The 72089-nt window shown below is 40.4% G+C and overlaps 2 protein-coding genes, 2 long non-coding RNA genes and 1 pseudogene across 5 annotated transcripts; 3 read left to right on the top strand and 2 right to left on the bottom strand.

The window, feature by feature from the left end:
- The first annotated feature begins 23675 nt into the window (after positions 1 to 23675).
- On the top strand, positions 23676 to 24584 carry LOC109192844. The gene has a single exon (XM_019343545.1). The coding sequence runs from the start codon at positions 23676 to 23678 to the stop codon at positions 24582 to 24584; it is 909 nt and encodes a 302-aa protein (XP_019199090.1).
- A 1872-nt stretch (positions 24585 to 26456) lies between these two features.
- Positions 26457 to 27654, bottom strand: LOC109192927. Its single transcript, XM_019343640.1, has 3 exons — positions 27299 to 27654; positions 26559 to 27216; positions 26457 to 26484 (listed from the first exon to the last, which is right to left on the bottom strand). Exons 1-2 carry the CDS (start codon positions 27411 to 27413, stop codon positions 26570 to 26572), a joined length of 762 nt encoding a protein of 253 aa, XP_019199185.1. The 5' UTR covers positions 27414 to 27654; the 3' UTR covers positions 26457 to 26484; positions 26559 to 26569.
- Positions 27655 to 41351: 13697 nt separating this feature from the next.
- LOC109192800 lies at positions 41352 to 58653 on the top strand. The gene is made up of 3 exons (XR_002056159.1): positions 41352 to 41527; positions 48296 to 48298; positions 58643 to 58653. It is a non-coding gene; the product is annotated as an uncharacterized LOC109192800 (long non-coding RNA).
- LOC109192919 lies at positions 41985 to 43603 on the top strand (annotated as a pseudogene).
- LOC109192799 lies at positions 43847 to 45705 on the bottom strand. 2 transcript variants are annotated; one of them, XR_002056158.1, is made up of 5 exons: positions 45225 to 45705; positions 44799 to 44963; positions 44505 to 44556; positions 44288 to 44373; positions 43847 to 44197 (listed from the first exon to the last, which is right to left on the bottom strand). It is a non-coding gene; the product is annotated as an uncharacterized LOC109192799 (long non-coding RNA). The 2 variants fall into 2 exon arrangements; XR_002056157.1 differs by having other exon boundaries at positions 44799 to 45705.
- Positions 58654 to 72089: the final 13436 nt, after the last annotated feature.

Raw genomic sequence — 72089 nt, 5'->3', positions numbered from 1 at the left:
TGCAAATGCTATATAGGATGAGTGTATTTAATAAAATCAGAAAATTAGAGAAATAAAAATTTGGAGGAATGGAAAAATGGAAAACTGAAAAAATGGAGAAGGAAAACTGGAAAAATGGAGAAAGAAAACTGGAGAAATGGAGAAATGAAAAAGTGGAAATGGAAAAACAGATAAATGAAGTAAACGACCCCTATACATTTGTAAATTTTCTTTAATATTGTAAAGGAGAAGAGGGAGTTCGAGTTGGAAGTTGAGAAACCACCAATTTTCTTTAATATTGTTTGGCCAAGTTTGAGACTAAAGATGGCCAAACCACCAATAATAATAATAATAATAATTTAATAATAACAATAACAATAATAATAATATGAATATGAATATAATAATAATAATAATAATAATAATAATAATAATTTAATGCTAATAATATAATAATAACAATAACAATAATAATAATAATTTAATAATAACAATAATAACTTTAAATAATAGTAATATTAATAAGAATTTAATAATAACTATAAATAATAGTAATAATAATACATTTGAAGAAGAGAATATGAAAGAAGGAAAATAATGGAATATGGAAACTTGGGACTAAAGATGGCCAAACCACCAAACTCGAGGGACCTTGGCTGGTATTAACTCTTTTTTATAAGTCAAATGACAATATTACCCTCCATTTTGACGGCTGAGACGGGAGGAAGTAACGGAAGGACGCTAGAAGGTAACTTTTGACAACTCGGAGGATGACGGATGGTAATTACGGAAGTTAGGGACCATTGATGGCGATGCCACCAAACTCGAGGGACCATAGGTGGTATTTACTCTAAAAAAAAATTAAAATTTTCTGCCGAAAAAAGTGATAAAAACAACAAGTTAGATGAAAAAAAGTAACATGTCAGCATTTTGTTTTTATTTTATAATTCTATGTAATAAAATTAGATGGGTTACTAGGGACGGAGCCAGAAATTCAGTTGAGAGGGGCGAAGAAGTAGGGACGGATTCATAAAAATTTTCCTGTAAAAGGCGAAACATTAAAACAAAAGAGATAATTTAAAAAAAAAAAATTACCTAAGAAATATAGTTGTAAATATTGTTGGATATTGACGAAAAATAAATCACATCGAAACTTTATAAAAATATTTATAACAAAATATGAAACATAATTAATTTGATAAAATAATTTGAATAGAAAACACATTATAAATTACACATTTCATTATTAATATAAAAGAATGTTATATGTGTATGTAATGTAAAATTACATTAATGCCAAAGGATTCAAACTCTTAACCTTTACTATTGCCAAACATGTGTGCTCAACCAACTAATATAACTCATTTCTTGTTAAAATTTAATGGTTTTTTTTATACTAATACTAATATGTACTATATATACATATATACATACAAAGATTGTATATGGGGTGGGGGTGGGAAAGGATCAGGTGCGAGAGGGGCTTCCCGTGCGGTTGGATTCACATTAAGCATTAAACTGACGTACTTTAAGTACACAACACACGCACATTAAACACACAAACAAAATACCTTCAGAACACAAACCCAAACACCTTAAGAACAAAGCTTACACATCTTAAGCACAACCATCATGCACCTTAAGCACACAAACACACGCATCTTAAGTTTCAACAACTATTCACATTAAGCACACAAACTCGCGCACCTTAAGCACAAGACTCACGCACCTTAAACACAAGACTCACACACCTTAAGTTGTTTCTCTACTGGAGTGTAGGAAGGAAATTGTCACACGGAGTTGTGAAATCTTGGTTGTATTTCTACGGGAGTGTAGAAAGGGGGATAATACGTAGCACGGAGTTGTGAAATCTTGGAGGCACTGGTTTGGTTTCCCTATTGGAGTGTAGGAGGGGATAGTAGCACAGAATTGTGAAATCTTGGTTGCAGTGCTGGAGGCACTGGTTTGAGCGTGATTAGTGTGTGCTTGGTGATCAAAACACTAGATCACGAAATTCATTGTATTTTGTAACCAATGAGTGGTGGATATAGTGAATTCCTTATGGAGATAGGAGAAAGTGGAGTAGGAAGATTACACCACCTCCGAACCATTATAAATTCTTGTGTTCTTTATTACTTTATTTATTTTGCATGCACACACACCTCACGTAAAATACACTTGACACAATCACAACATCTATTTTATATTCCGCTGTGCACAAAACACTAACAAACTCTTGAGTGTTTTGGTTTTATTATTGCCTTGCAAAATTTCGAATTAGTGTAAAAATCTATTCACCCCCTCTAGACTTTTACTTCATCTCTTTTGGGACCAACACAAAGAAATTTTAATAAAATAACATCATTAATTAACTAGACAAAAACTTGTATGGAACCGTCTAAAAAATCCTTATCCTTTTCAAAAATCTCGATCAATAAATTTAATTTGCTTATGCGGTTTATATTACATTATGTTATATATTCGAAAGAATTGGGATCATTTACATACAAAGTTTAATTTAATTCTAAGATATATTAATTGTAGTAATAAAGACTTTAATATATATTAACGGAATAATATTGATCGTTTTATTATATAAATGAAAAGATTATATTCTTTCGTTCATAGTAATTATTCATTGATATATATACAATATATATATATATATATATATATATATATATATATATATATATCAATGAATAATTACTATGAACGAAAGAGTATAATTTTTTCAATTATGTAATAAAACGATAAATATTATTCCGTTAATATATATATATATATATATATATATATATGAAAAGTCTACTACAGTTAATATATCTTACAATTAAATTAAACTTTGTATGTAAATGATGATCCCAATGCTTTCAAATATATAAAATAATGTAATATAAACCGCATAAGCAAATTAAATTTATTGATTGAGAATTTTTGAAAAGAAAATACCAGCAGCAGAATAGAGGAGCGCAAGTAAGAAGAAAATGATGGCAAACAACTTAATGAAGCGTTCCATTAGTCTTGATTTTTAAAACTAAAATTTTAATTTCTTCAAACAAATCTATGTAAATGAGCATGAAAGAGTGCAAGCATGTGGCTCTATACATATATAGGTATTTTTATTGGTTTTGTAATGTTACGTATTATTTTATTTCATCCATTTCATGTGATATGTTCGTTTTTCATCCATTTCATGTGATATGTTCGGTTTTCATCCATTTCATGTGATATGTTCGTTTGGTAATGAATACGTATTGTTTCAAGGATCCTAGGTCGCAAATTATGCCATGGAATCGTGTTCACCGAGAATGGTGAACACAAGGCAAAACGACGTCGTTTTTAGGCAAAAAAAAAATTTTCGCGGATGTGGAGTTAACGGCGCGCGTTTGATCAAATTATGAATTTTCTGTTATGAGATTATGAATTTTATGAAAATTCATAATCTCATAACAGAAAATTCATAATCTCACAACTGAAAATTCATAATCTCATAACAGAAAATTCATAATCTTATAACAGAAAATTCATAATCTCATGGTTCCAAAGTGAATGTGTAGGCATGGTTCCAAAGTGAATGTGCAGGCATGGATTCATAATTTATGAATGTCCGTGATTTCGGACGGGAATATGTAGGCATGGTTCCAAAGTGAATGTGCAGGCATGAATTCATAATTTATGAATGTCCGAAATTATGAATGTAATGAAAATTCATAATCTCATAACAGAAAATTCATAATCGCATAACAGAAAATTCATAATCTCATAACAGAAAATTCATAATCTCATGGTTCCAAAGTGAATGTGTAGGCATGGTTCCAAAGTGAATGTGCAGGCATGGATTCATAATTTATGAATGTCCGTGATTTCGGACGGGAATGTGTAGGCATGGTTCCAAGGTGAATGTGCAGGCATGAATTCATAATTTATGAATGTCCGAAATCTTTGTTCACCTCAAATTAAAGTGAAACCGCAAAATGTGAAAATAAAGAAGAAAAGTCACGCAATTAATTAAGAAAAAAAAAAAGATAACGGTGTACTAACACCGTTGGAACCGTGTTCACCATAAATGGTGAACACGGTTCCATGGCATAACGTCTGATCCTAGGTATGAACAAACAGTGTATATATCACTATTAATTGTTTTTATTATTAAGTTTCAATCGATTTCTCCCATGAATATAAATGTACAATACAATTATCAACTTAAATTTTTAATTGAAATTGAGTATATCCTTTAATTTGGTATCAGAATAAACCTAATGCCAAATGTCATGGGTTCAGATTTTCGCATCATCCAATAAAAAAGATTATAGTCCATGTGTTATTTTTAGCTTATCAAAACGCAACTAGCTAGCACGCACACATGAGATCAGAGAATGCGTTGAGCATATATATAATATATAAAAATAAGTATAACCCAACTATCAGTTTAGGTTTCTAATTGAGATGAAGCACATGTTTCAATCGTGTTGAGCATATCTAAAAACATAATATTTCTTAATCAAAGTTATATCCCTAATTTATGTCCATGTTTTTAGTGCTAATCATTTTGTACATTGTGATTTTAGAATTGTACTATATAATTTTTTGGATAAAAATATCCCTACCGTTATAACTTCTCTTATTTTTTCCATTATTGTTACCATGCACATGCATCCACCATATATTTTCTTATATTCTTTAATGATAATAATATTTGCAGACATTATATATTGGATTAATATAATAAATAAATTTGATTTCATATATATTTTAATTAGCGAGGATTTGTTAGTTATTTTTAAAAAATATAAATATTGTACATATGTGTTTGCGCATCGCGCATGGAAAAGACTAATATAATATATAAGAGTTAATTCTAGAGGAGGTCCTTTGTCTTTTGTAACAGTTTCAAATTTAGTCCGAGGGCTATCACATTTTGGACATTTTTGATCCTTTCGATAACTTTTTCGGTGAAACCCTATTTCAGGCAATTGTATTTTCGTCTCTTCATTTTTTTTTTCTCAATGAGTTAATTCCAACAGAGATCTCTTATCTTTGTTGACAATTCTAAATTTAGCTCAAGATAAATGTTTTTGTCAGTTAACACCCAGACTAGCATATTTTTGACACTTTTGGTCATTCTGATGAATTTTTTTTATTTTTATTTTTTTTAATAGTGAAACCTTATTTTAGGAAATGATATTTTCTGATAACAAAAAAAGATTTTTTTTTTTTTTTTTTTTTTTTTGGGGGGCTCTACATGTATAGTAGATGATTCATTGAATTATGGACTAAAACAGTAGCGGTCAAATTGAAGCCAATCGGGTGGCGACATCATGAGCTTTCCAACTGTGTTACAAAATAATTCCCCCTCACCTAGAGTTCCTCATGTACTCTATTACGCCATTGACGAATGATGATTTGCAGTCGGGTTGAAAGAGATGAAGATAAGAGTTGGGTGAAGGAGATGGTGCAATCCATGGCAGAAGAGACGAAAAAAAAAGCGACGTAGAAAATCATAAAAAAATTGAAGAGATGAAAAGGTCATTGCCTAAAATTGAGTTTCACCGAAAAAGTCATTGAAAAACCAGAAGTGTCGAAAATATGATAGTCTAGGTTTTTAAATGGCAAAAAAAGATTGTTTGGGAGTAAATTTGTAATTGCTACAAAAAACAAGGAACCTCGGCTGAAATTAACTTATTAGGAAAAAAAATTGAAAATCCTAAAATACCTTTGCCTAAACTACCATAAAAGTCATCAGAAGAACCAAAAGTGTCCAAAATATGATAGTCTAGGGTGTTAAATGGCAAAAACAGTAGTTTGTGACTAAATTTGAAATTTCCAGCATAGGCAAAGGACCTTCGCTGGGATTCACTCTATTATCTACTAATCTACTAAATATAATAAGAGTCAATGTTGGTAAATGGTAATGTTATAACGAGAAAAATTATGTTGGTGTAATAATGTGAATTGATAACTTGTAATTTGAATTATTCCTTGTACAATAATATATAAGACATTTCCATAGTTACCACCTTTACTTAATTTTTTATTTTTCCATTTATGTAGAAACTTTAGTATTAGAATATTCCGTTAATTATTTATTATTTTTAACTTACGCATTGCTTTCCATAAGGAATGACTTAGGTTTGAGTCCCATTCCAATCAAGGGTTGGCATAATTGTTTAGTAGATTTAATAAATAGGTTAGAGTGTAATCTAAAAAAAAAATACTTACTCATTGTAAAGAGTTAATTACCGTTTTGGTCCCTCGACTATGGCGAAAGTACCAAATTGGTCATCGACTATCAATTTTGGTCAATTAAGTCCTCAACTATTAATTTTGTATCCGATTTGGTTCCCCGTTAGCTAGTTTGGTTGTGAAATGACTGTCTCTTTTGAGGGCAAAATATGACTTTCACTACTTTCTTGCATTCCCATCTGCTTCATTTGATCAGCTCATGCCCAAAAGTCACAACCAATCTCTTGCAAAAATCCCTTACCTTCCCCAATCTCAATTGTCACCTCAATCTAGATTTTATCCTCTCGAGGCCTCAACAGATCAACCTCAACTTTGGCTCTTGCTACGCTTGGCTTTGATTTCATTGCCGTCGCCGCACTTACAACCAATAATCGTCCCACCGGCACACATATGCGCTTTAGAATCTGTAAATTGAACAGATGATATGGAAGCCTAAGTAATTGAATCCATATTACTGCAAGAGAGATCAATTGTAACTGCATGTTATGACAAGTAACTTATTCACAAAATAGCATGCGCGTCATCCAAGCAAAAATTTTGAAAATTATCCCAAATTTTTTGTTCCTCCCCTACACTTAAAATTTTGCATCGTACCCGATGCAAAACAAAAGAAAGTAGAATAAGAGAAAAGAGAAAAAAAAATAAAAATCAATAAAAACAATACGAACTAAAATAAGCGAAATAAAAACTAAAATAAAACGAAAACTAGAAAGCTGTAAATAAGAAAGCAATATAAAAGATAACATGGGGTCTCCCATGAAACGCTAAGTTTAACGTTGCTAGCTCGACGTTACCTCTCAAGTGTTATCTATTAAAGGATGTGAGAATGAAAATCCATTTCTTTCCATCAATTTTCTCTTCCAAAAATGTCTTTAAGTGATGACCATCAACAAATTCCTTGAAGCTCAAGTCCATCACACTCTTCTCAAATATTTCGCATTTTCCCACTTCAAGGAATTTTTCTCCATTCTCCTCAAATTCATTACTAACAATAAATTTCGGCAAGAGCTTTTTCTCAATCACTCCATGTAGTGAATGTTCTTGACTTTTAACGTTTTCATTCTTCTCTTTGCTCTCATACCTGTCAAGCAATGGAAATCTTGGGTCATCCACATGTACCAACAAGAATTGGGAGTCATTAGATATATAAATAGGTGGATGTGTGCCATTATCCTCCCGGATTCAAAATTTATCTAAAGTCCTCTCCAAGGGAAGTGTTCTCCATTGGTGGGACATCCTCATTCAAATCATCTGCTCCATCAATTTCATTCTCCTTTAAAACTTCCTCAGCTAATGGACAACTATCAATGTGGTCCTTGCCACCATTTTCTTGCATCTTCACCTCATCCACTTCTCCACTTAAAGTCTCCATCTCAATGCATTCATTAAATATTTCTTCATCTTCTTCTCCAAGGTCCTCATCCTCCTTTTCATTCTGTTGGTCCCGAAAAGGTTAGGGTAAGAATCTAGAGGGGGGGGGGGGGGGGTGAATATATTCTTAAATATTTTTGAAAAACACTTGTGTACGATTCAAGTAATCGTTAGAGAGATGCACAGCAGAAATAAGGATTCAGGTTTCTTTGCACAATTTGTTTAGAAAAGCGATTGGCACAGGCAGTGTGATAATATAATATGAATGCAATGCAGAGATAAAAAGTAGAGAGAGAGAGAGAGAGAGATTTTTATAGTGGTTTGCCTGTTAACTAAGCCTACTCCACTCTACTTCACAACTCGTGAAGGTTTGCACTATCCCCTTAGTACAAAGTCACTCCAAGATTGTTCCTTGACACTAAGCTGGACACAATCTTGAGCAAGGTTTTTTTACTACACTGGAGAAGCTGGAGCTGCTCAAGTTTTCTTCAAATCTGGATATGAAATATGAAACCTTTTTCTCTTTCTCTCAAGTTTTTATGCAGATGGAGCTGCTCAAGTTTTCTTCAAATCTGGATATGAAATATGAAACCTTTTTCTCTTTCTCTCAAGTTTTTATGCAGATGATGTCGTGCCGTCCTAGGCTTCTCTCAAGTTTTTATGCAGATGATGTCGTGCCGTCCTAGGCTGATGAGAGGTGCCTTTTATAGAGGAAAATTGTCCTTGAGGTAACGAAGACGTCTCGATCTGTGCAAATAATGTTCAAACATAGGTAACGAAGACGTCTCTTCACAAGGCTTTTCATCACTTAGGGATTTGTTCCTCGGACTCATTTTTCATTTGAGAGTGGGGATCTGTGCAAATAATGTTCAAACATACTTTCTCAACCGAACAAAGCACACAGAGTCCACAACACCTCCACTGAGGTTCGATCTCATGACCTCCCACATGAGAGAGATCACTACATGCCATCTGAGCACAAGGTGCTTGGCTAAACGATATCTCTTTAATCATTTAGCTCTTGATATCATCAAAAGGTGGATCCTTCCATTATTCAATCACTTGCAACCTTTTGGTCTTGTCTTGATCTTCTTGCCTTCAAAAGTCTTCATTTGTCCTATTCTTGTCTCCAAAAGAGAGTTAGTTTCTATTGATTAAAGCATTCTGCTACTTTCTATACTCTGAGTTCACAACATAAGTGAATCGGGTTATAGACAAATAAACCTTGAATGTATGGAGGGCTTAATTTGGTATCATCAAAATCTAATTACAAAAAATTCCTAACACATTCCCATCAACCTCATGATCTTCATTTGGCAAAAGCAACTCTTCTAGAATCTCTCCATTAGAGAATGAATCTTGAATTGGCCCTTGAATTGTCAAATCTTTCCATTGAGCAATCTTGTGATCCACTTGAGCTTGTAGCTCAATTAATTGAGATGCCAATTGCATAAGCTCGTTAGCCTTTATGGACTTCATCTCAAATGTTGGGTCAAGTGGTTGGCATTCTTGTTGAAACTCTTGGTACGGAGACTCTTGAACTTGCCCTTGATTTCGGTAATTGGGATCCAAAATGAAACAATTTTCCGCCTCATGAGGTCCTCCACATAAGATACACCATAAGGGTTGTGGAGTTGATGGTGTGCATCCTTGATAAGTGGCTTGACTCATGTTGGCACAAAATGTAACACCCCGTGTTACGACCCCTAAAATCAATTAATCATTTAATCATTTACCCAAAAGAAAGAATTAAATTACAGTAATTAATTAGGAGAAGGCCCACCATAGTCCATGGGCCCTTATCCCTAAAACCAAGCCCCTAGTCCTAGAAGGAATAGAATTAGCAAGCCTATAGCATTTGAACCCTAATTGGAACTCTTAGGTATATAAATAGGGGACATAGGAGGCACCTAGAACCCACACCACAATAATCTCTCACCACACAAGAAGTTCCAAGAATCCCCCTAGGAGAAATCAAGAAAGAAGGAATCTTAAAGAAAGACCCTTCATAGCCAAGGAAATTAATTAAGGCTAAGAGGTAACCCATGTCTTAACAAAACCTATTTTCTTTGCCATAATCTCCTTCTTTGGCTTCTTCTCTATAACCGTGTTTTGATAAATCGTTTGTGACATTGATGATATGATCTTGATGATTATGTGATGTTCTTGATAAATCTTGATGTTTCTTGATGTTAAAAGATGAACTATGATCTTGATGATTTAAATATGATTAGAGCCCTAGGATGAATCGTGAAACTCATATTGTGATATTCTTGATATATTTGGGTGGAAATTCGCATGTTCGGGTGTTGATTATGCTTAGAAGTCATGATAGGATATCCGTTAATTGTCTACGTGGTGTCATCAATTGCATTTAAAAGTGTCTAAGCATGGTTTCGGGTTCCACAAGGGATCCCGGGAAAGTTATTTTGATAAAGAGTCAGTGGGGGGTAGGTGGGGGTAGGGGAACCCGCTGTAACACCCCAGATTTTCGAAAACTTTTGAAACTTATATAAAGAAGGTAAAATCCCATTAAATTCCAAAACATAATATAAAGAGTACGGGGTGCTATGCCACACCTGAGCTAGAGAACTCAGGTGCACAGGCTAACTGACTAATATCCTCAACAAGTAAATGCATAAACATGGCACGCAGGCCGAAAGGGAAACTATCTACTTCTACGCTCCATGGTTTTAGCGCGCTCCAGTGTCTACTCTTCTGTGCCTGAAAGCCAAATATATCTGTTCAGCGAGAGATGCTGGTAACCCACTCCAACGCGTTGAAATACAATATATATAGATATATACATAGATATACGAAAAACCATTTCGAAGCATGAAGATATATCCTAAGAGACTCTAGCTTTCAAAACAGGGAATAGACTCGACAGATAGGGGTAAGCACAACCACCAGTCATAACCAAGCATGCACAATTCTCAGGTATAGGGAACAGATATGACAGATAGAGATAAGCACAGCCAATAGTCATAATCAAGCATATACAGTTTACTAGCATGTATCCTATGGTCACGTTTTCATAACAACCATAACAATCAAACCATCCCTATCTCATCACATAGCACACTTTGTTGGCGCCACAGGACTAATTGCATGCCCATACATGAGGGTCAGCGCATATAGCTCTGACACGGCCCCGCAGCACCCTGCCCCGTATCGCAACACGGAGGGGTCGATCGCAACCGACCGATGAACCGCAGCTCATCATAATGTTTAATCGCAACCAAACAGTGGACCGCAGCCCAAGAGTAGTCATCTGACCGCAGCCAGGAATATGAACCGCAGCTCATGTAAAACGTTTGATCGCAACCAAACGGTGGACCGCAGCCCGAGAGTGTAAATCTGACCGCAGCCAGCTTCTGAACCGCAGCTCAGGAATAACCAACTTGATCGCAACCAAATTGGGGTATCATGCACACATAACACATAGCAAGCACATGCAACCCACATTAACACATTGGGAAGGGGAGAAAACGTATAATGAAACCTATGCGTGGTCATCCACAAACTAGGAATAATCCTAAGGGGTTCATACTTCTTTCACCTAGGCCAACGGGATACCAATTCAACTAGCATGCGATATATAAGACTCATTTATCCTACGAACGGTACCCGAAACATCAAACTAGACTTAGGCACGATAGACGGAGTCCGTTGGGACACCACGGGGGTTGGGGGAACATCAAACGGGGAAGCTGAAATCCCAAAGTGGGATAAAATCCAGCGGGTAGCCGGTGGGTGAGGGGTCACCCGCCGGCGTCGTGGTTCCGGGCAGCGGGTGCCCGGCGGGTAGTCGCCTGCCCGCCGGCTGCCCGTTGCCGGCGACTTCAACGTTGGCCGCGGGTCCCCTACCCCCCACTGACTCTTTCATCACAAAAACGCCCCGGGAACCTTAGTGGAACCCGGAACCATGCTTAGACACTTTCAAACGCCAATTGATAACAACACGTAGACAATTAACGGACCAAAAGCGGGAAACATACGGCACATATCCTATCATGCTTTTCTAAACAAATTTAATACCAGAACATGCGAATTCCCACCCAACACATCAAGAATAACACCATACGAATTTCACGATACGACCTAGGGCTCTAGACACATTCAATTTAACAAGAATACGATTCCTCTTTAAACATCAAGAACAATCAAGAATGACACATGATTATCAAGAAACTAGGTTCCATCAAGAATCACACAATCATCAAGAATCCCTTTTTCATCAACAAGATTATCAAGATCGCCCATGGAATTATAACATCAATCGTCAAGAACAATATACGAATCATCAATACACAAGAATATGGGGAAATCCTAAGAGGGGAATCATAGCTATGAAAATAGGTTTTGCTGAGACATGGGTTACCTCTTAGCCTTAATTAATTTCCTTGGCTATGAAGGATCTTTCTTTAAGTCTTTCTTCTTTCTTGATTTCTCCTAGGGGAATTCTTGGAGCTCCTTGTGGGGTGAGGGATTATTGTGGTGGGGGTTCTAGGTGCCTCCTATGTCCCCTATTTATATATCTAAGAGTCCTTATTAGGGCCCAAATATTATAGGCTTGCTAACTCTATTCCTTTTAGGACTAGGGGTTGGGTTTAGAGAGAGGGCCCACGGACCATGGTGGGCCTTTTCCAATTTAATTATTGTAATTTAATTCTTTCTTTGGATAATTGGTTAAATGATTAATTAGTTTTAGGGGTCGTAACACGGGGTGTTACACCCGCCACCTACCCGCTGCCCAAAAAGACGCCGCCGGCAGCGGGCAGCCGGCGGGCAGACGACTGCCCGCCGGGCACTCGCTGCCCGGAGGCTTGTCGCCGGCGGGTGGTCCTCCACCCACCAGCTACCCGCTGGAATTCGCCCACCTCGGGACTTTGGCTTCCCCGTTTGATGTTTCCCCGACCCTCGTGGTGTCCCAACGGACTCCGTTTATCGTGCCTGAGTCTAGTTTAATGTTTCGGGTACCATTCGTAGGATAAATGAGTCTTATATATCGCAAGCTAGTTGAATTGGTATCCCGTTGGCCTAGGTGAAAGGAGTATGAACCCCATAGGATTATTCATAGTTTGTGGATGACCACGCATGAGTTTCATTATACGTTTTCTCCCATTTCCCAACGTGTTAATATGGGTTGCATGTGCTTGCTATGTGCTATGTGTGCATGATACCCCAATTTGGTTGCGATCAAATTGGTTATTCCTGAGCTGCGGTTCAGAAGCTGGCTGCGGTCAGAATTACACTCTCGGGCTGCGGTCCACCGTTTGGTTGCGATCAAACGTTTTACATGAGCTGCGGTTCATATACCTGGCTGCGGTAAGATGATCACTCTTGGGATGCGGTCTACTGTTTGGTTGCGATCAAACATTATGATGAGCTGCGGTTCATCGGTCGGTTGCGATTGACCCCTTCGTATTGCGATACGAGGCAGGGTGCTGCGGGGCCGTGTCAGAGCTATATGCGCTGACCCTCATGTATGGGCATGCGATTGGTCCTGTGGCGCCACCAAAGTATGCTTGTGTGATGAGATACGAATCGAATGATGACGTGAATAAGATGAAGTGAATTTGTGACCATAAGATATATGCTAGTATCTTTATATGCTTGGTTACAATTGTTGAATGTGCTTATCCCTATCTGTCGAGTTTATTCCTGGTTTAAAACTAGTGTCTCTTAAGTATATATCTTCCTGCTTCAAAATGATTTTCGTATATCTATATATATCTATCTATAATGTATTTCAACGCGTTGGAGTGGGTTACCAGCATCTCTCGCTGAACAGATATATTTGGCTTTCAGGCACAGATGAGTAGACACTGGAGCGCGCTAGAGATTTGGAGCGTAGAGTAGATAGTTTCCCTTTTCGGCCTGCGTGCCATGCTTATGTGTTGACATTATTGAGGATATTAGTTAGTTAGACTGTGCACCTGAGTTCTCTAGCTCAGGTGTGGCATAGCACCCCGCACTCTTATGTTATGTTTTGGGATTTAATAAGAATTTACATTTATTATATAAGTCTCAAAAGTTTTAAAATTTTGGGGTGTTACACAAAATCCTTCAGTAGGTTTTTGAGGACCGTGGTTAGTGGGGTTGAACATATAACAACTTTCCACAAAGTGATTCCCACCACAAAATGAGCACCATTGGGGTTGTGATATGAATCCTGGAGATGAGCTTTGTTGAAAATATTCTTGACTTAAGTTGACAAAATTTGGGAAGGGTATTTGTGGTTCCATTCCGCCATAGACTTGGTTCCTATTTCAACTTATCTCATAATCATGAGAAGAAGAGTAGAATGGTGGCATAGCTCATTGAAATTCATATCCATCCGTAAATTAAAGAAAATTGTTAATAAAAATAAAAACAAATAAATAAATAAATAAAATGATGGATTAGACTCCTAGAATAAAACTTTCACTAATGTCAATACTTAAACGTCACTTCCCCGGCAACGACGCCAATTTGATTGTAGTATATTTTCAAACAAATAATACCGGAGTATCGGGTAATCGATCCACATGGATGTGGGGGTATCAAGCACTAGCTACTAATCTATTCTTATGAAGCCAATCCTAACGAAAGACATGGATGATTGATTAAAAATAAAATTAATGTAAAAGCAAGATTCAGGTTTTGAAATCAATAGAGAGAATATGAGATTGCTGGGATTCAAGTATTTAATCACCTAGTGCCAACCTTATGGGCAATATCAAACCTCTCTGGCCTCATGGCCTGAGTAAAACCACTCGTCCTTCTGAACAGATAGCTCAAATAATTCTGATAAATCATATTGTCTGTCTCGATCCAAGAGTCACCACTGTACTGTTAGACTCCGGTGATCGTCAAACTCAAGAGTTGAGCCAACCGTTTCTCATTCAAGGAAATTTTCACACCTCCCACCTTTGAGGTGATTTCCAACTTCCCTCCATCTTTGGTCACACTCATGTGACGATAAAATTCCTTTACCAAACTCTGGTAAGTCTCGGTCCTAATTGCGAGATACCCATCCAACAAACCTTGGTAGTTCAACAACTCCAACATAGAACTAGAAAAAGAGTCGGGGTCAAAAGCTTTACCTTCCAAAACTGAGTAATGGGCATCCACCCATTCCACTCTTCTTGCGGTTTTAGACATTCTAGGCATGATTTGTGATGTCCAAGACCAAGGTAGACCCAAAACTTCTCCTTCTTCTCTTTTTCTTTTCCTTACTATTCTCCCCTTTCTCTCTCGGCCTACGGCGACTTCCGGCTGGACGGCGGCGAGGAGGAGCGGCGACGGGGGGTGGCGATCGACGGGCAGAGGGCGACGGGCGGTGGTGGGGTGCTCGGTTGAAGCTCACGGGTGGGGAAAAATAAGGGTTTGGGAGAAAATTTTGGGAAAGAGAAGATTTTAATTTCGGGATTTTTGGGTAGGTTAAAATTAAAAGGTTAAAAGGAATTTATGTGGAATAAAGTTTAAGAAACACAATTGGTTTAGATGGTTCAAGGGTTGGTTTAAAAATTTGGAGATTCGAGTTCAAAACTTGCTAGTTATGAATTTAGTTTCCCTTAACTCTTTAGGCTTAACTTTTTAAGGTTCCATACTAAATGACCATTCTAAGCTTTAAGGCAACGGTTTAGGCTTAGGTGAAACGAAGGGGTGAGGTCTTAATTACATGTATACCCATAAAATCTCAGAATTAAAACTAAAGTTAACCACTCAAAAGGGGCAATCAAGTCAAAAAGGAAAAATTCACTCAATAGATAACAAGGAGAATCACGCAAGAAGGTTACGGGAATCACACGAAAAGGTACACTCTAAAGATAAAAGGTAGGCTAAAAAGGGATACATGTGGGCTCTTCCTCCATAAACCCTCGGCATCAACCTGTGACCGGCTCATCACGAACACTCTGCCCGAAGGCTTCGTCCCTCCCGAGCCTCGACCGGAACTCCCTCCTAACGGTCCGCTGGGTCTCGCGCTAGGTGGCAAGGCTCTTTGCGCCCAAGGAGTTAATTGTCGGGCTCTTCCTCCACTAAACCCTCGGCCTCAGCCTGTGACCGGCTCATCACGAACACTTTGCCTGAAGGTTTCGTCCCTCCCGAGCCTCGACCGGAACTCCCTCCTGACGGTCCGCTGGGTCTCACGCTAAGTGGCAAGGCTCTCTGCGCCCAAGGAGTTAATTGTCGCTGTTGCCGATTGAAATTCTCGAATGCCGCCACCGGAATTGCTCCGGGGCAAAAAAACTGATGATCCTTCCTTCCTCGAATCGCCCTCTTTTATACTGTTTAGTTTCCAACCGCTTCTCTTACAACAACAACAACAACAACAACAACAACAACAATAATAATAATAATAATAATAATCTAAAGGCAATTTTTTTGAAAGCATAATCTAAAGGCAATAATTTATTGAACTCACCATTTTTATAACAAAGCTAATTTTATAACAAAACTAACTCAAAATTAAACAATATTAGTAAAGCTAAATATACCAATAATAAATACAAATAAATATAAAAGTAACTAATTATTGCAAATTAACTATAAAAAATTATTTAAAATAACAATAAAAATAATGTTTATCACTGACCTAGCAATAGAGATACCATAGAGTTTACTGGTTCGTACAAAATTATTGATTAAAGTAGTGAAACCACCAGAAGAAAAAGATAGGGGGAAAGGGGATCTCCTTGCCAGAGTCCTCTACTAGGAACAATTGGACCAATTTCATCCCCTTGATTGAGTACATAATAAACCACGGTAGATACACAATGCATAATCAAACTCACCCATTTCTCCTGGAAACCCAACTTAAGCATAATAGAACGCAACAAAGGCCATTCAACCCTGTCGTAGGCCTTACTCATATTGAGTTTAAGGGCAGCAAAACCATCTTTACCTCTGGTTTTCCTTTTCAGAAAATGTTGCATCTCACAGGCTATTATGATGTTATTAGTTATCAACCTTCCAGGAACAAAGGCACTCTGGTAATGGGAAATTAGTTTATCCAGGATGGGTTTAAGCCTATTTGCCATGGCTTTTGCAACAATCTTGTAGGCAACAGTACATAGAGCAATGTGCCTAAGATCACTCATAGTTTCGGGGTTGGATTTTTTAGGAATGCGAACAACATGGGTATGGTTTAAGCCATTAGGGAGTTGGCCAGTGATAAAAAATTCATTACACAAATTAACAAAACTGTCACCAACAATATCCCAATAATTTTGAAATACACCAGGGTTCAAGCCGTCAATACTTGGGCTTTTATCGGGATGCATTCCAAAGATTTCCTCATGGACTTCACCCCTGGAAAACCTTCTCATAAGAGACGAGCTTTGAGCTTGAGAGACACGGCTGTCCAGACAATTCAGAATTGGCATTTGATCTCTTGCAGAAGTAGTAAACAATTGAACAAAGTAGTCCTTCATCACGACATTGATACTATGAGACTAATGGACCCAATCCTCTGCTGCCAATGGCGGAGCCACCTTATATGAGCAGGGGCCTCCCCCACCCCCCCACCCCCCCCCCCAAAAATGTTTTGAATTAGAGTAGAGTAGTAGGGCCAATGGCGGTTTGACCCCTCTCCACAAAAATATTTTTTTATTAATATTATAATGGTTATTTTGTGGCCCCCTCATCAATATAATATCTCACATTCCAAGAAAATTTTTAGGCTAGGTTTTGACAAATTGTGTGGACCATGATCCACACAGTGTTGTGTGGACCATAACAAAAAGTACATTTTTAATATACTAAATGTACATTGTTTGTGTATTAAATGTACATTATATAAAATAATGTACTTTGAGTATTCAAATAATATACTTTCCCTAAATACAATGTACATTATTAATATACTAAAAATGCATTTTTTTGTACTAAATGCACATTATTTTATAACATACAAAATATGGTCCACACAACTTGTGTGAACCATGGTCCACACAATAATGATTGCTAAGTTTTATACTCAAACCACCCAAATTCCAAACCTGTAAACCAAAAACGCAATACGCAGATAGTCAGATTTTCGTCAATTTTCAGCCTGCAAATCTATAGGTAATTTTTCATTTCTTTTTTATTCTTTAAATCTTTGAATTTTTGTTACGAATTATTCTTTATTGGAGATGGATTCATCCGTCCTCACAACAACAAAAAGTTTAGATATTGTAGTAGTTAAATGATAGCTAAATGTCTAAATCCTCTCTTTCGTTTCCTCAGTTGACAACGGTAACCGCGGTGATCAGCCCCCCGCACCAACAAATCCTGTCTCCTCCCTTGCCTGCTACGTTACGGAGTTTACGGACATTATTTCTACATCTTTGGGTGATTGAGTTGTAAAGTATTTGGTGTTGGCATCGCCATCCTTGAGCCAGAAAGCTTTGGCTCTTTGTCTCCAAAAGATGTTCTGTTGATCTATAAGCTTAAGATAATTCGTCTGCGCCAATTTGTCTTAAGTTTGTCTTCTAAAGTTTGTCTTAAGCCATCCGGAGGATGATTAAACGTGGTAGTGCTTCTTGTTCCTTTTGAGAGCTCGGCCAGAAAGTCAGCAGCATGATTGAGGTCATACTATAATTATTTTAAAATGCATTTTTTTTTTTTTTGGAAAAGTATTTGTTTTATTTAGTAATTGTGAACAAAGTACAACTACACAACTTCTCTCGACAACATTAACTTGTTGCTTTCATCCATACAATATTGCTTCTTTTCCACCTACATCTTGCATCAAGAAGAGTAGTATCCATTTGTATAGCAGTCCTTTATGAACTCACTTTTGTCAATTAAATTCACTTCTTTTCCGTAAAAGTACCAATCGCTTATTGCCTTCGAATCAAGCACATTGTTCACTTGGCTATTAGGGTTAGCCCAATAACCAGTGGCGATCTCTGTATGAAAGAACCAGTGGCTTCGCTTTTTTTTTTTTTTTTTTTTTAATTTTTGTTTTTGTTTTTTGTTTTTTGTTTTTTGTTTTTTGTTTTTTGTTTTTTTTTTTGTTTTGTTTTGTTTTTGTTTTTAAATAACATTGTCTTCTATTTAGTTAAATAAAACATTATTTGTTATAGAACAAATTTGAATTATCTCAAATTGAATATAGTTTACATATAACAACAATTGAGGTCTCAATTATAATTATTGTATAACTCTTTACTTTTAATTTGACAACAACAGCAAACCTATTGTAATCATGACATTTTGAACAAAAAATAAGTTAAGTTTTACAGACTCATCAATAATGCACTAAAGAAGACTTAATTTATTTTAATATGAAAATTATTAGGACATTGTTTTTATTGGAAATTATATTCATCTACATCAATACTCATCTTATTTAGTACTACTTTTATTATAAGTTAAAATTACTCATTTTGATTATATTAAAAATAATCATTTTTATTTTATATTAATTATTAATATTTAAAAATTATACTAAATATTTACTTATTTTAATTTTTGTGTTGGACATTAATATACTGTTTTTTATTATATTAAAAACCCCCACCCTCTCCCACTGCCGGGAGATGAAAAGTAGGCAAATTATGCTTTGGACTTGGTTTCACTTTATAAGGTGGACCCAGGTTATAATATTCACAATTTTTGAACTCTATATTCAACATTTTTGAACTTTATACTCACAATTTTAGAACTGAATATTCACAATGTTAGATCTCAATATACAAAATTACAAAACTCAATATTCACAATTGCAAAACTCTAGCTATACTCACAATTTTTGAACTCTATATTCACAATTTTAGAACTGAATTTTCACAATTTTAGATCTCAATATACAAAATTGTAGAACTCTATATTCACAATTTTTGAACTCTATACTCACAACTATAGAATTCTATATTCACAATTTCATAACTCTATATTCACAATTAAAAAACTATATATGCATAATTACAGAACTGAATATTCACTCGCTGAGTTGTTTTCAATAATTTTTTTTGAAAATAAATCATTGGCTGTGGAAACGGTGTCACTAACGGTACCGTTATTTTTACACGCGCAAACTACATCGTTTTGGACTGAATTCACATTGCAAGGTGGACCCGGGTGCATGACACAACTATTGTGAAAAGTATGTATAATTTGATTCATATTTGTATTGATTAGTGAAGGAGTTTTTGTTTTACAGTGTGTTGAGAATATATGTGGTTGATGTTTTCTGTTTATACTTATTCAAATTATATTCCTTTAGAATAGGTATATTAGAGTATGTTAGGAATATAGCGGAATAATGCGGAAGCGAATGATCGAAAATTGAGAATTATAGAAGTTAAATAATAGGGAAAATATATAAATGAAGAAAATTATAGAAATGACAAATAAATTAATAAGGATGGGAAAATATAAATATATATATTAATCTCTATAAAGAGAAAGATAAATAATATATATATAATACTCTACGTGGGGACAAAAAGAAATAGGAAGGATGAATTGATAATGATTGATGCATTAATTACAAAGCTTAAACAAGCTATTTATACATAGAGAAAGAAACTCATTATGCGGCATGCAAAGGATTAGAGTAAAAGGCGCAAGAACGTGTAGGAAGAGGCTGATGTGCGCATGCAACGCGGGAGGACATGGTCTGAAGGATTTTGAGCCACACACTATTTTCTAACAATCTCCATCTTGGATCAAATCCATTGTGGAATTAACAACTGGAACAGCCAACTAAACTCAAGCACTGCTTGAACTTAGCAACAGGAAGAACCTTAGAATAGCAGGATGGATCACCATCAACTTCCTGTGTGACTGAAAGAGCATAATCTTTAGTATTACCATCCGTGATAGTAATACTATCAATAGGCCTGAATTCAAACTCCATCTTCTCACCAGTACTTTGCGTCTCATCTGTACTGGGAGCTTTTCCAGTAGAAAGTAGTGCATTTTCGTCAAAAGTGATATCTCGACTCAGAATGATTTTCTGAGAATCAGGATACCATAGGCGATACCCTTTTGACTCAGAGGCATAACCAAAGAAAATGCATTTGACAGCTCTCGGGTTTAATTTACCCGTACTGGAATGAGCATAAGCAGGACATCCAAAAACTCTTAAGATAGAGTAATCAACAGGATTACCTGACCAAACTTCCTCTGGAATTTTGAAATCAAGGGATGAATGTGGAGATCTATTTACCAAATAGCAAGCAGTAGAAACGGCCTCGGCCCAAAAATCACGCCGTTTACATAACCCAACATTAGAGAGCATACAACGAGCTCTTTCCAATAGAGTCCTGTTCAAACGTTCGTCAACACCATTCTGCTGGGGTTTACCAGGCAAGGTCTTGTGCCTGGCAATTCCATTTGTCGCACAAAAGTCATTGAAATCTGACTCACAAAACTCCAAGCCATTGTCTGTCCTGAGCTTCTTGACTTTTTTACCTGTCTGAGTCTCAATAAGTATTTTCCATTTCTTGAAAATAGAAAATGCTTGATTTTTATGTTTCAGGAAATAGACCCAGACTTTACGAGAAAAGTCATCAATAATAGACATAAAATATCTACAGCCTCCCATAGACTGGAATTTAGTCGGTCCCCATAAATCGGAATGTATATATTCCAATACATCTTTGGTGCGGTGTGTAGCAGCAGAGAAACTAACCCTCTTTTGTTTCCCAAAAATACAATGCTCACAAAATTGTAATTTACCCTCTTTTGAATTTGCATTGTAAATGCATCAATTTGAATTCTTTCCTTCTTTATCTTTTAGCTATCTCACGTGAATATATATATATATATATATATATATATATATATATATATATATATATATATACTTATATTTTCCATTGTTCGTTATTCATATGTCACTTATATAATTTTCCTTATTCTATTATTTAACTTCTATAATTCTCAATTTTTGATTCTTCGCTTTCGCATTATTCCGCTATATTCCTAACAAGTGGTATCAAAGCGGTTTAATTGAGAGTTATTTTCAAAGATGTCGACTGTTACCAAGTTCGATATCGAGAAGTTCGACGGGAAAATTAGCTTTTCTATCTGGAAGGTTCAGATGGAAGCCGTTCTAACCCAGAACGGTTTGAAGAAAGCGCTAGCTGGGAAGAAGAAGAAACCGGCTACAATGACAGATGAAGATGGGAAGATTTGGATGACAAGGCACGTTCAACCATTCTTTTGTGCCTGTCTAAAGAGGTTCTACGTGAGGTATTATGTGAGATGACTGCGTCAGATTTATGGTCCAAGCTGGATACGCTTTTCATGGCTAAAACTCTGGCGAACACACTACACCTGAAGGAGCGTCTGTACACAATCCGTATGACGGAAGGTACTTCTATTAAATCTCACTTAGATGAATTCAATTCTATTTTATTGGACTTGGAAAATATTGATATCATAATTGAAGATGAGGATCGCGCTGTTTTATTGCTTGTCTCTCTCCCTAAATCATACAAGCATTTCAAAGAAATTATGCTGTATGGTAATAGTAGTGATACCCTTACTTTTGACAATGTTAAGTCAAACCTATTGTCCAAAGAAAAGTTTGACTTTGAAATTAAGTCTGAGGACAAAGGTGAAGGCTTGACTGTAAGGGGTCATTCACTTGAAACAGAGAGTAGCAATAAAAAATCTAGATCCAAGTCCAACAAATCTTGTAAGTACTGCAAGAAGCATGGTCATGATGTGACTGAATGCTTCAAGCTGAAAAACAAGCAAGAGAGAGAAAAGAAGCCCGCTGAAGCTAGTGTTGTTGAAAGTGATTCAGATGGTGATGTGTTGTTATCTGTTAGCTCCGGTCAGAAACGGAGTGAAACCGAGTGGATTTTGGACTCTGGTTGTACATTCCACATGTGTCCCCACAAAGATTGGTTCATTTCTCTGGAACCGGTTGATGGTGGAGTTGTCTTGTTGGGTAATGATACGCAATGCAAGGTTAGTGGAATTGGAAGTGTTCAGATTAAAACTCATGATAACGTTGTCAGGACTCTTACCAATGTTCGGTATATTCCTGATTTGAAACGCAATCTGATATCATTGGGCACCTTGGAATCTCTGGGGTGCAAGTACACAGCTGAAGGTGGAGTTCTAAAGGTCATCAAAGGCTCTTTTGTTCTCATGAAAGCTTCTCGATCTGGAAGCTTGTACGTCTTGCATGGCAGTACTGTGACAGGTTCAGTTGCGGTATCCTCATCAATGTTTGATGCATCTACTAGCACTGCACCTCTCGTCGAGCCACAATGAGAGTATTCCATTGCTATGGATCGTCCTATGAGGACAATTAAAAAACCTGCTAGGTATGCTAGTGATGATGAAAACAACTTGGTTTCTTATGTTCTTTCAGTCACACAGGAGGTTGATGGTGATCCATCCTACTATTCTGAGGTTCTTCCTGTTACTAAGTTCACGCAGTGTTTGAGTTTAGTCGACTGTTCCAGTTGTTAATTCCATGATGAATTTGATCCAAGGTGGAGATTGTTAGGACATAAATAATAATTTGTGGCTAAAATTCATCCATGAAGACCATTTCACCATGTTGGAATCGCTGGCGTCACATGCATGTTCACGTCCTACACGTCTCTCCGTCTTTGGTGCTTCTTCTCATCTTTGCCGCAACATTTGCTGTCCTTTAGAGTATAAATAGGCTTTGAATTTGCATTGTAAATCATCCCTTGCATCAATTCCATTGAATTCATTCTCTTTCTTTCTTTCTTTCTCCCTCACGTAGATTTATACACACACACACACACACACACACACACACACACACACACACACATATATATATATATATATATATATTCCTTTTATATTCTCTTTTGATATATTTTATATTTTCCCTTTATTAATTATTTATTTGTCATTTATATATTTTCCCTATTAATTAACTTCTATAATTCTCAATTTTCGATTCTTCGCTTCCGCATTATTCCGATATATTCCTAACAGAGTAGTGGTTACAACTTCTTAGCTACTTGTTCTCCTGTATATACTATTTATACCTGTTAGCTTCTTCATCAATATACAACAGTTCATTTCCTTACATGGTATCAAGAGGCAGAACCTCCTACAAAAGTTTTTTTTTTCTTCTTTCTTTCACCCTTTATCAAATGGCTGCCACTACTGATATCATTTACCTTTCTGCCACGTCTAATTTTCCCATTACACTTACCTCCACAAATTTCCCAGCCTGGAGGCGCCAGGTTCACTCTACACTCGTTGGCTTCAACCTCCACGGCTATGTTGATGGTTCTGTCCAAGAACCACCCAAGTTTGCTGGTTCGGCTCAAACAGCCACAAACCCAGATTATTTACTTTGGGTTCGTCAAGACCAAATCATCGTCAGTGCACTCTTAGGGAGTTCTTCTGACTCGATTCAACCCCTCGTGTCTTCGGCCTCAACAGCCTATGATGCTTGGCAACACCTAACCACTACTTACGCTAGTGCCTCTCGAGGTCGTATACTTTCCCTCAAAGCCAAGCTCACTCAAAATCCGAGAGGTACTCGGTCGATTACTGTATTTTTGAATGACATGCGATCTATCGCTGATGCACTCGCGTTGGCGCAGTCCCCGGTCTCTGATGAAGATCTTGTCGTGTACATTCTAACGCAGCTCGGAGATGAATATAATTCAATCATCTCTACTATTCGCGTTCGACAGAAGCCTATTTGCTTAGCGGAACTAGCCGATGTTCTTATTGGTCATGAAGTCGATAACCGAGCACGCCAAACCGTGTTGGCTACTGCCAATGTCACTCACCGGAATACTCAACGGTCTACTTCCGGCCGAAGGTTTCAATATACATTCATTTCCTTACACAGTGAACTTTTGCAATTTCCAAATTCTTGTTACGTAATGGACTCTATTGAATCGTCATTGCTCGACTTGTTTAAGAGGAAGCTGAATCGTTGCCGGAGATTAAGGCTCCAGACCGGGATCCATGGAGCTCCAAGACCCGTGAGAATCCGTTCAACACTCCTCGCCGGAGTTGAAACCCCTGTTCCGCGCTCTCCTTGAAAGCAGTTAGACAGGTGGTGCTGAAGCTCAGAAAATCAGATCCGAAACAGCATGCTCAAGCAGATTCACTTTTGAGCTCCGACGCAGGGCAGATTGCTTCCGAACCTCAATCTCCACCTGCAAAACCTGAACCTCTGCCTGTAGTTTGCTTCCAGACTGGGAGACGAAGATCTCCATGGCGGGAGATGAAGGGACTTCGTCTCCGGCGGAGGCTGAGGCAGGGGTGGTTTTTTTTTTTTTTTTTAATAATTATTTTATTACAATTATTAAAATAACTAGTATTTTATATGCGCGATGCGCAAAAAATATATGCCCAATATTAAAATTAAATATTAAAATTTTAGTTATATTAATTTTTTAAAAATAATAGTGTATATATATATATATATATATATATATATATATATATATATATATATAATTCATATTAATATTATTGAGGTAAAAATTATAGAAATGATAATTTACTAAATATAACTATGGTAACATTTTAATTAAAACATAAATGAATTTAAATTTACCATTGAAGGATGTAAGAAAAAATATTGTGTATGCATGTACATGGTAATAATAATGGGGAAAGATAACAGAAGTTATAACATCAGGGATATTTTTGTCCAAAAAATTATGTAGTACAACTTTTATAGCACAAGGTACAAAAAAAATTAACGGAAAACATAGACATAAATCAGGGGTATAACCTGGATTGAAGCTTATTATGTTTTTAGAAATAGAAAAATTATTTTTAAATTTGGTAACTGTCACGCCAATTTATTACCAAGTCAACATGTCATTTTAGGTTGAATTGCATGGATTTGTATTGATTGAGGACCTAATTGTAATTTTTCTGAGTTCAATGCGTTAATTGCAGTTTGATGTGTAGTTGGATGACCTTTATTCCTAAGGGGGCGTTTGGTTCATGGAATGTTATATTACCTCAAGGAATGTTGGATTGTTGAGAATGTTAGATTCCTGTGTTTGATTTAAAACTAAGGTATGTAAATAAGATAATAGATAACAAGACAAATTGATTAAAATGTCAAAAGTCCAAAATTAGTAATAAAACAAGAGAATGTGAGATTACCTAAGAAATTGGAGAGTATATTAGATTCCCATCCAATAACTAAAAACTTAATGTGGAGATTGTGTGACATTTTTTGAAATAAGTTACATAACCTAAATCAAACATGAGAATATTATATTCTCAAGCAAATATAGCCTTAGTTATCTTATATAATATGAACCAAAAACCTCCTAAAAGAAATAATCACAAGTATTGTACGTGGTCCATACTAATTTATATTTACTAGCCAACATGAATATCAAACGTTACTTTATTATTATAACGCAATAATTTGTGTAAGACCGTTTTACAAATTTTTTACTGTGAGACAGATTGAATTGTAAATAACTGGGTGAGATACTCTAAAAAGATACATTTTGTATGTACCATAATTTCAGTTATAAATATTAAAATATTTGTCATTAACAATAATCAATCTTATTTTAAATGATATCAAATTTCACATATAAATAGGGTATTAAATTTTTGTAATAAACTTTATGATTTCGATAATGAGTAACAAGTAACTATTTCAAATTCGACCTATGGATTAAGATTCATGAAACGCTAACACTAGTGTGACTCTCATTATAAAATTATAAATGTTGCAACAAAGGTGTTCTTAAATAAAAGAAAAAAGAAGCCAAGGACCTTGATGGCACCAAGTTGCTCCTTCATAAGGGAGGTTGTGATTTGAGCCTTAGTGGAGGCGATATTGACTCTTTATTTTCATTTAGTTGAAAAAGTAATTATGAACAGATACTACATTATAATAAAGTCAACTAAACCAATGTAAATGTCGCTGAGGAGGCCCCTTGAGCTATATCCACCCGCTGCCTCAAAGTCTTTCATTGATTTTTTTTTTTTTTTTCTGTGTAAATAACATGCATGATTCATTAATTAAAGGAGACCTCAAAGTCTTTCATTGATAATTTATTATTAGAGCTTCCCGCTTCTGAGCTACTAAAATACAGAACGTTCTTGTGAAATCATTTAATTTTTGGTTGAACTCAATTATATTACCACTCTGAGGTTCTTTCTTGCAAGTTCTTACAAAATCATGAAAGGCATCCTCCACATTTTTTATAAGTGGTGATTTCAGTCGATTTGCTCTAATTTTCCTTCCCCTTTTCCAGTAACTTTCTACTATCGTAGCAAAAGCTATTGAAACTGGATACCATTGAGATACTTGATCTTGTTGCTTCCGAAGCGAGTGCTTTACAGCAGCTACAGTACAATTCAAAATAAACATAAAAAACCAAGCTCCGATTTCAACCAGTAGATCAATTGACGGCCTTGTGTTTGTCTTATTATACTCTCTAACACTCAAACGTATCCAATACGTTAGTCCAAAGAAAGCGACCGTAATGTGGAAAGAGGTTAACAAATAGCTTAGTGACATAATATCCCATGAATTTTCAACAACGTTGTCAAACGACATCAACATCCATAAACCGAAAATTAATCCAGTGCTATCAATGAAATTTCTCTTAAAGAGTACCAATGTGATCACAATAATGATGACAAAACCTCCAATTAGTGCAATAGATTTTTCAAGGGGATACTTATCTGCAAAAAGATAGCAGGCGTCTCTAATAAAAAATTGAAATATTAATAACTGGGTTAAAACTTATAATCTTATATACCTGACCTATATCCTTCCAAGACGGAGGAACAGAATCTTTTGGCAGCAGCTCCGTCCTCACTTTTGTGATGGCTAAGAGTAGTAAATACAAGGACACTATGAAATGAATTTTGATTGTCATAGCTGCTTGTTGACGGTTAGAGGATGTGTATAAGCTTTCCCCTCTGGATAATGTTGCTCAATGCAATTTGAAGATGAGTTAAGATGATGGTGGAGCTTTTATAGATTTAGATTCCTCTTCTCTTGCGAATTAAAGCGAACAGGAAAAGAAAAATAAAATAAAATAAAAAGTTGCAATTTGATGTAAGCTAACCTATCCTATTATATTGTTTGCCCGCAGCTAGCTAGTTAAGCATAGGAGCCTCACCTTCTATATATCTGTTAAAGCTAGGGGAAAGAGAATAGCGTAAAAAAGAAGTCACATGGTGTGTCGAGATGGAAATGGGTTCAAATGACTTTCTACCACTCTTATAATTTCACCACTTGCACTCCCACACTCCATAATTGACATTTAAAAAACTCACAACAATGCGTTGTGTGGCCGTTAAAAATGACGTTGTTTTTTATGTTCAAATTTTATGTGTATTATGTTATGAGTTTACGTGTATTATGTTAAGAGTGAAATAAGTTTGGTGGTTTGAACGGGCTAGCCCAATAACTCAAGTCACTTAAGGCTATTTCTATATTATTCATAATTTTTGTACTGTAGATTCATAATATCTGTAACAACAAATGAAAAACAAAATTATCTACGTTTTCAAAAAAAAAAATAAATTATGAATCTACGTTTTAAAAAAAAAAAAAAAATTATGAATCTACGTTTTCAAAAAAAAAATTTATGAATTTATAGTATAGAAATTATGGATCTACCCATGTATTCATCATGCGCATGGTGAACACGTTTCCACAGCATAATTTACCTAATTTATGGGTCACACTTGTGTAAAACCGTCGACGGGTCGAGTCGGATAAATATAAAAATGTGATACTTATACTAACAAATGTAATACTAATTAGCAATAAAGTGTTTATTACTTATAAGAGAAAATATAATACTTTTGAAGACAAATATAATAATACTTTTACATTTTGATGTAAAAGTATTACATTTTTCATCAAAAATATTGGATTTTGCCTTTGTAATGTTGGCAAATGTTTGTTACGTGAAAATGAAATTTAACTACTTTTAAATCAAAATGTAAAAGTATAACATTTTTCTTCAAAAATATTATATTTTTCCGTATAAGTAATAAACATTTTATTCTTTATTAGTATTACATTGTCTAGTATAAGTATTACATTTGATTTTGACTCAACATATCTCATGGATCCTTGTCCGTGAGACAGTCTCAAATAAATTTTTGCATAGTTTTATGTAACTTAACCTTTAGTATTTTTATTAAATTTTAAAAGGGAAAATGGCGAGTTTGGTTCTTAAGTTATAATGGTAGTGATGACTTAGTCCCTGAGTTATAACTGTATCCATTTTTAGTCCCTCAGTTATGAGTGAAGTGGCGCATTTTGTCCCCGACCGTTAAAACTGACAGAAAAATTAAAAAAATATTTAAAATTTTAGGGGTAAAGTATGAAATCCACATTCTATTCACTTTCTTATATTGAAACCACTTTTACAACATTATTTTCAACTTCTTAGCATTCTTAATTTTAAGGTTCTTCAATTTCAAAAACAATTCAATAATCTTCTTATGACTTGTCAGTAACCTGAGTCTCGTATAAGGAACCTATGACTCAGTACAAACAAGAGAACACTTGATCATTGTCTTCAAGCATGCAAAACATACCATCTTAAAAGTTTCTGATTTCCCTTACTAAACATAATGGTAATAAAACCATAACTTTTGAAATACAAGAAGATATCAAATTTCTCAGGTTATTTTTATGACAAATTCACCAAGGGAGTAACTTGAGATTTTTAGTACGTAAAATTCTTTTGTATGCTCTGCAGTAACTTAATCAATTGCAAGAATCGTATATCTTGACAATATATGAAAAATATATTTTATATATATCAATCACCTCCAATCCTCTGTCTTCTTAAAAACCAGAGTAATAATGAATGAGGAACCTAAGACTCAGTTATGAAAATTCTAAAAACTTTTGTAACTTTTAAAAACGATTATTGACTAAACTACTGCATATTAAAAAATTTTACATGCTAAAAATCTCAAGTTATTCCGTTGGTGAATTTCTCATAAAAGCAACCTGAGAAATTTGATGTCATTTTGTATCTCAAAAGTTCTGGTTTGAGTACATTTGTTGCTTAGTAAAGAAAATTGATAGGATAGTGTGTTTCACATGTCTGAAGACAATGATCAAGTGTTTCTTTGTTTGTGCTAAGTCTTAAGTTTATTATACGAGAGTCAGGTTCCTAACAAGTCATACTAAAGTTATTGAAATGCTTTTAGAATTGAACAATCTTGAAATAAGAGGCTAAGAAATGAAAAATAATGTGTGATTTTGATATAAGGAGAATAAAATGTGAGTTTCCTATTTTACCCCTCAAATTTTAAATATTTTTAAATTTTTTCGTCAGTTTTAATGGTCGTGGACCAAATGCACCACTTCGTTCATAACTGAGGGACTAAAAATGGATATAGTCATAACTCAGGGACTGAGTCGGAACTTAGGTATAACTCAGGGGCTAAAGATGCAATTTTCCCTTTAAATAAAATTGTAATAAATTTATTTATGAATTTATTACAAAATAAAATATTTTTTAGAAATAAATAATAAAAAAAACTCACTATTATTATAGTGTAAGTATATTAATTATTTTTAGGCTCTGTTTGACAGAGCATATTTAGGAGCTTATAGTTTATTTTAAGCTACTAATAAGCTATAAACTCTGTTTGATAATGTTCCCAAAATAAGCTCCTAGCTTAAACTAAGAGCTTATTTTGGAACGCTACCTTAAGATAGCGTTTCAAAATAAGCTCCTAGTTTCCTAACTTTTTTTTTTTTTCATCTTTATCCTTATTATTTTAAAGAAATGACATAATTTACCCTTCCCAATTAAAACTATTTTTTCTCTACTCCTTTATCCGCAACTTTCACCGCAAATATTATTATTATTATTATTATTATTATTATTATTATTATTATTATTATTATTATTATTATTATTATTATTATTATTATTATTATTATTATTATATTTGTAACAATATTGTTACTTCATTATGATATGCTAGATCATGATTATGCTAATAGTTTTATTTCAAAATGTTAATTTTTTTAAAGACAAAATGTTAAATTTTAATATGTAAACAAACTAATTTAAATTTTATAAAAATGTCGTTTTTAGTCTTTTTACATTTATCAGCTTATCAAAAAGCTAATTTTACCAAACACTTTCAATCATAACAGCTAGCTTAACAACTCTTTAGTTTTCAGTTCCGAGCTTATTGCTTTTCAGCTTTAAGCTCATTTTCAGCTTTCAGCTCATAACTTATAGCTTTTCAGCTAATTTTGCCAAACAGAGCCTTAGTTGGACTCTTATGAATTTAAAATCATGAAGCCGCCTGTACGATGGAGCTGTTCAACTTCATCTACCAAGTCAAAACTCTCCCGGGCAGCTACGGGGGCGGGTTCTTGATGCTACAGTCCCGAGCCGACATGTGCGCAATCAGAGGCTTGCCCGGGAACAACAGGGGGTGGAAGAACAGGATTTTCTCCCTCAAATATGACCCCTGGATCCTCCCGGTTGACCGCGCTTGGAGCACCCATTTTCGGAAACAAGTGGTGCCGGTCGAGACGCAAGCGCTCAGGGAGACGGTCAGTCGGATCTCGAGCGAGCTGCACGAGCACACAATCTTCCGGACGGCTGAAAGTCTTGAAGCAGCCAAGCTCCCGCCCCCTACGTACGAGCTACAGGAGAAATACCTGCTCGTGCCGATGGGCGTGACGGTCGCCAAACCGTCGAGGCGAACGAAGAAAGGTTTTAACTCGAGCTAACCTTCCCGACTTAACTTTATGCCTCGATCACACTAACTTGATCTCTTTGTTTGCAGCTATGGCCGAATTCGGTGATGAAGACACTTCCCTTCCCCCGCCCACCAAGATCTCCCTGGGCGGCAAGAAGAAGGCGAAAGCCAAGCCAGCCGGGGAAAAGGAGATCCCCTCGGCCCGACCCCTAAGCGCCTCGACCGTGACGACGGGCGAGGGCTTTATCGTCGAGCCATCCGATGTCTTGGTCGCCCGGGTAGAAGTTGCCCGGGGAAAAGAGAAGGTGCCCGAGCAGGGCGTGAGGGAGGTGGGCGGCATGAAACGCCGCCGTGAGCAACGCAGCCCGAGCCCTTCGGTCGGGCGAGAAAGGGACGCTTCGTCCATATTGGCCCGCATTGGCAATGCGGGGCGGGCCAAAGAAGATATGGGGAAGATGACCCCCACACAGGTAGCCGAGAGGATCGGCTATAATCTGGCCGAGGTAAGCCTTCTTTAGCTATCCATCTTTCATCTTTTGTGCAAGTGCCTTCGACCGGGCTAACCCCGACTGTTTTTGCCTTTGCAGATCTCCCGAGCGGCCCAACTACTACAGGGCCGGGCCATGCTGGCCGAGGAGGCCGACCACCACAAGAAGACGGCCGTCCGTCGCCTTCTGGAGGTTAAATAGCTCCAAGCCGAGCTCGAGAAGGCTCAAAAGGCCTTGAAGAAGAGCGAGGAAGACCGGGCCCTTGCAGAGAAGGTCGCCCAGCGGGCGATCGGCGAGAACAAGGAATTGAAGACCCGCCTGGAGAGCCCGGAGGAGCTGGCCCATTCGGCTTTCAAGGACGATCAGATCGGCTCGGCCTTCCTCACAGCTGCTCGGAGGACCAAGGTCGGGGAGGACCTGATTCTCTCCTTTGGTCGGTGGGCCTTCAAGGCCGGCCAAAGGAAGATGTTAGAAAAGGCCCAGAAACGGTTGGGGGAAGCCCTCGAAGGCGACGACCTCCAACTCGTACTGTCTGCCCTTCCTCCCGACCTAGCTGACCCTGGCCCCTCTCCCTTTGCTCCGAAAGAAAAAGCGGCTGAGCCCGGTGGAACATCTGCGGCCACCCCGAGCGGGAAGGAGACGGCTGCTGGAGCTCGGGAAACGAAGAAGTAGAGTAGGCTTCTTTTCTTCTTTTTCTTTTTGTAAAGGACCACTGATCGGGAGCCCGGTCCCGATTTGTACCGGGCACCTTTTGATGATCAATAAAATTTCTCATGCTGTTCGTTCTTTCTTTTCGCATTTTTATCTTTAGTCGTGTAAATGCTGATCCTTAATGCTCGACCTCACGGCCTTATGGCCCGGTCTTGCGCTGCTTCGACCCACTCGACACCCGACCCTACGGCCTTACGGCCCGATCGCGCCTCCGAGACTTCGACGTTAAACTGGCCGTCTGATCGGGTTTACCCGATCTCCGGGCCTTGTCGAAAATTTTTGAAACCAAGCAAGCCTCTAAATTCGTCATAATATTGACCTACCCGACCAAGTTTACCCGGTCTCCAGGTCTTGACGAATTTTTCTGAAAAGAAGTAAGCCCCACGGTCGGGATATACCGAGCGATATGGGCCCATCAACACTTCTGAAAAGAAGTAAGCCCCACGGTCGGGATATACCGAGCGATATGGGCCCATCAACACTTCATATATCCCAGCCCCCACACTATTGTGCCCTCGAGGCACGAGTGGGTGCAATAGTGGACAGAAGTTAGACGGATCGGGGAATTATGCTGAGGGCTCCTGGCTTCCCCGATCAATGGCGTGACTCGAATGTCCGCCGATGTGGAGCGCATCTGACCGGTCGATAGATTCGCCCGGTCGGTGTAGCTTGAAGATAAATTGATTCTGCATGCATTGAAGGTATAGAAAATAACCGATCAGGCCGCCGTATGCAAACGGTCGAGCAATCACCGATCGTATATACATTAATCCTTCCCGCTCGCAGGCGGTTAAGTAAATAATTACAAACATAGGAATTTAATTACAAACGACGACCGGGACCTACACGCAGGTCAAGCCCCCTCTCCGTCCAAAGATTACAAAAAAGAGGCTTAATGCCTAAATATAACGAGGTGCTCGGAATTCCAAGTCCCCTCGATTACCCGACCAGTTGTCGTCTCCAGTCGGTATGTACCCGGCCGTATGATCGCGCTGATGATGTACGGCCCTTCCAAGTTCTGAGCTAGCTTTCCGCCCTCTAGAGGTTGACTGGCCTCCCTTCGTCGTAGAACGTAGTCTCCGACCTGAAAATATCGAGGGTTGACTCGAACGTCTTTCGAACTCTTAACACGCTTCTGGTACTCGGCCATACGCCGAGCGGCTAGCTCTCTTTTTTCTTCGACCGCATCGAGATTCACGGCCATCGCATGTTCGTTTTCCTCCGCATTGTAGGTTCTCTCTCGATCGGTCGGGATCCAAGCCTCGATCGGGAGTCGGGCTTCTGCTCCATAAACCAGGGCGAAAGGGGTCTCCAAAGTAGCTTCCCTCGGGGTCGTCCGATAAGTCCATAAGACATATGGCAACTCATCGGCCCAACTACGACCAGCCGAGTGTAACTTCTTTTTCAGACCTTCCAAAATCGTCCGGTTCGCGTTCTCCACTTGACCGTTTCCCTGAGGGTAAGCCACCGACGACCGGACGTGAGTCGTCCCGATCGTGGCCAAAAAGTTCTGGAAGTATTGGCTTACGAATTGGCGGCCATTGTCGCTGATGAGGTGCACGGGCACGCCAAAGCGGGAAACCACATTGCGCCAAAGAAAACGAGCACATTGCTGAGAGGTGATCGTAGCTAAGGGCTCGGCTTCTATCCATTTGGAGAAGTAATCAATGGCGACGATCACGAACTTTCTTCGACCAGAGAGCTGAGGGAAGGGGCCCAAGATGTCTACCCCCCACCTAGCGAAGGGAATTGCGGTCGTGACCGGTTGATAGAAGGTTGCCGGTCGTCCAGGCATCCGGGCGTATAGTTGGCACGTCTCACATTCCCGAGCTAACTTTTCACAGTCTAGCTGGAGGGACGGCCAATAGTACCCGATCAGCATGATACGACGGGCCAGAGATCGGCCTCCTTGATGCGAAGAGCAAATTCCCGAGTGCAGTTCCTTCATAACTAAATCAGCCTCAAATGCGGTCAAGCAACGCATGAGGGGGCCTCCATACGATCGCCTATATAGACGACCGTCCAAGACTTGGAACCTTGGGGCTCTAAGCTTAGCCTTCCGAGCACGCTGCGGGTCGTCTGGGAGGCGACCGTGCTCGAGGTACTCCTTCAGATCGGTGATCCAATTGTCATCTACCGGTTGGATGGGATTGACCGGCAGACGGTGAATACTGTGTCTCGGGATCACCAAGATCCGAGCTATCTTCGACATATGTTCCGGGGCGTCTTGAGCTAACTTGGATAAGATATCTGCATCGGCGTTATCCAATCGGGGTATGTGTCGGACGGTATACCCCCGGAACTGAGCAAGCTTCTCCATGGCAAGATCTCGGTAAAGCTGCAGACGCTCTCCATTGACTTCATAATCCCCGAGAACTTGCCCGACCACGAGCGCGGAATCTGTTTGAGCCCGGATGTACTCAGCCCCCAAGTCCCGAGCGCACTGTAAGCCATTAACAAATGCTTCGTACTCGGCTTCATTGTTGGTCGGGTGGAACTGGTACATGAGAGCAAAGTAGACCTTGAATCCTTCCGGGCTCGTGACCACCACTCAGCCTCGGGATCCGCAGTCTCAGGAGGTCGGGTATCCCGGGCGGTGCACTCGACCAAGAAATCAGCAAGAGCCTGACCTTTGATTGCTGGCCTCGGTCGGTATTCGATCGCGTACTGGGTCAGCATTAACGCCCACTTGACTAGGCGACCTGATGATGAAGCAGTTCGGAGGACTGACCCGATCGGCTGATCGGTCAACACGCGAATCGCTCGACCCTGGAAGTAGGGAGCCAACTTCTTCGCGGCGATGTATAAGGCGTAGACGACCTTCTCTAGCCGGGAGTACCGGAGCTCGGGACCATGTAGCGCGTGGCTTACATAGTACACCGGTCGCTGGACCCCTTCCGGATCGGTTCGGCACAACACTGCGCTTACTGCGCGATCGGACACGGCGAGGTACACGTCTAGCTCTTCTCCGAGCTCGGGCTTTGAGAGCACAATTGGTGACATGAGATACTCCTTCAGCTCGTCAAAAGCCGCTCGGCATTCTTCGTCCCAGACGAATCCATTAACCTTCCGCAATATCTTGAAGAAAGGTAAAGCGCGCTCGGCTAACTTGGAGAGGAACCGGCTGAGGGCTGCCAACCGACCGGTCAACTGCTGGACTTCCCGAACGGTGGAAGGTGGCTGCATGTCCAGAATCGCTTTTACTTTGGCCGGGTTAGGCTCGATTCCTCTCTTGGTCATCATATAGCCGAGGAACTTGCCGGTCTGAACCGCGAACGTGCACTTGGTCGGGTTCAGCCGCAACTGGTACTTCCTCATGATCTGGAAGCAGTCCCGAAGGTCCCGAGTGTGGTCGGATCGGTCCCGACTCTTGACCAGCATGTCATCGATGTAAGCCTCCATCGTTCGGCCCAGTAGATCGGCAAAGAGCATGTTGACCATTCTCTGGTAGGTGGCTCCTGCGTTCCGGAGACCGAACGACATCACTCGGTAACAATACAGCCCATCCGGGGTCACGAAGGCTGTCTTGCTCTCGTCTTCATGGTGCATCATGATCTGATGGTACCCCTTAAAAGCATCCATGAAGCTCATTAATTCGGCCCCGGCCGTCTCGTCGACCATCTGGTGAATGCTCGGTAGAGGATACGGGTCGAGCGGACAGGCCTTGTTGAGGTCCGTAAAATCGATGCACATCCTCCATGCTGGGGGCTTAGGAACGAGAACGATATTTGCCACCCACTCGGGATAAACTACCGGACGGATGTGCTCGATCGCCGCCATCTTTTTGACTTCCTCCCTGACAAATTCGCGGCGATCGGAAGAAAGGTGTCGTGTTTTCTGCACGACCGGCTTAGCTGCGGGATCGACGGCTAATTTGTGACAGATGACCGACCGATCGATTCCGGGCATGTCTTCGGGCCCCCACGCAAAGATATCAGCATACTCCCGGAGTATGGCCAAAACTTCCGCTCGAAGCTCGGGGGTGAGGGCTCGGCCAATCTTGATCTTCCTATCCGGGCGATCCTCGGATAGGGGAACTTCTTCTATTTCTTCGGAAGGCTCAGGCTGCTCCTTCCGTTCCTTAGCCTCCTCTTTGGCTATGGTGTTCACCCGGGAAGATGGACCGGAGTCACGTCTGTTGACCGCTCGGGTGTAACACTTTCGGGCGGATTGGACATCGCCACGGACCACGCCGACCCCGTTAGGGGTGGGGAATTTCATGCACAGGTGGGGCATAGAAATTATCCCACCGATCTTCATGATGGCGGGTCGGCCCAAAATAATGTTGTGGACGCAATGGAGGTTGACCACAACAAATTCCAGCTCCGTCTGGATCGACTTTGGAGGTGTGCCGATCTCTACCGGGAGCGTTATCTTTCCCTCGGGGTAAATGAGAGCCCCGGTGAATCCTGACAGTGGTACACCGACCGGAGTCAGCTCCTTCCTGTCGAGGCCAAGCTTCTCAAACACGTCCAAGTATAGGACGTTCACACTGCTGCCCGTGTCCACCATAACCCTTTGGACGTCCGTCCCCTTAACGTCAATCGTGACCACGAGCGCCTCCATGCCGTGGTCGCTGCTGGTAGGTTGGTCCTCAAGGGTGAAGGTTATGGGCTCCATCTTCTGCCTCTTCCCGGTCTCCCGGGAATCCACTATAGCGACCGGGCAATTAGTCCGTGGTCGGGAAGCATCTTCCAGTCCGCCAAAAATGACGTGGATGGTAGGCTTTCCGGACGGGCGGCTACCAGACGGAGGGTCGGGGTCCCGCCGGTCATCATGACGATCATCCCTTCGATCGTCCCTTCTATCTTGCCCAGATCGATCAGAGCGGTGGTGGGAACGTCTATGATCCCTCCGCTCGGTGTTCCTCTTGTTGTCCTCTCTCTTCCCCACACACTTGTCCAATTTTCCCATGTTGAGCAGATCTTCCAACAATTGGCGTAAGTGGGTACACTCCTCGGTGTCATGCCCGGCACATCGATGGTAAGCACAGTGCTTACTCTTGTCAGGGCCGTCTCGATCGGGATGGGGGAGTTTGATGAGATTGCAGGATTGGGCGTATTGCATGGCCTCCGCTGCGGATCGGTTTAAGGCCGTAAACTCGCCAGGCCTGGTGCGGGATCGGGGATTGTCATCTCCCGACCGATGCTCCGCCCGGCCGGCCGGCTTACGGGACGAAGAGCCGACCTCCTGCAAGCGCTTTACGGCGTTCGCCTCGCCGGCGTTGGCGTAATCTGCGACCCTCCGAAGGGCCTCCTCATAACTGGTCGGGGGGTGTAGGATGAAGTCCTGATATAAATGTCCCGCCTGGAGAGATATGTGAAGCATGTGGGTGGCGGTCGCATCGTCCATAGGCTCGACCTCTCCGACCGCTGCTTTCCATTTGATGAGGAAATCGGTCAAGCTTTCCCCTTCTAATTGCTTGGCCTTCTCGAGATACATGTAGGATTTCCTCACCACTTTGGAAGTGATGAACTTCCTCACAAATTTGATCGCCAGGGTCTCAAATTTATCAATCGACCCCGGTTGCAGGGTACGGAACCATTCTGCCGCTCGACCGGTGAGGGTCGAGTAGAAGGCCCTGCACATCACGGCGTCCGAAACGCCCTTCAGCATCATGTTGCTGAAAAAATCATTCACATGGGCCTCAGGATCTGCCCGCCCGTCATAACTCTTCTCCCCAGAGACCTTTAAGTCAAGCGGGTAAGGCTGGGCCATCACCGCTGCTGTGAAAGGCGTCTGGTGCAGGGTCGATTGGTTGACCGGGGGTGTTCCAGGGTACGCATTCCTGAGCTGCGCAACTTCCGCTTGGAGGTTATAGAGCAATCCTCGGGTTTCGTTGAGCTCGGCGGCTTGAGCGGCTTGGGCTGTATCCCTAGCGCGTCGCCGTCGGTGAGACCTCGACCCGCTATACCCAGATGAAGCCTCCTGGCTAGCCTCCTGCATCTGTGTGTCTTCTTGCCCGCGGTTCGGGTCTTGGGGTCCCAAACGCTGGTGCATCTCTGGTCGTAGACGATCAAAAGCTACCGATCGGGCAACTTCTTCAGGGTCCTCCGCTTGAACGGCCTGAGCCGGTGCCTCCATCGCATCAGCACCCCCCGACCCCAACCGCGAATGAGCCGAGCGTCGAGCCCGGGATGCGGACTGACGCTGCGGCTCTGCCTGTGCGGTCGGTTGTACTGGAGGGGCGGCGGCTGGAGCTGTATAAGCAGGCGTATATGGTGGATAACCAACCGGGGAAGTGTAGCACATCGGCTGGCCTGGCCAATACCCGTACGGTGGAGGTGGGACCGGGTATGGATACTGGGCGGGATACATCATCGGCTGCTGCTGGTATGGCAGACCGGGTGTCGGGTATCCCGGTTGTATGTAATTCACCGGCTGCTGGGCGGCCGGGTACGCATTTGATGGATGCGGTGGTGAGAGGTTGAGGTTGAGGTCCATCGTCTGACCCTGCTGTTGGGTAGCATAGTGGTCGGAGGAGCTCGCCGCATCCGCCTGGTCGTCAGCAAAGTTGTTGTGTGCCCACGGATACATGTCGATATAGTGATCGGGTGCTCGTCAAGACGTTGGTTTCTTGCACGGGTCCCCACAGACGGCGCCAAAATGATACTGCTAATTATACGTAAGCAATATATAACAACACGAGACCAATTAAAGCAAGTAAATATCTTTATTGGTCACGGTAAAGGCCCTAAGTACAATCTACTTGGTTGCTCTGAGTGCCGACTGACTGCGGTCGGGATTCTCTAACAACAACCTATCGATCGTCCAAAAGTCCCTTACACTGTAGCTACTGTGGGTATTTATAGTCGCTATGCCGGGGACAGGATTCCAGCCGTTCGGCATGCCCTCCACGTAGCCACCACGTGTCGTCCTCCCGGGTGCCCTGTCTGTCGTCGTAGAGAATTGCCACGTGTCTTTCGTCAGCTCTCTCGCCAAAGGGCTACCGCTCGGTGGTTGACATCGTTGCTCGGGCAACTCCCGGTCGGACCCCGACCGGGTTCTTCACAAGGAGCCCGACCAGTTACCTGCAAAGACAAAGAGGAAAAGACAAAGGCTTCTCGGCCGTGGTGAAGCTATGTCGGTCGGGATATTCCCTACCAGCTACCTTAAGATAGCGTTTCAAAATAAGCTCCTAGTTTCCTAACTTTTTTTTTTCATCTTTATCCTTATTATTTTAAAGAAATGACATAATTTACCCTTCCCAATTAAAACTATTTTTTCTCTACTCCTTTATCCGCAACTTTCACCGCAAATATTATTATTATTATTATTATTATTATTATTATTATTATTATTATTATTATTATTATTATTATATTTGTAACAATATTGTTACTTCATTATGATATGCTAGATCATGATTATGCTAATAGTTTTATTTCAAAATGTTAATTTTTTTAAAGACAAAATGTTAAATTTTAATATGTAAACAAACTAATTTAAATTTTATAAAAATGTCGTTTTTAGTCTTTTTACATTTATCAGCTTATCAAAAAGCTAATTTTACCAAACACTTTCAATCATAACAGCTAGCTTAACAATTCTTTAGTTTTCAGTTCCGAGCTTATTGCTTTTCAGCTTTAAGCTCATTTTCAGCTTTCAGCTCATAACTTATAGCTTTTCAGCTAATTTTGCCAAACAGAGCCTTAATTGGACTCTTATGAATTTAAAATCTTACAATTGTATATACAAAAATTCAAACTCTTTACAAAAATTAAATTGTATATACAAAAATTCAAACTCTATATAATTCAAACTCTTTACAAAAATTAAATTGTATATACATATGTATAGACAAATTCACATATTTTTTCAGATAGGACAAATACTACTTAAACCATCTCAAAACTTTCTCAACTCAACATATATACTTTGAAAATAAATTTCCCATTCGTCCATTATTTATTTTGAGCTTATAATATATCAAATTATCATTCCAATTAGAGAATTCAAATCCATTTTAACGCAAACCAAATAAAAATGGACTCCACTCAAATTAATACCTTAAAACTACCCTTTAAAATTTCAATTGAGCAAATACCAATTTTGGTCTCACGAGTATTAGTAAAATGACGGTTTTAGTCCACATGTTTCATTTCTACCAATTTTCATCCACGACTATTGTTTTAGTACCAATTTTCATCCACCATTATTATTTTAGTACAAAAATTCATCATCCCGGTCACCCTTCCATTTAAGACATGCCAAAATCCAAACATTTTAAGGGTCCGTTTGGAAAGCAGGAAAATGACTTCTGGAAAATGAGTCATTTTCCAAAAGTCATTTTCCTTTCTGGTGTTTGGCTGCAAAATGGAAAACTGTCTTTTGGTGTTTGGCTCATTTTCTGGAAATGATATAGAATTGTATAATTAAACATTTTAAATAATTAATTATTTTGTTTAAAATATATAACATTTACAATAATATTATAAATAATAATATTTATTAATAAAATCAAATAATATTATTTAATAAAAAAAATTAAAAAAAAAAAAAAAGAAAACAACAAAACAAAAAAAAAGGCGGAAACCAGAGAGTTGTACTCTCTGGTTTCCGCCATTCTCTCTGGCTTCCGGCCTGAAAGGCGGAAACCAGAGAGCTCTCTGGTTTCCGCGGCCGGAAGCCAGAGAGAAGATCTCTGGTTTCCGGCGGAAACCAAGGAGAAGCTCTCTGGTTTCCGGCGGAAACCAGAGAGAGCTTTCTCTCTGGTTTCCGCCGGAAACCAGAGAGAGCTGGTTTCCGGCCGGAAACCAGAGAACTTTTCTCTGGTTTCCGGCCAGAAACCAGTGAAGGTATCTCTCTGGTTTCCGCCGGAAACCAGAGAACTTTTCTGGTTTCCGGCCAGAAACCAGTGAAGGTATGGTGTTGTTGAAGGAGGAAGTCTGGCTTTGGTGTGTGTGTTTAGAAGATGGAAAATGACTTCCCCCAAAAAAAAGGGGAAGTCATTTTCCGGAAAATAGGTGTGATTTTCCATTGACCATAAGTTGTTTTCCATTGACTTTCATTTTCCTTGCGTAGCCAAACACCAGAAACCCGGAAAATGATTTCCAGAAATCATTTTCCGGGTTTCCAAACACACCCTAAGAGTATTTTCGTCATTTTCAACTTAAAATTTCAATTTGAGCATGAATAAAGAGATTTAATGTCTAAGATCGATCTCAATTCGCAGTTCTTCTCCTCATCTTACCTTAATTTGAGGATGAGAACTACGAATTGAGATAGATCTTAGTGCTTAAATCTCTTTATTCATGTTCAATTGGGATCTTAATTTGAAAAGGACGAAAATACCTTTAATAATTTCATATTTCAGCATGTCTTAAACAAATGGGTGATCGGTGTGATGATTTTTTGCATTATAACAATAGTCGTGGATGAAAATTGGTATAAATTAAACATGTGGACCAAAACTGTCATTTTACTAATACTCGTGAGATAAAAATTGGTATTTGCTCAATTTCAATTTATGCTACTTTTTCCAACCCTTACTTCAATGAGGATTGCAAATTAGAAGCTCTCTACCCGCTGTAGACTGTAGTATAGCTCCCTTATTTATTATTTTTATTTGTTATTTTTTGTGGTTTCATGGTCGATTTTGCAAGAGAGACTGAATCTAAATCTATTAAAGCTCATCTCTAGCCATCTTCAAGTTACAATGAGTAATCAGCATCCTCGCTCTTTGTTTGATAGGAGAAGTTATTCCCCTCTCTCTTCCTACAAGTTAAACCCCCCGGCCCGTTACCAACATTTTTCTTGGGTTTAATTTGTGGGATCAACTTTGTTCACCCTCTCGAGTTGGCCCATCTATCAGTGCTAGCTAGCTGATCGAAGAACAGAGGTATCTTCAGGGAAATATATCTCTACACGAACTCCGATCCAAACTTTGATGGTTGCATGCGGAATTACATGATTTTCACCGTTTGAGCATTTTCTTTTTCTTATTATAATAAATAAATTAGTCCGATTTTCTCCTACGGCCAGCATCATGATGACGCAGAAAGAGCTGCTATATGCTTCTGCTCATCTTTTTTTTGGTGTACTCAAGATTTTTCAGTCAATCATAGTGACTAATTCACTAGCTGAATTATAGGTACCTCTTTTGACCGATACGGTTGGCTTGAAGATTTATAACCTCTTTTGAGGACGATGGGTATTTAAGCTTCAACTCTCTACTTAAATTTTAATTCTTTTTATTATTTGAGACCCGGCCCCTATTTTGTTGCAGATTATGCAGGCTTATTTAGGGATATTATTCCACATTTATCGGTTATTGGCACCATTGTTGCAGCCACAGTGGTACTGTTTAAAGAAAAATTTATTGATGGCCCTGGATTTTCTCGTGCTTATTGGACGTTAATCTTGTTGAGTAGTGATATTCTAGAATCGTCGGATTTTCGTGAATTACCTAGTTTGTTACTCTTAGTTCGCATAGGTGAAAATGCAGTTGGACTGGCGTGTTGGATAGTTGTTTATGTTAATGAGTACAAAAGGAAAAACACATGGCCTTCTTCAGTGGAGCTACTGTTTGAAATTGGAGTATGGATATTTCTGAGTTTTTTGAGTTTGTATGAATATCTTACCAAAATGCTTGTTCCGGAAAAAGAATTGTTTCGCGTACATTATTGGTATCCAATTGCAGTAGCTTTTGGTTCAATGATTGCAAATTATTGGACAAATATATGGAGAACTAGTGCAGATCGGTGGAAATCACAATTGATTGGAAAAGCTGAGAATGCCTTTGATGAATTAATAACAACTTTCATGAAAGAACCTCAAAATGATAATATAACCAAGTTCGATCAAAAGTTGACTGATTTCCTAAAGATGTTATCTATTTTAGTAGCTCAACAGCAGGAGGCTCATGTTATCTATTTTAGTAGCTCAACAGCAGGAGGCTCGATCTGAGGCAGCAGAGTGTGGGAACACAGCATGTCAGAGGCTCTGATCGTATCAGGAAACCTGCAAGATGCATGGATGGATAATAATTTCGTTTATAATTTTACCTACAAATTATCTGCTGAATTTTGCTGTCATTTACCAAATACTCTTACCGTAGTAAATTACCTTATATGAGAGGCTATAAAATTAGAAATTCTGATACTGTGAGCTATTTAAGGTACGCATGTACTGGAATATCGTGCTTATTTATTTATGTCATGTTTGTGAGATGGAAAATACAATATTATCCGTGTTAAAATGGGGAATAAAATTGTTTGACAAAAATTGAACAGAAAATGCACCAAAAGGACCAAATTTGCTAAGAAAGTCATAGTCGTGGACCAATTCTACAAGTTTTAAAAGTCGTGGATCAAAGTTGTTAGTGACACCATAGTCGTGGGACAAAAAATGCAAAAAACTCACTACGAACACAAACATAATTATATATACTTCACAATTAATAATCAACACAAACACAATATACTTATACTATCAACTAGTCAAACATAATTATATATACTTCACAATTAATAATCAACACAAACACAATATACTTATACTATCAACTAGTGGGCGGAAAGCGGGATCATTAAGAAGTATAGTTCCCTGCCAGTGGGCAATAGTAGAAGCCCTTCTGTCTCACCACTCAGAAGCTCTCTGATTGCAACATACACAAACAAACAAACAAATCATATGATAGCCACAAAAAAAAGCATGTGCATATCTTTTAGATAGAGCGAGCCAAAGTAAGAGTTATCGAAGATGAGCGGGTTGGTAGTCCAAGGGCTTTCAAATCCAGACCACTCCTTGTCTCACCTTCCCTGAAACCAATTTGGAACCAAATGTTAAATTACATAACAAAGAGGGAAGGGACAAATGGAAAACAAAGCCATAATGTTGAAGTAGCCTACCAGGTTATGGCCACCAGAGAGAGCAACAATATCCTTTGTAGAGAGTCTCATGCGTTTAGCAAACACATCCCTTAGGTGATCATTTCCTGATTAACACATGCAATAAACACATCCCTTAGGGGCATATCATTAATTAGCAAACAAATCTCAACTTGAGAGTATATTTGCTAATTCCCTGGCTATGACAAATTAGAGATATGAACATAAAAAGACTAACCTTGCACGGTAGCATCAGGAAGATGACATTCAACTGGGAGCTCTGTCTGATCCTGATATGAACAAACACAAATTTGTAAAGATAAACAAACTAACAAGGGCCACATGTTAGTTCATCAAAATGCAGTTCTAGTAATGATCAATAATAACTTGCACAACAGTGAAAAATGGAAATTAATTACCCTGAAGCTGCGCTCTCTATATTTTTGCCAATAACATCAAACAAAATGTTCATTTCAACTTCTTTAAATAAAAGACATTCCAGACTCCAAGCAGTACAAACGTAATGCAGTACCTGATAAAGATCTGCATAAGAGACAATAGGGAACTACTCCTTTAATGGCTCCAACAACCTAACTGCAATGTCAAGACCATTATTGGCACCATGAGCTTGCTCAGCCTTGAGCCTCATGGACCTCCAGTCTTGGTCGAGACATCATAAGTTCCAGCAGAATGCCATCTGCAATGAAAATCAAGCCAAATTCACATAACCACCAAACTATTTAGGGTGTTTGGAAATCATTTTTTGGGTTTTTGGTGTTTGGCTGGGCAGGAAAATGAGAAGTCAAAGGAAAACTTGCTCTGGTCAATGGAAAATGAGTCCATTTTTCCGAAAAATGACTTCCCCTTTTTTGGGGGAAGTCATTTTCCATTCTCTCATCAGATGAAGCTCTGCCTCCAAGAGACCAGAAAGAACCAACCACCAACAAAAGAAAATCACCACTGCTGAGGAAGAAAGGCAGAAAGGGATGTTGCACTGCCGGAAACCATCCCCACTGCTGGAGGTTCATCCCATCGTCGCCATCGATCTGCCCGTTGTTGCTGAGGAAGATGGAGGAAGAAACCCAGGTCCGCCGAATCTGCTGTCCACACCGGAGACGGAGGTTCAATTTCACCATTTATGTTGCCGCTGAAGAGAGAGACGAAGGTTTCGCCGCCGGCGGCATCCCCTGCTACTCTCGTATCTCGCGCGGGTTGGGTCAGAAACATCAGGAACGGGAAGGCATTAAACAACATCTGCATCGGCGAGTCCGCGGCGGAGACGGGAACAACACCCACCAAATTTCTGAGCTTTGGGTTCATCAAATTTGTGAGCTTTGGATTCATCAAATTTCTGAGCTTTGGGTTCATCAAATTTGTGAGCTTTGGATTCATCAAATTTCTGAGCTTTGATTTCTCTTAGTCGGCGACGGAGACGAGAATAATGCTGGGCACTTGTATTTTAGCTATTTTTTTTTTAATATTCTAGCTAAATTGTTTGTTTTTTTTATATTCCATTGATTTTTGTGATTTTTTTTTTTGTTTTGGATTTTATCATTTTCCTACTCATTTTCTGGAAAATGAACCAAACACCCAAAGACAGTTTTCTGTTATTTAGCCAAACACCGAAAAAGAAAATGTTTAACATTTTTCAAAAAGTCATTTTTCTACTTTCCAAACGGACCCTTAATTCAAGAATATCAACAGACTGCAATAATGTACAAAAAGAATACAGAATTCGCACAAATGATAATAGGGATGGCAACGGGGCGGGGCGGAGGCGGGGAGTATACTCCCCGTCCCCGTCCCCGAAACCCCGACCCCATCCCCGTCCCCGGCGGGGAATTGAAACTAACCCCCATCTCCGTCCCCGCGGGGAATTAGGCGGGGACGGGATTCCCCGGTCCCCTTTCAATTCTTAATCAAAATTTTAAATCTTAATTATATATATATATATATATATATATATATATATATATATATATATGTATGTATATAAAAGTAATAATGCAATAATAGTACAATACTGTAATGCTACGGCAGTACAGTATTGTTGCATTATATATATATATATATATATATATATATTGCAACAGTACTGTACTGCCGTAGCATTACAGTATTGTACTATTGTTGCATTATTACTTTTATATATATATATATATATATATATATATATACATATATATATATATATATATATATATATATATATATATATATATATTATTTATTTATTATTATTATTAATTATTCGGGGATGGGGCGGGGCGGGGAGGGGTATCCCCGTCCCCGTCCCCGTCCCTGTCCCCGTCCCCGTCCCCGTCCCCGTCCCTGTCCCCGTCCCCGTCCCCGACGGGAAATTATAAACATTCTCCGTCCCCATCCCCGTTCTCCGAAAATTTGCAACATCCCCGTCCCCGTCGGGGCAGGGATCGGGGATCCCCAACGGGAACGGGACATATTGCCATCCTTAAATGATAAGGGAGACTAGAGAAGGTGAACAGATATTTAATCAAGCCAAATTCACATAACCGCTCTCCTCATATTCAAAAGATAACACTAGTATTATTCAAAATAAATTCTTAAAATTGCATATATATATATATATATATATATATATATATATATATATATATAACAATAACAAACAATAATATTCAAAATAAATTAAAAAATCAAATATAAAATTAAAAAAACGCAACTTACCGTGAAAGAGGCCGACAATGGCGACGGCGGGCAGCGACGGCAGCAGTGGATGAATGGAGGCGACGGCAGCAGCATCTGTGGAGGAATGGAGGCGATGGTTCACGGCGAGGGAGTGGAGAGGCAACGGCGGCAGTGGCAACGACGGGCGGCGACGGTTGGAGAGAAGCTTCACGGGCGGCGATTCTGCACCTCAGATTTATTTTTGGTATGTATGTTGAAGAGAAGTTTCAGATCTGCGTTATTCTCTATTAGTGGCACATTTCGACCGGTAGGATTTATTTAAGGAAAAAATGTCAAATTAGCCCCCTAGTCGATCAATTAAGTCCAAAGTGACTTGTTTAACAGGTTAAGTCTTTACATTGTTGACACATGTCTTTTTAAAATATTTTTTTAAATATATTTTTTAAATTTTATTTATTAAAATATATATTATATATAAAAAAAATAAAAATTAAAATTAAAAAAAAAAAAACAAAAAAAAAAAAACAAAGCTGTTTTATTTTTTGAAAACGCACAAAGCTGTTTAGGTGGCTGTGTTATTTATTTATTTATTTTATTTTATTTTTTATATACAATATATATTTTAATAAATAAATAAATTAATTAATTAATTAAAAAAAAACAAAAAAATATATTTTAAAATGACACGTGTCAACAATGTGAAGATTTAACCTGTTAAACAAGTCATTTTGGACTTAATTGAACAATTTTACAGATTTAGGAGATCTGAATGAAGTTTTTTTAGTTATGGGACCCAATTGCACTATCTGTTCGACTTAGGGGACAATTTGACACTTTTCCCTTTATTTAAAAACATTGAGTAGTTACATACAATAATCGTTACACTTGTGGCTGTCTATATTGACATTTGTTAGTCCATTCGGTTTTATTCGCGCACTATAGTAAAACAATGACCCGAAGGAAGCACGCACCTACCGCGTAGATAGACTTTTCCGGATCAAACGGTTAGTCGAGCCATTTCGACTGGTCGGATTTATTTTCAAATGTTGAATATTTACACACCGTAATCGTTACATCTGTTGCTCTCTACCATTACATTTGTTGGTGCATTCGTTTTTTTTTCTTTTTGCCACCAGAGCAAAACTGTGATCTGAAACTTCGAGACCGGAATAAAGGGTCAGTTTATTTTCGCCCATGAGTTTTTCCACCGAAATATTTTCAACTTTGTGCATTGAGAGTTGTTCGTTGTACATTATTCGTCTATTTCAAATTCTGACTATATAGAGGATAACACGCACGCTATTTAGGTGCGCTAGGTTTGTACACCTTACTATTGGGAGCATTTAAAGGAAAAGCACCTAGTGAGTTGTTTTCCAAGTTGTCCCACATTGGTTCTATAACCCTTTATTTTCCCCCTTAGAAACCCCAACCCTTTTGAGAAGGTTTGAACTATTATGAAGAGGGAACAAGGGAAGATTGTGCGCGCGCCATCGCCGCCCGCCTGTCACGGCACACGGTGGGGTCAATGTTTTGCTTTGCTTCCGACAATACTTTTTCTACCCTATTTTTGTGGATCAACTCAGCACCTTGTCCGCATGATAGCTTTGTGCGTGTATGCTTAGAGTTGGTCTTCTTCCTCCACTTTTTTTTCCTATTCAAACGGCTGGTGGGGGGTGGGCAGTTATATTTGCAATATATATATATATCGCCTCCCCCCTTCAACTCTGAAATACAGAAACCATATGCAACACACTGCGTTTTTCCTTTCTCTATAGTCTGAGCTTTTGCAGGTTGAATCCTGTAATTCTGTGCTGCCTGTCGAGAACATGCGATACCCTGGTTGTAAATGTTTTTAAGGTAGTGTTACCCAACATGACACAGAATACTCCTTTCGTTCAGTGTGTTACTTCGAAACCAGCCACATCCAACATATCATACTGATGATTTTATTAGGACCGGGTCCACCATAAACCGGGTACAGGAGTACAGAACGGGGGGTAGGGCGCTAGGCCCAACACGATGCGTATAGAAGCCCGAGGTACAGGCCCAGGAACAGTGACCCAAATACAAAGAACAAGGCCCACAGGATTTGGCCGGTGAGTATGATGCTCGGGATCCTCTAGCTGCTCGGATTTCGACCGGTCCGGGTCGCCCTCGTCTTCGTCCTTACGATCCTGATCATGTGGACTTCATTGTTCATGGAGTGCGAGATATGGTACCAGCCCATCAGCGCTTCTGGATTGATAGTACTCTGATGGAAACCTTGAGTTCCCGCCAAGTTGGAGATTCCATGAACGTGAGTGGTCCCTCTCCCTTTTTTTTTTTAAAAACCAATCCATCGGGCTTCATCAGCGCCTGCAGGAGGCCTCTCGAGAGTATGCCGAGTTAGAAAAGACACAACAGGGTTTGGAGCATACTCTCCGGGAAGAGGAGGAGGCTCGTAGGCCCAACACGATGCGTATAGAAGCCCGAGGTACAGGCCAAGGAACAGCGACCCAAATACAAAGAACAAGGCCCACAGGATGGGCTATAGCTACCGATGCTACTGGTAGGAATCGAACCCAGGTAGCTGGGTTGAAAGTGTAGATCAAGACCACTAGACTAGTGTGCCTGTCGTGTACAAGTTGCCCCCTTAGCCAAGGATCCAGGACCCCTATTTATAGCATACCTCCCATCCTTCTTTGGCGTCCACATGTCCCACATTGCCACTTCCCACTCCGCTTGCTTCTCGCAATTTACATCACGTTCTCCACCTTTCTCGGCTCCTATCGCCTTTGCCACCTTGCTCACACCACCCCCCGACTCACCATGCTCGGCGCACCCACCCCTCCTGCATGCGGATGCCGCCCGAGACCAACACCCCGGGACGACTGTCGCACAGGACCGCGCGCCAGATGCGCCGGGTGCGCCACGGCCGGCCGGGGCCAACGCGCCCGGGCCGGCTCTTTCCTCGGTCACCAGCGCCGGCCCCCACTCGGGGCCGGCCATGGCCCCAGTGCGCCGGGCGCCAAGGTCGCGCTGGTCGCGCCGTGGCCAGTGCCCCGGTCGGCGTCGCTGCCTGGCCACCGGGGCCGGCTGTGGCCCCCGGCACGCGCTGGGCGACAAGGCCGCGCTGGTCGCGCCATGGTCGACCGGGGCCAGCGCCCCGGTCGGTGTCGCTGTCCGGCCACCGGCGCCGGCCCTCGCCTGGGGTCGGCTGTGGCCCCCCACGCGCCGGGCGCCAAGGCCGCGCTGGCCCGCGCCGTGGCCGACCAGGGCCAGTGCCCAGGTCGGCGTCCCTGCCCGGCCGGCGGCGCCGGCGGCCCCTCCTGGCCTTCGGCCCAAATTCTTCGCCTCCCCCTGTCGGCCCAATTTCGTAGGCCCTCTGCGTCCATGGCCCACCTCCAATATCCCCATCACATACATACACACGACATTGTTGTTCCCAGGTTGATATACTGCATACAACCCAACTGTTAAAAACATTTACTTATCAACAATGTCTGAGCCATCCAATCCATCCTCTGATGTTACACCAATTCAACCACTCACGGGTGGCTTGAACTATAGAAGATGGGCTGCCAAGATAGTCATGCATCTGGAATCAATGGATGTGGATTATATCATTCTGGAAGACCCTGCAAAAATCTCAGTTGCTGCTCATGGTCATAGTCCAACGTAGACTGTGCAGCAAGAGAAGTATACTGCCTCGGATGCTTATACGGACCCGAAGTCTTCAGCAGCTTCGAATGATCCAAAGTCCTCATCATCACAGGTTTCAGCAGCTTTAGAGGCAATTCGTACTAAGTACGAAAAGGACAATAAAACTGCTCGTGGGATCATCCTTCAAGGGGTTTCAGACCCATTATTTGACATGTTTTCGGTTCACAAGTCAGCCAACGTAATTTGGGATTTACTTATTGAAAAATATGGTGCTGACGATGCAGGAAAGCGCAAATATGTTGTCGGTCGCTGGTTACATTTCAAAATGGTAGATTCTAAACCAATAATTGAACAAGTGCACGACTTTGAAAATCTAGTCGCAGATATGAGGGCAGAAAGTGGCGTTGTGAATGACGTTATCCTATGTGACTCGTGATTGATAAATTTCCAGACTCGTGGGTGGACTTCAAAAATAAAATGAAGCACGACCGCCGCAATTACACATTCCAACAACTAATAATTAGCTTGAACATCGAAGAAGAGAATCGAATGGTTCACAGGTTAGTTACTCTTTTTGATAATGTTAAAGCCATGCGGTTGAAACTAACTCTGGTTTTGACAAGACAAAGTCTGGCGACAACAATAGAAACCAAAAGAAAAATTATAAAAACAACGGTAACAACCGTGTCAAAAGTGGCAAAATTCAAAAAAAAAGGGAAAAATAATGGTGATTGCTACGTGTGTGGGAAAAAGGGCCATCGTGCTGGCCAATGCTATCACCGCAAAGGGGCTACTAGTCAGAATGGCCAGAAACCAAACAACGAAGGGCCTAAACATAATCAGTTCACTCTAGCGTCATAAGCATGCGCAGTGGAAAACAAGAGATGGAACCATGTAGAGCCAGTAAAAGCTTAGAGGATGAAACTTTTACTGTCGGTCATGAGGGAACCGACGGAGTAAGGTAGAACAGTTCGAAGGTATCGTGTGTTGGGTATTTAGTCTGCTTCTACATGTGGATGCCGTCGAAAACGAAGAGAATTTCAAATAGAACAAGAAAGACAATTCTTCGTGCCGTGTCATATGAACACTACCTTACAAGCTTAATATTTTCCGGTGACGGGCCGACAAGCTTTCGACAGGTAAACACGAATTTATATGTAAATATGCTCAGACCTGCTGTATGAAAGCAAAGGAAGGAAGAAGCTTTTTCCCTTGTTTTTTGTTCGAAAGGAGAAGGGCTATTTATATTGTGAAGGCTGAACTGATTTCTCCATTGAGACCACAACTCCATGCGCAATTTTAGTGGGAACATCTTGAACGATCCCACGTCTCAAATTTTGCGGACAAGGAGAATGATTAAGTCAGTCAGCTCTAGAAAAATAGGAATACAATTAAAACCAAATTTTTCTTCTTTATGAATGGATTCCAACATCGTGCTCACTGTGGCTGACTCCAGAAATCAATTTACCAATAGCTATGAGAGTATGCAGTCACATGTGTGGTTAAATCGTTTTGAAGACAGACAAATTTTCCAACCTCTAAGATTGGAACATCATGATCATCACTCCGCACTGTTCAATGTTACTCCAGTACTATCATTATGACAGATCGTTATTCCAACCTCTAAGATTTTACTTGCAATACATGGGTCCGTCTCTTGTTTTTCACTGTGTTTGCTTATAGCAGTAGACCGTGTTGGGAAACATTCAAAGCTAATTTTGTGGATGAATTTGCTTTGTCAGAAGAGCACTTGTGGACAACATTAGTTTCGCATGTTTTGTCCATATAGCTCCTACAACCATGCAGCGGATGTAAGGAGTACTACTGCATTATAAAATAATGCTTCATTCTCCATTTCAAAACACACCAAATTGCTGAAAGCTATATACACTACTGAGTACATTAATTTCTGTGGATCTGTCGAAGATATAACGATACCCTGGTCGTTAAATATTTTTAAGATAGTGTTGTCAAACACGACACAGAACGCTGCCGGTTTCCTGTCCCAAAGCAACGACGCATCGCAAACTACCGTCCAGGTATTTATTCTTGTTGTATTGCACAACAATTAAAGATATTTAAAAATCAGGGAGGCGATGTCTACTGCAATGAAGCCAGCTTCTGATGTCACACCCATCGAAATTCTCACCGGCGGTATGAACTACAAACGATGGGCTGCAAGGATCATCATGCTGTTGGAAGAGAAGGATGTTGACTACGTGATTTATGATGATCCCACCACCTTCATCCCGAATGCTACGACTGCGGCCACGACTGCCACAACCGGGGCAGCTGACAAGTCGGACAAGACAGCTGATCAATCGGACAAGGCAGCTGATCAAGCTCCTGCACCGAGGCCTATACGAAGCACATCGCAGGTCTGTCCAAAATATGTGAAAGACAACAAAACTGCGCGGGCCTCCATTCTTCAACGGGTAACAAATTCTATTTTTGACATGTTTTCTGGGGAAAAATATGCAAAAGCTATCTGGGAACAATTGCAAGAAAAATATGGTTCCGATGACACCGGTAGGAGGAAGTACGTCGTGGGACGATGGCTGCATTTCCAGATGACCGAATCCAAAACCGTGGTGGAACAGGTACATGACTTCGAAAATATGGTTTCTGATATGCGAACTGAAGGTGCTCAAGTCAACGATGCATTCTTGGTCGAAGCACTTGTTGATAAGTTGCCCGGGTCGTGGGTAGACTTCAAAAGTAAAATGAAACACGAGCGACGCAACTACACCCTTCAAGAACTTATCAGTAGCATCAACATTGAAGAGGAAAATCGCACGGTACAAAAATCTGAATCCTTTTCTTTCAATTCAAAGGCTAACATTGTTGAGACTACAGGAAAAAATGATAGGCATAAAAAAGGTGATCAAAATAAAAATCAAAAAAGGAATGCGAAAAATAACAACAATCGCATCAAAAGTGGAAAATTTCAGAAAAAGGGAAAGGGCGACGAGTGCTATGTTTGTGGGAAACGTGGACACCGAGCTGCACAGTGCTATCATCGCAAAGGGTCCACAAATTAAAATTCAGAGAACGACGGATCCAAAAATCAAGCAAATGTGGTAGAAACCACGGAGGATGACGAGGCCGTAGCAGCAGTGATTACTGAGATTAACATGGTCGGAGACCCAGACGAGTGGGTCGTGGACACGGGGGCATCTCGTCACTTCTGCAACAACAAGTCCTTTTTCAAGGTGTTCGAGCCCGTCACTGGAGGAGAACAAGTCTTCATGGGCAACTCCAGCATTTCTGAGGTAAGTGGTGGAGGAAAAGTAGAGTTATTGCTTAATTCTGGCAAGAAGTTATTACTGAACAATGTGTTGTATGTTCCCTCTCTGCGTAGAAACTTAATTTCCGGGGGCCTACTTATTAAGGCCTGGATCAAAATTGTCCTTGAGTCAGACTGATTGGTTATGACTCGCTGTGGGACTTTTCTCGGAAAAGGGTATCTACGGGGGGGGGGGGGGGGATTATTTGTGTTAGACATATCTGTAATTGGACCAGAATCTATCAATAAGAAAAATCCTTCCCCTTCAGCTTATATTACTGTTTCAGTTAATTTGTGGCATGGTAGATTAGGACATGTTGGCTCAAAGTGCTTAAATAGATTAAAAAGCCTGAATATGTTGCCAAACTTGTCTAATGATGCATGCTTCCAATGTGAAACTTGTGCTGAAGCAAAATTTGCTAGGAAGCCATTTTCTGCGGTAACTCATAGAACTTCATCTATACTTGAATTGATTCACTCTGATCTAGCGGATTTTAAAACCACTGAAAGTAAAGGTGGAAAACGGTATTATATAACTTTTATAGATGACTATTCTCGTTTTACAAAACTATACCTCTTGAGAACAAAAGATGAAGCTGAACACAAATTTGTGATTTTTAAAACTGAGGTAGAAAATCAGTTAAACTTGAAAATAAAGAGGCTTCGTTCTGACAGAGGTGGAGAGTATGAATCTTTATCGCCAAAAACCTTATGTGAAACTTCGGGTATAATCCATGAAGTAACTGCACCTTACTCTCCCCAACAAAATGGCATCGCTGAAAGGAAAAATAGAACCCTTAAAGACATGATTAACGCAATGTTGATCAGTTCTGGGGAACCAGACTCTATGTGGGGGAAGCTGTTCTAACGGCGAACCACATTTTAAATAGAGTCCCACATAAAGGGTTCGAAAAAACCCCTTATGAGATGTGGAAAGGGCACGCCCCGAACCTGAAACACTTTAAGGTGTGGGGATGCTTGGCTAAGGTGGGTCTACCATCCCTGAAAAGGTCCAACATAGGACCCAAAACCTTTGATGCTATTTTTGTTGGATATGCCGAGAATAGTGCAGCATATAGGTTTATGTGTCTAGAAAATCGTTCTATGTGTGAATCAAGAAATGCAATATTCTTTGAACATATCTTTCCTTTAAAATATGCTTATGTCTCACCAGTTGATACTCTGTGTCAAAATGATAATGCCAATTTTCCTCGCATTACTAACGATTTGGATGAGCCCAGAAGAAGCAAAAGACCCAGGATAGAGAAGAATTTTAGTTCTGACTTCATAACATATGTCACGGAACTAAAAGATTTAAACGAACTGTGTGACCAGTTTGTGTGCCAATTAGTATTGGAAGAAGAACCAAAAACGTTTAAAGAAGCAATGCAGTCAGTCGACTCCGTTCTGTGGAAAGAAGCAATCAAAAGTGAATTGGACTCTATTCAGTCCAACCACACCTGGGAGTTGGTAGAACTACCCAAAGGGTGCAAGCCAATTGGCTGCAAATGGATCTTCAAAAGAAAACTTAGACCAGATGGGTCTATTGAAAGGTTCAAAGCCAGGCTAGTAGCCAAAGGCTTTACACAGAGATTCGGTGAGGATTATTTTTACACATACTCACCAGTGACAAAAGTAGGAACCATTCGAGTTCTATTTGCATTGGCTTCTTTACACAACTGGATAGTTCACCAAATGGATGTAAAAACTGCATTCCTCAATGGTGAATTAGAAGAAGAGATCTACATGGAACAACCACCTGGTTGTGTTGATCCAGGGCAAGAAGGAAAGGTATGTAAATTAAAAAGATCTCTTTATGGCCTAAAACAGGCCCCCAAGCAGTGGAATGAAAAATTTCACAAGACCTTAATGGACCTAGGCTACACGACTAACCGGTCAGATGCCTGTTTGTACTCAAAAGAGGTCCAATCCAGCATTGTAATAATATGTCTCTATGTGGATGACATGTTGATTTTTAGCTCAAGTATTGAGGCTATAAATGAAACCAAACGAACTCTATGTCAACAGTTTGAAATGAAGGATCTAGGAGAAGCCGATGTGATACTCGGGATAAAAGTCACAAAAACCAATACAGGTTACCTTCTATCCCAAGGTCACTACACAGAAAAACTTCTGAAGAAGTTTGACAACTATGATGTTGTTCCGGCTAAGACTCCTTACGATCCTAGTGTCAAACTACTGAAGAACATGGAGTCAGGTATGTTTCAAGAAAAATATGCAAAAGTAATTGGGAGTCTAATGTTCTTGATGAACTATACACGTCCCGACATTGCATTTGCCGTGAATAAACTTAGTCGTTTCACTCATAACCCTGGTGGCCCTCATTGGGACGCACTAAAGAGGATACTCCGGTATCTTAGAGGCACGTTAGACTGGGGTCTCAACTTCAAAGGATACCCAGCTGTGCTAGAAGGGTTATGTGATGCGAACTGGGTAAACGACAGTGATGAAGTGTAACACCCCGTGTTACGGCCTTCAATCCTGGATTAATTATTTAATTAATCCCGCTAATAATAATTAAATATGATTTAATTATGTTAGGTTTCCCTTTAATTAATTAATAGGGTCCACCATGAACCGTGGACCCTTGCCTAAATTAGAGGCTTAAGCCTATTAGGAATAAAGAAAGTAAACCTTTTACTATTCAGATCCTAATTAGGAATCCTAGACCTAGTTATCTATTAGGAATAAAGGAAATAGGTCTTTTACTATCCAGATTATGATTAGGATCCGCTTTAATTAATATGGTCCAATGTGGACCATGGACCCTTATCCCTAAAACAAGTCCCTAGTCCTATAAGGAATAGAATTAGTAAACCCATACCATTCAGGCCCTAATTAGGAGTCTTAAATATATAAATAGGGAACTTAGGAGGCACCTAGAATTCCCACCACAATAATCTCTCACCATCCAAAGAGTTCCAAGAATTCCCCTAGGAGAAATCAAGAAAGCAAGAAAGCTTAAAGAAAGATCCTTCATAGCCAAGGAATTAATTAAGGCTAAGAGGTAACCCATGTCTCAACAAAACCTATTTTCATAGCTATGATTTCCCCCGTAGGATTTCCCCATATTATTGTGTATTGATGATTTGTGATGTTATTATTGATGACTGATGGGATAATTCCATGGGTGATCTTGATATCGGGAGATTCTTGATAATTATGGTGTTCTTAACGATTACGTGGAGTTCTTGATAATTATATGTTGTTCTTGATAATTATATGGCGTTCCTGATACGTATGTGTTATTTGTACCGAATCTTGTAATTAGAAGACGAATCGTATTCTTGTTGGCATAAAAGTGATTAGAACTCTAGGTTGTATCGTATGGAATTATTCTTGGTATATTGGGTGGGAATTCGCATGATTGGGTGTTTATTATGTTTAGAAAAGCATGATAGGTTATGTGCCGATCGTTTCCTGATTCTGATCCGTTAATTGTCTACGTGTGTTATCAATTGCGTTTGAAAGTGTCCAAGCATGGTTTCGGGTTCCACAAAGGTTCTCGGGGCGTTTCTTGATGAAAAGAGTCAGTGGGGGTAGGGGACCCGCCATCTACCCGCGGCCTCCTTGGGCAACGCCGGCAGCGGGCGGGCAGCTGCCCGCCGGGCACCCGCTGCCCGGTCTTGTTACCGCCGGCGGGTGATCCCTCACCCACCGGCTACCCGCTGGTTTGCACCCCAATTGGGGATTTCGGCTTCCCCGTTTGATGTTTCCCCGACCCCCGAGGTGTCCCAACGGACTCCGTTTATCGTGCCTGTGTCTAGTTTGATATTTCGGGTACCGTTCGTAGGTTTATGAGTCTACTGTATTACATGCTAGTTGAATTGGTATCCCGTTGACCTAGGTGGAAGAAGTATGAACCCCTTAGGACCATTCTTAGTATGTGATGAATCACGCATAGGTTTGGTTATACGTTTTCTCCCCCTTCCCAATGTGTCAATGTGGGCTGCATGTACTTGCTATGTGTTATGTGTGCATGTAACCCCGAGTTGGTTAAGATCAATCGGGCTATACGGGCAGTCGGGTGGGCTGAGAACCATACCGGCTGTTAACCAGGCTGGTAGAGACCGGTCAGGTATATAAATATTATATAGGACTAAGTTCCACTATACGGGCAGTCGGATGGGCTGAGAACCATACCGGCTGTTAACCAGGCTGGTAGAGACCGGTCAGGTATATAAATATTATATAGGACAAAGGTCCACTATATGGGCAGTTGAATGGGCTGAGAACCATCCCAACTGTTAACCAGACTGGTAAAGACTGGTCAGGTATATAAATATTATGTAGGACAAAGGTCCATCAGTCGGTTGCGATCGGCTCCTCCGTAATGTGAGACGGGGCAGGGTGCTGTGGGGCCGTGTCAGAGCTATATGCGCTGACCCTCATGTATGGGCATGCGATTGGTCCTGTGGCGCCAACAAAGTGTGTTATGTGATGAGATATGGAGGAGTTGTGTTTATGAGTATATTGGGGGATATGACTAAGGGGTTATGCTGGGGATTGTTTATGTTGGGTTGTGATTATTAATTGTGCTTATCTTTATCTGTCTTGCCTGTTGTGGATCATATACGCTGGTTATAACTGTTGCTTGTGTCTAGCCTTATCTGTCGAGTCATTCCCGGTTTTAAAAGCTAGAGTCTCGTAGGTTATATCTTCATGCTTCGAAATGACTTTTCGTATATCTATATATATATCTCTATACGTAATGTATTTCAACGCGTTGGAGTGGGTTACCAGCATCTCTCGCTGAACAGATATATTTGGCTTTCAGGCACAGAAGATTAAGTCACTGGAGTGCGCGAGAGCTTGGATTATAGAAATAGTTAGTTTCCCTTTCGGCCTGTGTGCCATGTTTATGCATTCATATCTTTGAGACATTAGTTAGTTAGCCTGTGCACCTGAGTTCTCTAGCTCAAGTGTGGCATAGCACCCCGTACACTCGTACTCTGTTTGGGATTTAATGAGATTTCAACCTTAATTTATATGTTTTAAATATCCTGAAAATCTGGGGTGTTACAGTTGGTATCAGAGCCTAAGTTTGACCCTAGGATAAGACTCTTAAGACCGGACTTTAGGACATTAGGCTTGAACTCTAGGTATCTAGGAACATAGGACTCAGGAATCTTAGGACACGCGGTGAGATTGTGAAACCTACACATAACCTCTCCTCACTTTATCCCTCCATGACTTAAAGAACCCCCCTACGCTTACCACACCAAGGTAAGGGTGCAGCACACTGACCCATCACTACAATAAATATTGGCCCTAAGGACCAGCAGCACGGCGCCAACAAGAAGACAGTCAAGGACCCCACACTCCTCGCAGAACGAATCCGAACCTTCAACAAAATCCTTGGGTTAATGGAATGCCCAGGGGAGCACCGCGTAGAGATAGCCTCGTTCGAAGACACGAGGCTGATCCTTGATAAATCCAAAAAGGACCCACTTATGGGTAACAACCGGGGGTCCAATTAGGAGTGCCTAGGGGCACGACTACAAGGACGATTCCACCCCGCACCCGCAAGGGCAACCACGTACAAGAAATCCCCCACTACCTCCGTCGAACACAAACGCAGACTTCGCCCGACAAGTCTCTAACCATCGACCACCTACATCCTCAGGAGAAGAGGATCCCGTAATCCTAGGAGAATGGATCCGAACCTTCGACAAAATCCTCGAGTTAGTAGGACGCCCAGAGGAACGCCACAACGTGAAGGTAGCCTCGTTCTACTTCGGACACGAGGCCGATCTCTGGTAAATCCACGAGGGTCCCACTTACCAACAAGAACCAGGGTTCAACTGGGAACACCTAAAGGCGCGATTTCGAGAGCGGTTTTATCCAACACACGTAAAAGCATCCATGTACGAAGACTTTCTCCATCTAAGACAAGGAACAACTACCGTCATGGAATACCAACAAACGATTCCTTGAACTAGCACGCTTCACACTAGAACTAGTCCCACCGAGGTAACCGGAGTAGAGAGATTCGTATCGGGCCTCAACTTTGAAGCCCGAAAAGCACTAGTGGTAAGCAGACCTCGGGCTCTCAATGAGGCTTACTCCAGTGCCGCTAATCTCCACCGAATCCAACTACTCCAAACGCGGAATCCAGGAACAAACCCGAAAGAAGAAGTAACAGAAGTGGGAAGCCGTCCCTCCAGCATGAGCGAACCCTTTCGGAACTAGTCACGAATGGGCGCAACTATCCCAGCCCGGAAGACTGGGAACGCCAATTAGAATGCAAGGAAGTAAGGTAGTACGTCAATGACACCCTTTCCTAAACGTTGGCACGAATCACCGAAAGAGGCTCGATATGACAAGAAGAGGCAACAAACACATGGAAAGTATCATACAACTAGAACCTCTCAGCAATAAGGATCTTACCTTGGAACAAGGACCTTGATGGTTTTAAGGCACCGTGAGAAGTACGTGAGACACGCAAAGTCGCCAATACACCATGCGACGTCAAGGGCAGTCAATCAAATGCATCCCAAGGAAGGGAAATGCATCACCGAGCACTCGGTCACCAAAGGATTGAACAAAGAGCGGGCGACAAGCCGAACTCCAAGAAGAACCAAGAGGGCTTACCCTTAATCAAGCAAGGAAAAGACGAAGTTGGTTTATAACCAAACTACCCGGTGAAGATGACGAGGTTGCTGATTGGAAACCGGACCCGACCTACTAAGCGGAACGAACATACAAGAGTCTTGACTCATCTAGAACTCGTGCTTAAGGATCAATAAACGTTGTACGATGGGTCATCCTATGTATTCAAGCCCCTTTTAGTGCACAAGGGCATGGGACTTGTCAGGACAAGAATCGGTGCCTTTTTGGGGCCTTTCCCGAGGGAATTGACTCTTCCTAGTCATTTTCCCGCGGGTCCCCAACGGGTCCTTGACGGGTCCTTGGCAGGAGCTTGGCAGGCGGACAACCGCCCACCTCGCGCCCACTGGTACAATGTGCTGATTTCTTAACCCCTCATTTTATTGATTTTTGGCGCACTTGTGTGCCTCGATTGATGAAAATGAGTTTTGGGTAAGGAACCATGGGCCACACAAACATAGTGTCCTACGCACGAGGCACCATCGGAAAATCCCAATCAATTGCATTGCACGAGTAATGGAAGTTGGATTCTACGATACAACCGACTAGGGATGTTTGGCGTAAAAGATTGCGCAAACCAAGGAGGCGAGTTGGGAACTCGTGCCAAGAACCCACGAAGACCTTAAAAGTCAAAATTCTAAGGAGGGACCGGGAGTCCTCCAAACCATGGATATCGTCCAAGCAAATCAAAGGACTCCTTACAAGTTGTATAGGAACCAAGAACTACGTAGTCCATGGTGCTAAGCAAAAAGGTAAAGAGCACATTTGTGCCAAGACCTCAAGAGTCATTAAGGACCCACAAGGAAATGAGATGACTCGTAAAGACACCGAGTCATCCCACAACGAGATTAGGTAACCTACTACGCTTCAAGAAGGAAAAGAGCATGCAAGGACACCTTCATCATTAAAAGTTACACAAAAAGGGCACCACAAGCCGAACCTCGGGGAAGACATGAAGTCTTACTAAGAATTTCATCCACTAACGAGGAGATGAAATTCAATAAGGAGAGAAATTCAACCCAAAGTCTAGCGACTCCCAAGAGACTCTGGGAAGAATTTGGGAAGTGCGCCCTAAAAGATTGGCTTGGTCGACCCAACTTGGCCAAGACCTTGGACGCATTAAATAGGTAAGTGTTAAATCACCACGGGAAACTCCCTCAAGATAGAAGAGAAGGATGAAACCTTAGCCTGGGAAGCAAGGTCTAACAAGGATCTTAAAGTCAAGCAAGCGCCAACACCGAGAAAGGAGGATCAACGGCTCGTCGACGCATCGTGATCAAAACATCAAACCAGATTATTCACTTGAGATCAAGAACCCTTAACCCATCCTAGCCGAATTCCTTTCCCTTCCTCGGAAAATCGGCCCCGTCCTTATTTCAAAACCCTTTCTACCCTTCAAACCCCATTCTTGATTCCATGTTTTAACGACTCCGCACAAGGCAACAACCTCACAACCTAAGTTGCAACCTCGAAAACCTAGCTCCTAATTATTGAATTCAATTTGTCCTCAAGTTGAAACCCACTCTCTTAGTCTTGTAAACCTAATCGTTCCCAAAAACCCAACACACATAGACATACAACTATACAGTTTCCCCGTAGAATACCTTCTCTATAGGACCACCGTTCTACTCTTGACTCGTTAACCCTACAATGATTTCTAAGCTTCGGGGACGAAGCTTCTCGTAAGGGGGGGGGGGAGAGTGTAACACCCCGTGTTACGGCCTTCAATCCTGGATTAATTATTTAATTAATCCCGCTAATAATAATTAAATATTATTTAATTATGTTAGGTTTCCCTTTAATTAATTAATAGGGTCCACTATGAACCGTGGACCCTTGCCTAAATTAGAGGCTTAAGCCTATTAGGAATAAAGAAAGTAAACCTTTTACTATTCAGATCCTAATTAGGAATCCTAGACCTAGTTATCTATTAGGAATAAAGGAAGTAGGCCTTTTACTATCCAGATTATGATTAGGATCCGCTTTAATTAATATGGTCCAATGTGGACCATGGACCCTTATCCCTAAAACAAGTCCCTAGTCCTATAAGGAATAGAATTAGTAAACCCATACCATTCAGGCCCTAATTAGGAGTCTTAAATATATAAATAGGGAACTTAGGAGGCACCTAGAATTCCCACCACAATAATCTCTCACCATCCAAAGAGTTCCAAGAATTCCCCTAGGAGAAATCAAGAAAGCAAGAAAGCTTAAAGAAAGATCCTTCATAGCCAAGGAATTAATTAAGGCTAAGAGGTAACCCATGTCTCAACAAAACCTATTTTCATAGCTATGATTTCCCCCGTAGGATTTCCCCATATTATTGTGTATTGATGATTTGTGATGTTATTATTGATGACTGATGGGATAATTCCATGGGTGATCTTGATATCGGGAGATTCTTGATAATTATGGTGTTCTTAACGATTACGTGGAGTTCTTGATAATTATATGTTGTTCTTGATAATTATATGGCGTTCCTGATACGTATGTGTTATTTGTACCGAATCTTGTAATTAGAAGACGAATCGTATTCTTGTTGGCATAAAAGTGATTAGAACTCTTGGTTGTATCGTATGGAATTATTCTTGGTATATTGGGTGGGAATTCGCATGATTGGGTGTTTATTATGTTTAGAAAAGCATGATAGGTTATGTGCCGATCGTTTCCTGATTCTGATCCGTTAATTGTCTACGTGTGTTATCAATTGCGTTTGAAAGTGTCCAAGCATGGTTTCGGGTTCCACAAAGGTTCTCGGGGCGTTTCTTGATGAAAAGAGTCAGTGGGGGTAGGGGACCCGCCACCTACCCGCGGCCTCCTTGGGCAACGCCGGCAGCGGGCGGGCAGCTGCCCGCCGGGCACCCGCTGCCCGGTCTTGTTACCGCCGGCGGGTGATCCCTCACCCACCGGCTACCCGCTGGTTTGCACCCCAATTGGGGATTTCGGCTTCCCCGTTTGATGTTTCCCCGACCCCCGAGGTGTCCCAACGGACTCCGTTTATCGTGCCTGTGTCTAGTTTGATATTTCGGGTACCGTTCGTAGGTTTATGAGTCTACTGTATTACATGCTAGTTGAATTGGTATCCCGTTGACCTAGGTGGAAGAAGTATGAACCCCTTAGGACCATTCTTAGTATGTGATGAATCACGCATAGGTTTGGTTATACGTTTTCTCCCCCTTCCCAATGTGTCAATGTGGGCTGCATGTACTTGCTATGTGTTATGTGTGCATGTAACCCCGAGTTGGTTAAGATCAATCGGGCTATACGGGCAGTCGGGTGGGCTGAGAACCATACCGGCTGTTAACCAGGCTGGTAGAGACCGGTCAGGTATATAAATATTATATAGGACTAAGTTCCACTATACGGGCAGTCGGATGGGCTGAGAATCATACCGGCTGTTAACCAGGCTGGTAGAGACCGGTCAGGTATATAAATATTATATAGGACAAAGGTCCACTATATGGGCAGTTGAATGGGCTGAGAACCATCCCAACTGTTAACCAGGCTGGTAAAGACCGGTCAGGTATATAAATATTATGTAGGACAAAGGTCCATCAGTCGGTTGCGATCGGATCCTCCGTAATGTGAGACGGGGCAGGGTGCTGTGGGGCCGTGTCAGAGCTATATGCGCTGACCCTCATGTATGGGCATGCGATTGGTCCTGTGGCGCCAACAAAGTGTGTTATGTGATGAGATATGGAGGAGTTGTGTTTATGAGTATATTGGGGGATATGACTAAGGGGTTATGCTAGGGATTGTTTATGTTGGGTTGTGATTATTAATTGTGCTTATCTTTATCTGTCTTGCCTGTTGTGGATCATATACGCTGGTTATAACTGTTGCTTGTGTCTAGCCTTATCTGTCGAGTCATTCCCGGTTTTAAAAGCTAGAGTCTCGTAGGTTATATCTTCATGCTTCGAAATGACTTTTCTTATATCTATATATATATCTCTATACGTAATGTATTTCAACGCGTTGGAGTGGGTTACCAGCATCTCTCGCTGAACAGATATATTTGGCTTTCAGGCACAGAAGATTAAGTCACTGGAGTGCGCTAGAGCTTGGATTATAGAAATAGTTAGTTTCCCTTTCGGCCTGTGTGCCATGTTTATGCATTCATATCTTTGAGACATTAGTTAGTTAGCCTGTGCACCTGAGTTCTCTAGCTCAGGTGTGGCATAGCACCCCGTACACTCGTACTCTGTTTGGGATTTAAAGAGATTTCACCCTTAATTTATATGTTTTAAATATCCTGAAAATCTGGGGTGTTACATGATGTCAGCTCCACAAGTGGATATGTGTTCACACTATGTGGGGCTGCTGTGTCTTGGAAATCAACCAAACAATCGTGCATAGCCAGATCAACTATGGAAGCAGAGTTCATAGCTTTAGATCTGGCTAGCCAAGAGGCCGAATGGCTAAGAAATCTGTTGGCAGACGTGCCGCTGTGGGGGAGTCCTGCTCCCGCCGTACCCATTCATTGTGATTCTCAAACTGCTATTTGTGTGGCACAAAATAGTGTCTACAATGGAAAGAGAAGACACATTAGAGTCAGACATGAGTCTGTACGGCAGTTAATATTGAATGGGGTAATCACAATGGAGTTTGTGAGATCTGAAAGGAATATAGCTGATCCTTTCACGAAAGGCCTAAATCGAAAGGTTATCCTTGATACATCAAGGGAGATGGGCTTAAAAGCCAATGAGGTGAGAAATTCATGATGGATACCACCTGATAAGTGCTTATTTGTCTATATTTTTCCCCCATTTCTCTAAGCCATTTTGCATATAGATCATTCCAAATTTCATGAGATTGGGACTAAATTGTGTTATTTTGCAAGGAGTTTGGTTTGGAAAGCATTGGAATCAAAGATGAGTAATATCATGCATTTTGGTGGATATTGGAGTCAAGTGGAGCATTATGGATACATTTAGAGTCCATGGTAGCCAAGGAGAAGCTAAGTTGATGGGCAAAACACTTCCAAGGAAACCTAAGAGTGGTGTATTCAATGGTCTTAGTCATTTGGGCAAACCAAAACAAAAGAGGAGCAAAAGATCAAGACATTGTAATTTTCGCTCATTTCGGACACTGTTCGGTGTTTTGACCATATCTCGGCCTAGGAATGTCCAAATGGGGTGATTCTTGCACCATTCGAAAGACAACTTAAAGGAGTACATCTTTGTTGAAGACCATAAGTGCCAATAAAATGTTTTTAGAGGAGGAAAATAGCCTAGAAGTCAAGACAAGTGCACAGAATTCTGTTTCCAGGAGCCTCGTACTGCCTCACGTACGCCCATCCCTCATCCCATCCGAGATTTGAAAAAGGAACCAGGTGGCGTACGCCCTGCCGTACGCCCGTACGCATGCCAGTACGACCATTTCAGTGTTCACTGGAAATGCACCAAAAATGGGACGCCCTTGCGTACGCCCATCCATCAGCTCAAGAATGAAGCAGGTGGCGTACCCCCTGGCGTACGCCCATCCCTGAGGGCGTCCCTACCTGCTCTGCCCCTATTTAAGCTCGAATTGAGCTCTTTTTCCACGGTTTTGACCCATGGTTGAGCCCTAGCTTTTCTCTTTCACTTCCTTTCATATTGTAGTGTTAGATTAGGTTTAGATTTAGGTTTCTTAACATATTTCAAGCTTGTAATCAAGGATTCAACACTTGGATTCCAAGATTCACCATCCATTTCTTAGTGAAGTTTTCTTCTCCCTTTTATCTCTTTATCTTGCAATGTTTATGCTTTACATTTATGTTTTTGTGTTCTTTATGCTATTGAATCATGAGTAGTTAGTTTATGGACTTGAGTTAGGGTTGTATTATCTATCTTGATGCTTGATTTGTGATTATTGCAAAAAAAGGGGATGAACTCCAACCTAGGGTTCATGTGTTTGTGAAGGTTTTGTATTTATATCTTGTTAATGTTTGATGTACACATTCATTAGCTTGTTTTTGGAGGATTCCCTACCTCAATGAGAGTTGGGTGATGAATCCAAGCCACCCCTTGCATAGACCCGATTTCTTCCTACAAAAATAGGGGAAATTGGGGGCTTTAGATGCTTTGTGTGCTTGATAGACTTGGAATTGATTCACCACGAAAGTGGGGCATTTCCTTGTCCTAATCCTTGTTTATTAATCACGAGAATGGTTCATAGACTAGGATACTTACGTGCGTTCCTGCTTGATTCCTTGGTTACTTGTTCTCCCTAATCCCTTAGGTTGTTAAAGCATCTAGATGATAATGCTCCCTAGCTTGAGTCCTATCTCTTTATTTTGTGTTTATCTTTGTGCAAATGTGTTAGTCTTATCATTTCCTTAAACTTGTATTTTGCTTAGCTTCTTGTTGATTTCCTTATGCTAGTGCCTAGTTTCTTGTGATTGCATATTGCGTGCCATATCCCCCAATCCCCTGAGGACGATATAAAACACCCGAGCTCACATCTTATTTTTGCTACATCAAAAATTGGCGCCGTTGCCGGGGATTGGCAATTTGGTGGTTTTGTGTGATTACTTGTTTTACTAGTATTGGAGTTTAGGAAATCTTAGGAGACTAAGCCTTTTCTTTCTTTTTGTTTGTTTTTATTGTTCAAAGAGCTTATTGTCTTACCTTGATTGAGATTTGGTTGAAAGATCTTTTCTTTGTGCATTCACTCTTAATTGAAAAGGAAAAGCTTTCACCATTCAATCAAGAACTTTGAATTATGGAGGGGTATGATTTCCAAGAACAAAGAATGTCATTGCCGGATTTCATCAAAATGGGTATAAAGACCTTTCAAGGTGGTCCACTTCAATCATTCCTTTCTTATTCTAAGTGGTGTTCCTATTGTGGTGAAGCCCATGCATTGGAGAGTTGTTATAATTTAAACTCCACAAGTTCAACACCACCTCAAGATTGTCAACCTTTCCCTCAAGAGTGTGGTGTCAACATGAGTCAAGAAGTTCCTCAAGAAAATACTTTTCAAGCTTTGGAGCCACAATCTCCATGGTGTGCTATATGTGGTGGTTCTCATGCTTTGGAAAGTTGTCATATTTTGACTCCCACTTACCAAGTGCCTCATCAAGATGATCAACAACAAGCTTTGGAATATAGTGTCAATGTTAATGAAGAAGCTTTTCAAGGAGGTACACCACCGATGTTCATGCCACAACCTCTTTGGTGTGCCATATGTGGAGGACCACATGAAGCCGAAAGATGCTACATCTTTGATCCTAATTTCCAATATCAAGGCCAAGTTCAAGAACCTCCACATCAAGAACCTCAACAAGAATATCAATACCAATTTCAAGAAGTCCTTTACCAAGAACCTCAACTAGAATGGCAACCATTTGATCAAGATTCCGAGATGAAGTCCATGATGGCCAATATGCTTATGCAAATGAATGAGCTACAAGTTCAACTAGACAACATGATGGCTCAAAGACAAGGTTTGGCAACTCAAGAACCCGTTCAAGAATTATCTTCCAATGGAGAGGTTCTACAAGAGTTGTTTTTGCCAATTGAAGGTCATGTGGTTGATGAAAATGAAAAGGAGGGTGAGGACCTTGAAGATGAAAATGAAGAGGTTTATGATGAGTGCATTGAGATGGAGACACCAAGTTGGGAAAAAAGTGTAGAGTTGCAAGGGAATGGTGATAAGGAACAAGTTGGAGATAGTGCAATTGAAAAAGTGCTCAAGGAAGATGAAATTGATGGAATATGTGGCACAAACATGGAATGCCCTTCATTGGATGACACTCCGTTGGGCGAGAACTTTAGAATAACTTGGGAACCGGGAGGTGTCAATGTTTTTGAAAGTGGAGGCCCCCATTGGCCTATATTCATATCCAATGATTCTTCCTTCTTATTGGTACATGAAGAAGACCCAAGACTTTCCCTACTTGCCAATAAAGAGGGAAATCAAGAAGAGGAAAAATGTAGAGATCAAGAAAAGGATCAAGCTCATGGCTACTATCTTGATCCAAGGTTTAGGAAGAAATCATTGGTTGATTTATGGATCAAGAATGGATTTGAGGAAAGATGCATGAAGTTCGGAATGAAGAGCAATGGAGTCCTAGCAATTGGAGTGGTGAACTTGATCTTAAAAGAACTTATTGATGGCCACCACTTGAAGTGCTATTTGGAAGAAAATGTTGAAGAAAAAGAGATGATGATTGAAGAAGAGAGCATATTCTTGGAAGTTGATCATTGCAATTTCTTTGAGGAGAATATGTTACTTTTGAGCTTAAAGGAGTTCCTTAATGCCCGACATTTAAGGACATTCATTGAAGAGAAAGTGGATGGAGAAAAGGAACTCATCTTCATCCGTTTATGCATGGATAGTTTTTTGAGAGGTTGAGTCGAGCTAGCGACGTTAAACTTAGCGCTTCATGGGAGGCACCCCATGTTATCTTTCATTTTATTGCACTTTACTTTCTTCTTTATTTTTCTTTACACTTTTATTTTTGATATATCATGCTCTCACTTGTGCTTATTGTTCTACCTTTTCCCCCTTGTGCTTTATTTTCTTTTACATCGAGGACGATGTAATTTCTAAGTGTGGGGGGTGGACAAAATATTGAAAAAAATTTGAAATTTTGAAACTTTTTGAAACCTTGCTTTGATGAGTCATTGTGCATAATGTTGGGTAAATTTCTCATCTTTGCTTGAAGTTGTGATCACTCCCTCTTTGTTGGTTTGTGGTTTGATTTGGTGGTGCTTGTTGCGATGCAATTTGCGATTGATGATTTGAGGTATAACACATGATTGATCTATTCTCTTGTCAATTGCCTTGTTAACCACTTAATAAATGAATAAATTCTTGATCTTGTGTGTTATGCTTTGCTAGTGAAGGCTTATGTGAGATTCCGGTCATGGTTGTTTTGCTAGAACTTGCCTCATTACTCTCCAAGTGAAGTCTAAAATTTGCATGTTTAGAAATGATTTATGCCATTTTTGTTTAGCCCGAGCCTTTCAAGCCTACCCTTTACACATGTGTTTACCACTAGTTGTCCCCGTTGAGCCTTTTGTGTTTGTTTAATAAGTGCTAAGCACTTGTCCCTTCATTGTGATTGTTTTTCCTTGTGTTAACCCTCATCATTTAACCCTTAACCCCTAGCCAAAATATTTCCCTCCACCCTTGAGAGAATAGAGCATTTATTCTTTTTCTTTAAGAGATCTTTATTGGAGCTTGTTTTGTTAGCAATCCTCTTGATAATTTTGTCTAAGTGTGGGGGTATTGGTTCATGGAATAAGTTTGTTTATTGTTTTGCAATGAAAGAGAAGAAAAGAAAAAAAGAATGATGAGAAAATTGAGAAAAAAGTCATGAAAAAGAGATGAAATGAGAAAAATGAAAAGAAAAGAAGAAGAATAAAAGTTTGAAGTTTGTTTTGAGAGTTGTACTCAACCCCCACCATTTTAGAGGTTTGTTTTGTACGTCCTTTAAGTCTTGTTTGCTCCTTTGTTCATAAATGTCATATCTCTTCTAGCTCCAATTGTGAATAAATGTGAAGTTCTCTCCTTTGTTTATTTTCCTTACCCCTTCTTTGTTAACATTTTACCCTTAGCCCCATTACAAGCCAAATAAAGACCTATTTGATCTTAGCATGCAATCTTGGAGTTGAACTAGTGGGAGTATGAAGGGCAAGCCTATGGAATCTCATTCAAAGCCAAGTTTTGCATAATCTCAACTTAGCATTTGTGCACACTTGATCATCACACACTTAAATAATTTTTGGTGCTTGGTTATTGGCTTGAGAATTGAACTTGTGTGGAGGGCTAAAATGATTCTTGAAACAAGTTGTGTTGTAACAAGTTGGATTGTGGTTTGATAGGTTGTGCAAAGTGGGAGAATGATCAATTTCATTGCAAGGATGGTAATTTATTTCTTGTCTTTGCTTGAGGACAAGCAAAGGTTTAAGTGTGGGGGAGTTGATAAGTGCTTATTTGTCTATATTTTTCCCCCATTTCTCTAAGCCATTTTGCATATAGATCATTCCAAATTTCATGAGATTGGGACTAAATTTTGTTATTTTGCAAGGAGTTTGGTTTGGAAAGCATTGGAATCAAAGATGAGTAATATCATGCATTTTGGTGGATATTGGAGTCAAGTGGAGCATTATGGATACATTTAGAGTCCATGGTAGCCAAGGAGAAGCTAAGTTGATGGGAAAAACACTTCCAAGGAAACCTAAGAGTGGTGTATTCAATGGTCTTAGCCATTTGGGCAAACCAAAACAAAAGAGGAGCAAAAGATCAAGACATTGTAATTTTTGCTCATTTCGGACACTGTTCGGTGTTTTGACCATATCTCGGCCTAGGAATGTCCAAATGGGGTGATTCTTGCACCATTCGAAAGCCAACTTAAAGGAGTACAACTTTGTTGAAGACCATAAGTGCCAATAAAATGTTTTTAGAGGAGGAAAATAGCTTAGAAGTCAAGACAAGTGCACAGAATTCTGTTTCCAGGGGAGCCTCGTACTGCCTCGCGTACGCCCATCCCTCATCCCATCCGAGATTTGAAAAAGGAACCAGGTGGCGTACGCCCTGCCGTACGCCCGTACGCATGCCAGTACGACCATTCCAGTGTTCACTGGAAATGCACCAAAAATGGGACGCCCTTGCGTACGCCCATCCATCAGCCCATCCATCAGCTCAAGAATGAAGCAGGTGGCGTACCCCCTGGCGTACGCCCATCCCTGAGGGCATCCCTACCTGCTCTGCCCCTATTTAAGCTCGAATTGAGATCTTTTTCCACGGTTTTGACCCATGGTTGAGCCCTAGCTTTTCTCTTTCACTTCCTTTCATATTGTAGTGTTAGATTAGGTTTAGATTTAGGTTTCTTAACATATTTCAAGCTTGTAATCAAGGATTCAACACTTGGATTCCAAGATTCACCATCCATTTCTTAGTGAAGTTTTCTTCTCCCTTTTATCTCTTTATCTTGCAATGTTTATGCTTTACATTTATGTTTTTGTGTTCTTTATGCTATTGAATCATGAGTAGTTAGTTTATGGACTTGAGTTAGGGTTGTATTATCTATCTTGATGCTTGATTTGTGATTATTGCAAAAAAGGGGATGAACTCCAACCTAGGGTTCATGTGTTTGTGAAGGTTTTGTATTTATATCTTGTTAATGTTTGATGTACACATTCATTAGCTTGTTTTTGGAGGATTCCTTACCTCAATGAGAGTTGGGTGATGAATCCAAGCCACCCCTTGCATAGACCTGATTTCTTCCTACGAAAATATGGGAAATTGGGGGCTTTAGATGCTTTGTGTGCTTGATAGACTTGGAATTGATTCACCACGAAAGTGGGGCATTTCCTTGTCCTAATCCTTGTTTATTAATCACGAGAATGGTTCATAGACTAGGATACTTACGTGCATTCCCGCTTGATTCCTTGGTTACTTGTTCTCCCTAATCCCTTAGGTTGTTAAAGCATCTAGATGATAATGCTCCCTAGCTTGAGTCCTATCTCTTTATTTTGTGTTTATCTTTGTGTAAATGTGTTAGTCTTATCATTTCCTTAAACTTGTATTTTGCTTAGCTTCTTGTTGATTTCCTTATGCTAGTGCCTAGTTTCTTGTGATTGCATATTGCGTGCCATATCCCCCAAT

The sequence above is a fragment of the Ipomoea nil genome, unplaced genomic scaffold (assembly GCF_001879475.1).
Source record: "Ipomoea nil cultivar Tokyo-kokei standard unplaced genomic scaffold, Asagao_1.1 scaffold1834, whole genome shotgun sequence".
Lineage (NCBI taxonomy): Eukaryota > Viridiplantae > Streptophyta > Magnoliopsida > Solanales > Convolvulaceae > Ipomoea > Ipomoea nil.
Note: the sequence above shows the minus strand (reverse complement) of the source record. Positions and strands in the feature narration are given on the sequence as shown.

Excerpts from the sequence above, each read along its gene's own strand:
- LOC109192844 (XM_019343545.1), top strand. The coding sequence starts at position 23,676 with ATGGCTGCCACTACTGATATCATTTACCTTTCTGCCACGTCTAATTTT.
- LOC109192927 (XM_019343640.1), bottom strand. The coding sequence starts at position 27,413 with ATGACAATCAAAATTCATTTCATAGTGTCCTTGTATTTACTACTCTTA. Across the intron at positions 27,217-27,298 it reads TCCGTCTTGGAAGGATATAG|ATAAGTATCCCCTTGAAAAA; the intron begins GTCAGGTATATA and ends ATCTTTTTGCAG.